At 57.0% G+C, this 69,850-nt stretch overlaps 1 protein-coding gene and 1 long non-coding RNA gene across 13 annotated transcripts; one reads left to right on the top strand and one right to left on the bottom strand.

The window, feature by feature from the left end:
• Positions 1–2,796: 2,796 nt before the first annotated feature.
• BIN1 (bridging integrator 1) lies at positions 2,797–57,986 on the bottom strand. 12 transcript variants are annotated; one of them, XM_047083993.1, is made up of 19 exons: positions 57,684–57,986; positions 31,028–31,108; positions 25,010–25,064; positions 24,682–24,776; positions 24,208–24,303; positions 23,010–23,117; positions 22,057–22,149; positions 17,771–17,856; positions 17,489–17,564; positions 16,072–16,154; positions 12,813–12,957; positions 11,350–11,478; positions 8,405–8,512; positions 7,879–7,902; positions 6,808–6,915; positions 5,797–5,886; positions 5,433–5,543; positions 5,029–5,130; positions 2,797–3,477 (listed from the first exon to the last, which is right to left on the bottom strand). In XM_047083993.1, the coding sequence occupies exons 1-19, from the start codon at positions 57,765–57,767 to the stop codon at positions 3,370–3,372; spliced, it is 1,782 nt and encodes a 593-aa protein (XP_046939949.1). In that variant the 5' UTR covers positions 57,768–57,986; the 3' UTR covers positions 2,797–3,369. The 12 variants fall into 12 exon arrangements, with proteins under 12 accessions (XP_046939949.1, XP_046939950.1, XP_046939951.1 ...); XM_047083994.1 differs by lacking the exon at positions 22,057–22,149 and having other exon boundaries at positions 57,684–57,901; XM_047083995.1 differs by lacking the exons at positions 6,808–6,915; positions 7,879–7,902; positions 8,405–8,512 and having other exon boundaries at positions 57,684–57,906.
• A 14-nt stretch (positions 57,987–58,000) lies between these two features.
• Positions 58,001–59,509, top strand: LOC124515266 (uncharacterized). The gene is made up of 3 exons (XR_006962774.1): positions 58,001–58,207; positions 58,830–58,983; positions 59,248–59,509. It is a non-coding gene; the product is annotated as an uncharacterized LOC124515266 (long non-coding RNA).
• The last annotated feature ends 10,341 nt before the right edge of the window (positions 59,510–69,850 follow it).

The raw sequence follows: 69,850 nt of genomic DNA on the forward strand, positions 1-69,850 counted from the left end.
GGTGTGGTCCTACCTGTTCTTGCCTGCTTCCCCCCCCCACCCCGCCCCCACTCCCCAACTGCTTCGAACTGTGAGGGCATCAGGGTGGGAATAACACCTGAATCTTCTCTGTAATCTCAGTGACTGTGTGGGAACTGGCTGAGTGAATGAATGAATGAATGAATGAGCAAGTGAATGAATGTTTAGGAGACTGGATCTGTACACCTCTCTCCCGTATAGATACAACCACATATGCTGAAGAATGTTGCACACTGTCTACACCATCTCCCATGGCAGGACAAGTTCTGGGCTGGGGGTGAGATGACTTCCTCCTGGAACATGGAAGAACATCCCCACATGGGTTATGTTCCCTGGTCACACCTGACCCTTTTGAGGTCAGCCCTAGTTAGGCTGCATGGAGTGAGTAAAGTAAGGGTCTCCCAATTCTCACACACACACACACACACACACACTCACACTCACAAACACACAAATGTAGTCTCTATCCAGTCACATTCCCTGATCTTGTGGCCTTTTCTGGAAGACACCATGCAGTGCACATTCACTGGTTTGGGCTCTTACAACTCATCCCCCTTCTCCTTGGAAGCCACGCCCCAAATTTGCGTTCAGGTGTCCACCCTCCTCCACTCAGCCCAGTCCCACCTCCCACCTGTAATTCTGAGGCCAATTAGAGGCCTGCCCCCAGCCACAGAAACTGGCTCAGCACTGGGGACCCAGGCCAATGAGACAAAGGAGATTTGCTGAGGGGCTCCCGGGAAGGAAGACTCGTGCCTCTCTATGGAAGTCTCTTCTGCACACTGCAGTGCACAGACATCACACCCGGAACTGTTGGGGAACCTGTCCAAAGATAAGCCAGCGCCCAGGGAACAGGGGACCCCAAAGCTTCGTGGAGGGCTGAGCTGTAGCCTGGGTACCCACCTACTTTGGATGCTAAGAACACCCGGCCGAGGCTTTCTGAGCAAATGAACCCAATGTTCTGTCACAGTGTCCCAATTCAGACCTGGTGTTTGGGACTGAGTGATACTAGGGGAGCGAATACTTAAATTCCCAGAGGCAGAACCAAGGGTGTCAGGGCGAGTGGACCAAGAAAAGCAATGCCAGTGTGGTTACCAAACCCAACCAAGAATGAGAAGCAAGAGACCAGCCAGAGCTGGCCAGTGTCTGAGTCACTGGGAAGGGCTTGGGAGCTGGCAGAAGGGAGAGGAATCCAGGAGGGTTTCCCTGAGATGGGCCAGGGCCTTCCGAGACAGCCTGGTGACTGTGTGCGCACAGTCTGTGGCCTTGGGCATAGAAAGGGAGGGACCATTAGCACCGACAAGGTGTGCGCTGCTCGGCTCTGAATTTCCAGTTTCTCTCAGGTGGACATAAACCTGGTAGCGTCCCAGCTCCCACTTAGCCCCGCTCAGTCTTCAGGCCAACTGCCCACCCACTTGGACAGGGGCACTGCACCCAGGCTCCCGGCCTCTGGGAGCTCTCTCTGCAGGTTCAGCTTCCTCCCACTGCCCGCAGGGAGCTCCCTGCAGACCCCACCCCTGTGATACAGAGGAGGGCTTTTCCTGACAAATTTAGCCCAGGTGCAGGGGGCAGGACCCCCTTGAGGGTCAGGGGGTGTTGCTTAAAGCCACCATTTGAGACATCCATGAATCTCATGTTGTGATAAACCTAAGACAAACGCTTTCTCCTGCATAATGTTTCAGTGTTTCATCATGAAATAAAAATGAAGACTCTCGTGGCACACCCCCAGGCCCCAGGGCACACACCCCAGGTTCTCAAGCACAGTGGAGCTGACCAAGCCTGGGCTTCAGGCCCGGCTCCACCAGCAATTGCTGTCAATGTGGAAGGGACGAACAAATGAAAAGCTAAAGCTTTTGAAGCGGGGGTAACTGACAGGAAATGAGCCTCCCTGTGCTCATAGAAACTATGGTTGGCAGGGCCCACACTGCGAACCACAGACGGGGCAGGGCCACAGCAGTGACGATGCCACCACCTGAAGCACAGCTCAAGGGTGTTACCCAAAAATAAATCTAAGACTCTGACGTTCATCTCCTTCACTGGCTTTTTACCACCATACAGATTTCTGCAGAGACAAGTCCCTTGCACCTGGAGGTCCAGCTGGTCCCTAGGCCCATGAGCATAGCTCCGGTGGCTGCTGGGAGGGACCCAGGCCACCACAGGCATGTGTCACAGGCTTCTCAGGGCAGCCCAAGTCTACCGAGGAGCTGAAGAACAGGGTTGCATGCAATGGGGACCTTCCTATTGGAAAGGGAGGCAGGTGGCACGAAGGAGCAGTTGGGTGGGCTGACTTGTCTTTACCGCCACCAGGCTCAGACCTTCCCATGCACCCGGGGCCAAATGTTCGGGTTCAGAACCTAGTCCCACTGCTGATCAGCAAGCAACTGAACCTCCCTGGGCCTCAGTTTCCTCATCTGGGAAATGGAGTCTCTGGCACCTGACCTCCGAGTTCTCACATGTATTAAATTAATAAATAAGGCGGCAGGCAACTGAGTCTTCAAGCCCCCGATCTCCTGTATCCCAACCAACCACCACTAAAAACGCTAGGGGGCAGGGGCTGAAGCGCTCCGCAGGGTCCAGACCCAGAAGAGCTCTAAAGGAAGTGTTGTCGGGCACACCGTAGCTGCTGGGGCCACAGCCAGAATGCAGCCTCCAGCCCAGCAGCACCTGCCCTGGCAGCAGGTTAAGGGGGGTGGACTGTCCCAGTAGAAAAAGCCACCGATAATCACGGTTCCATTGCACTGCAGACAGAAACAGAGGGAGAACAAATACAACGAACACACATTTTCTGAGGGTTTTTGTTCAGTTTGTTTCATTTAGTTTTGAACACTAAGGTTTATTTTCAAACAGCACACAGACGGTCTGCGGGGCAGGGCCAGGCCAGCCTGATGTCTGGGCCCCCAGGTCTCTGGAGAGACCCGACCCCACCCACAGCAGCTGCCAGGAGAAAGAGGACACTTGCCCAGACTGCTTGGCCCGAAGCTTCAGGCAAGCGAGGCGGCTCAGCGGCCCCCAGGCCCCGGCCCTGCGGCCAGGCACACATGCGGGCGCGGTGGGAGGTGGGGGCGGCCAGGAACTCAACTAGGGGACACGGCAGCTTCAAGAACACTGGTGATGCCACTGGACTCGCCGAAACCAGACTCTTTGGAACACAACCTAATCCCTGGGAGAACACCTCTTGGCTTAGGTCTCTCTCTCGATTTCCCTTCGCTTTTCAAAAGTTCAAAAACAAAATCAGGAAAAAAAAAAGAGAGAGAAGAAAGAAAGAAAGAAAGGGAAAGAAAGAAAGAAAAACACACACATTTTTTGTGAAAAGGTGTTCTCCACACGCCCAGACAGCTGCAGCAGCTGCTGCCCTCACTGAACCCGCTCGGTGAAGTTCTCGGGGAAGACGCCCCGACATTTCTCCAGCTCTAGGTGCTGGTTCCAGTCACTCTCCTTCACGCCCATGAGCCAGCCTTCATCCTGAGAGCAAAACAGGGCACCCAGGTCACACAGGGATGGGGACGGAGCGCACTCAAACCCTACAGGACATGGGGCTCACTTAGGATCTGCTGGGAGGATGTCCCCTCCTCTGCCTGATCATTTCCTCTAGCCTGTCACACCCAACCTGAAAGAACGCCTCCTCCAGGCAGCATTCCTTGCCATCCCAGACCCAAACCTGCCCAAGCCAGGAGACATCCGCCCTTCAGCATGTGGATTTAACTGTCATTGGGGTGAGTTCTCCTCTCTCTACAAAGGCAACCTAACTGCTGTGCTGGTCTGAAAGTGTCTAAAATCCCTCAATCCCAGGCCAAGGAGTTTCTCACTGTCTGGTGCTCACAGAGCACATTGGCTGTCCTTCCAGACTTCTACAAACAATACCAGAAGTTTCTGGTGAGCACTGACCAGTTAAACGCACCTCAAGTGACCCAAGGCCACCCCATCAAGCCCTCAGACTCAAACCTGGCCTTTGCTTTCATACTGACCCCTCACAGGGACCATCTACCCAAGTCCTGGCAGTGTTCCCAGCCCCAGACCCCGATCCCTAGGTCCACAGGGACCATACACCTCTGGCCGTGGCAGATGCCATCACTGACCTTGCTCTGCCTGGGACCTCCCTAGGCCTTTGTTACGTCATTACCTGCCTGTCACAGAGCCTATGTATGTCTTTTTTGAGCCTCATCCACCCACCCACATGACCCCCACTGTGGGCTGGGGGCCAGGACTCCACTTAAAATCCCGCCTAGCCCAGGGCTGGCCCCCAGAAGACCAGTGGAGACCCAAGGGTTGAAGGAAGCTGTTAGATTTAGCACTGGGCCCAGGAAACCCTCGGCACTCAAACCTCCTGGCCTGAACCCGAGCAGCCTGTCAGAATGTAGAGGGCAGTCCCCGCTCTGCGCCAGCCCCAGTCTCGGCTGGAGCTCACTGTGACATTAACTAACCAGGAGGAGCCACAGCAGAGGGAGGGTCTGGGAGGTATCTGGCCTGGGAAACAGCTGGGGACACAGTTGAGGGTGTTCAGGGGGGCCTGCTGGAACCCACACACTGTGCCTGTGGGCAGAGGGCAAGGCCAGCCTGGAGGAGGCGGCCCAATGTGACGCTGCAGAGTGGGCACCTCGCCAGCTCACTGCCGAGCAGGAGGGCTCACAGAGGGGTGGCCAGGGATCCTGTCCCAGGAGAGAGGAGGCCGTGGAGGACAGGGGCAGGGAAGGGAGGAGGGGAGAAAGAAAGCCACTTGGATGCAAAAAACTGAGAGAAAGGCAGAGCCCAGGAAGGAGAGCTGACCGAGGAAACAGAGAGAGAAGACCGGGGTAGGGGATGTGATGGCCCAGGAAAGGGGCCAAAGGGAAGGGAGAGAGAGTGGGGGAGGTGAAGGGAGGGGAAAACGAGTCAGGGGAGAAGGGCACAGAGACAGAGAGAAGGAGCTAGCAGGAGGAAGGAAGAGCAGCCGGCGCTGTGCCTGCAGGTCTGTAGCTGGCTGGTCTCTGCTGCCCCCTGCTGGCCACTCCCGCCTCAGCCAGCCAGGGCCCTCACCTGCTCCTCAGGGTTCTGGAAGGGGATCACCAGTACCACATCACCAGCCTTGAGCTGCAGCTCATCCGTGTCGGTGGCCACGTAGTCGTGCTGGGCCTGTACCTGCAGAGGTTGGGGAACAGCTCAACACCCCTTCCCGCAGACGCCTTTGGTCCCCCCCTGCAACCTAGCACAGTGCACCAGGCCTTGTGGGGGCTTCAGCGTGCTGACAGGAGATCCTGAAAGCTCAAGACGCCACCCCGCCCACTGGGTAGCAGGGGGAGTGGGGGCAGGGGAACTCTGGGCAAACCCACATAGCCTCCCAGCTCAGGGTCTTCATCTGTAAAAGGGGGTGACCACACCGCCAGGGCACCGTCGGCTCAGATGGCAGCAGAGGCTGTGGGGTCAAGCTGGCCCGGGCGTACCTTGAACATGAACCCCGGGGGCAGATCCAAGCGTCCTGCCCCACCGCTGCCCTCCACGGTGCCATTCACGGTCGCTGAGAAGGTCTCTACCACCACGGCAGGGAGAGAGCTCTGAGGGGAGGAAGCACAGTCAGCGTGGTAGGGGAGTGGGTCCCAGAGGGCAGGGGCCACAGGGGCAAGGGAAGGGGAGGGTCTCTGTGACTGATGCCAGATTGGTCTGCCTCCGGGTTCCTCGACGGGAACTATGACCTGGACCAGCACAGAGCAAGGAGCACAGGGAACACACAGGGCTAGGGAGCCACAAGCGGGAGGGCGGGCAGACAGCAGGAAAGAAAAGACAGGGTCTTGGTCCCTGTCGTCTTACGGAGGCTGCTTCACTTGCTGCTGTCTCCCCGGGCTCCTGGGCTCCAGCCGCAGGTCGGGTCCCACCCGCCACCTCGGAGGCCTCTGCTGGCTGCAACACAAATGCCGGCATGGGGTCAGACACGGGACGGATGCTGTGACCAGGACAAGGAAAGGGCCATGGACAGCAGCAGTGTCTAGAGCTGGGCAGTACAGGGAGCTCCTGGAGGAGAGGCTGGGTGCCTGTCATGGGAAGCTGCTGGAGAAGGTGCTGGCAGCACAGAGATGCCAAGTGACGTGCCACACAGGCCCCTGGATGCCGCCCCGACCTTCCCTCACAGGCCCTGTCCTCTAAGGCCAAGGCCTGGCCAGGCCTCAGTTTCTTCCCACCTGCCTGGCCTGCTGGCTGAGCCATGAGACCCCCACGATCGGGAACAGCAACAAGTGCCTGTCCCTGGCCAAACAACTCAGGGCAGGCTGGAGCAGCCTTTGCCCAGCCCTGGACACCTGCTCCCCAAGGAGGGGGCAGCACAGTGTTGGGCACCATGGGGGGAGGGGCCTGGCCAAGGCAGAGTGGACACTGTCCAGCCTCAGTCAGGCTGACCTGGGCCAACACTCACACTCGGCCACTTCCGAGCTCTGGGCACAATCAATCACTCAAGCTTTCTAGCCCCCACTTCCTCATCTGTAAAAGGAGGAAATGTCTAGGTTAGGGTGAAAGTTAAATGAGAAAATTCTGGAAAGTACCTGCCACAAACAGAGAGATGCTCTGAACGCTCCTCCCTCCCACTGCAGGAGGCCTAAGCTGGGAGGCTGGGGTGGGACTGGCAAGGGGGAGAGGGGCCAATCTGGCCTAAATCACAGCGAGCAGGAGTGGTAAGCCCCATCCTAGGGGCCTCCTGGTTCACCGCCCTGACCTCACCCTCAGGCCCACAGTGGCCTTGTCCATCCTGTGCCTCCTCCTCCAGGCTCTTCCTCACTGCTACACCCCCAGGGACTGGGGACAACTGGGAGCTGGCAGATGGGCACTTACTTGGGCAGGCCCCGGCTCGGCCGTCTGGCTGGGCCAGGCCACAGCAAAGGTGCCCTCGGCAGCACTGGGCTCCCCGGAAGGCAGGCTGCCAGCTGGACTCTCTGTGGGCTAGTGATGGGCCACCAGGGAGAGCAGGGCGGGAGGGGTGGAAGACCAGGGAGGAGGGGGTGTTGGGCAAGGGCACAAGACAAGAGAAGAGAGTCATGAGCGGCCCAGCGTTGGCAGAGGAGAGACTGGGTGCCTGCGGCGGGCAGCCTGGCCCATCAAGGGACACACACGGACCCTCTGAAGGGAAAACCACTCCCACCTCCTTGCTCCTACTCCTGACAAAGGGATGAGCAGGCGCAAACGAGCCACACGCGGCTCAGCACCCACCAAAGACCCCTCGCTAAAACGGCTGCCCGTGCCAGGCTTTCCTCTGGCCTCCTCCACAGCAAGGCTATTCGGAGCCTTCAAGCTCCTGGGAGAAGTGCTTCCAGCACTCGCACACAGCGGCTCCTGCTCCTTCAGAAGCTGCATAGTGGTAGTGCGGCCCCACGCCCTCCCTGAGCCTCGTGCCTGAGCCCCCAGGTGATGAGGACACCTGCCCAGCAGGCCTGCTCGCATAAGGGCACCTGGCCTCACCCTGCTTCTCCTGTCCCTCGAGCCACCCTCCTCCTGTCCTCTATCCCAACGTCTCCCCGACGCCGCTGCCCTGTAGGATCCCCACAAACACAAACCTTCTCAAGGACGAAGACCCTCCACCCCAAGGCTGCCCTGCCTCGCAGGCCGCAGCCCAGCAAGAGGACACCACATCCATCCTACGGGGCCACTCACGGACCCCACGACTGAGCCAAACCACAGAGGACCTTCTCTGGCTAAACCGAAGAGCCCCTTCCCCGCAGGGCCTGGCAGAGGGGAAGCAGTGGGACACCTGGAGACAGGCAGTGACGGCCAGCTCCTGCGCACATGAGCACCAGCCGGGGCGTGCGTGTGTGTGCACCTGTGAGCAGGCCAGGTGCAGGACCAGGCAAGGTGGGCCGGGGAGGAGCAGCTCCCCCTGGGGGTGGGCACAGAGCAAACACAGCTTACCTCCCAGAGGTCCCATGGAATTGACTAGGCGCAGCAGAAGGGGAGAAGGACAGAGTTAGTGCAAAGGTTAGTGACAGGGGGCAGACGAGCAGTCCCCAGGGACCCCCACCCCAAGGCCCTGGAGCCCAACGGGCTCAGGGCAGCACGGAGCCAGGCTCCAGGGTCTCCAGGGGGCCAAGTCCTGGACACCTGCCAGGGAGTGCCCAGACACAGAGCCGCTGCCAGGAGAGGGGCAGGAGGCTGACCGAGGCCGCAAGTTACCAAGTGCGTGTTCAGCTGACCTTCCTCCCGAGGGCCCTCTCCCTGACACGTGTCTGCTCTTCCCCTCCTCTTGCGCAGGGCCAGGGGGCGATAGGGGGCCAGGGCACCAGGGGAAGGGCAATGAGTGGGAGGAAAGCCTGTTGACCCCAGGACCCTAAAGGCCTGGTGGCTTAGATGGTCACCCATGGCCAGACATGAGCCCACGGCCCGGCGCCCCAGAGACCCGCAGGTCCGCAGGTGGTGGTGGTGGCGGGCTCAGACCAACCTGACCAGAGGGTGTGGGCGCCTTCACGGGGCTCGCCACAGGCGGGAGGGGGTCAAAGTCCAGGTCCAGCAGACTGGCCTGCTCCGAGAAAGGCCCCGGGGCCTCAAACTTGGCAGCAGTGGCAGAGGAGGAAGGCAGTTAGTGACAGGCTGGGAGCACTCCACGGGGAGCTCACGGCAGGCACACACGCTCACGTCCACCTCACACGTGGGAGCACTGCCCCCACCACGACTCTGGCACGAGCTCCACGCACACAGGACCGCACCCGCCACCCCCCTCAGACATCAGCAGCAGGCCCACTGGGGTAGCCACCCACCAGCCCAGCCCAGCCAGAGGTCTGTCTTGTCCTGCAGACCGCGGTGGGCTCCCGGTGCATGCTCCTCTCTGCTCCCCGCACCCACAGGCTCTCCCAGCCTCACCCTTGCCCCCCCAGAAGCAGCACAGTCCACCGCCCTCCCTAGGACAGGCCCCCCTCGCTGCCCCACACAGCTCACCTGTGGTGACACCCACCCACCCGCCAGCTCCACAGAGTGAGGACAGGGCTGAGCCAACACACACCGCCTGGGAGCCAAATCTTAGGTGTGGGTTCCCCAACACTGGGGGCACCTGTACTCAAACCGCAGGCCCCACCCCCAGAGACTCCCGTTCAGCAGGCCTGAGTGCAGCCCAGGAATGTGCTGGTAACAGGCATGGCCCCAGGAGACTGCCCACGTCCACCTAAAGCCTTGCGTCTAGAAGGACCCAAGACCTGGGTCCTGGGGAAATGGGTTCCCCAGATGGGACTTCACAGCGGAGCTGTGGCCTGTCAGCAGAGACCTGAGACTCTCAGTTCTGAGAACACTAGGTGCCAGCTGTCCCACAGCTCAGGGGACAAGGCACAGACCTCGGAGAGCCCGGGCTGAGTGGTCTCACTTCCTGGACACGGGGCCCCAAGTCCCAAGCCCCTGCCCCAAGCCCACCCCCAGCTAGTGACTTTCCCTAGGTTGATCCCTGTCTAATGAGGCTGGGGTTGGGGCCACTGCTCTGTCCCCATGACCCTGCCCTCTCTAAGTGAGTGAGTGCTCAAGACACCGTGGGTGCATGGCCTGTAGGTGCCCCACCACCCCTGCCAGCTGGTAGCAGTGTTTCTCTCCCCCAAGTAGCCCTGCCACCAGCTCCTTCTCAGAGGTCACTCAAGCCCAGACAGCTGCCCTCTTGTGCTCCAAGGGGACAGGGGCACCAAAGGGCAGACCACATCCTCCCTCCCTGCCTCCCAGCGAGCCAGCTACCCACCATGCAGGACCACAACTGTCCTCCGGTGCAGGGATGCAGGCTATTCACCTCAGCCCTGCCCAGCAGCCCTGTGAGCACAGCATCACAGACAGCCTGCCCCAGCCCCCAGCAACAGCACCCATGGTGTAGGCTTCCCACCTCCGGGCAGAGACCTGGCTCCCTGGAGTGGGCAGAGCGGGTAGCAAGGAGGCATGCGGTGAGCACAGAGAGGCCAACACGCTCAGTGAGGGCGGTGTGGCTGCCGGGCAGGCCTACAGGGTCCTCGCCTGCTGAACGGGGGCAACAATCCCCTCCTAAGAGCTCAGGTGAAAACCCAACAAGGTCATGTCGATAAGGGGCTGGCACCATCCCCTACTGAGCGTTTCCTAGCGCTCTGCGTGACCCCGTGTCCCTCATGTGCACCTCTAGGGTGGAGGCCTACTCAGGCTGGTGAGCGCTCCCGCAGCGAGCTGTCCTGGAGGTCATGCCACCCGGTGTCCTCTCCTCTCAGAAGCCCCTGAACCGGCCTTGGTCACCTTCTAGACAGGGGCTCCCAGGCCTGCCGAGCCCGAGCCAGCAAATCACCCACCTGCCCACCCAGCCACCCCATACCGGAAGTTCCTATTTCTAACTCAGAGAACTCTGTCCCGGCTTGAAGCCCACTCAGCCTTAGGCCACTCTTAGCAGAGATCACCATCCTCGGTTCCCAACCGCCTCTCCTTCCACACTCACCCTCTGCCCTGCACCGCCTCCCCCGCCCCCCAACCCCAGGCCTCTGAGCTTGTGCAAAGGAGCGGGCAGGAGGCAGCAACCAGAGGCCCTGGGCAGAGTAGTTCTAGGGCAGCCCTCCAGCACGGGCCAGCCACAGCCTGGGATCAGCAAGCCTGCACCACAGGCGAGGCCGTAGTGGGAAGGGCCATGGCTTCGAGGCCTGGAGGGCAGGCTTGGAGGGCTGAGCACACGGTGGCCTCTGTGAGCCCATCTGACCTTGTACAGCCCACGTCCGTGCCCCAGCAGTAACCTTCCTGCTCAGCCCTCCTTCTGTCCACCTATGGATGAGCATTACATGCCTTCTCAGGACACTTCCGAGCAGCAGCCTTGCTCCGTGGCCCAAGCACTGTCCCACTCCTAAGGCCAGTCGGCATGTCTGGGAGCTACAGTCTATGTGCCTTGGCCAGACTTTCCAGGGCCTTCCCAACTGTGTTCCCCCCTGCCTCCTCTCACTGCCCCACTGCTGCACTCTGCACGCACTGAACTCTGACCTCCTGAGCCCATGTCCTACCCCTCCCGACGTACACACACACTGTTGACTCTGGCTAAAGCAATGTGTCTACTTGCAGCCACCTGGCAAATGTCACCTGCTCCAGGAGGCCTTTCCTGGACTGGCCGGGATCCTCCCTGCTGATGCCTCTTCAGCCATCGCACCAGTGGAAGCATGAGGCCACTACCAAGCTGACCGGCTGCCCGAGGACCACCCGCCTGTGTCCCTGCATCTAGCCACAGTCCATGCTCAGAAATGGATGGGGGAGGATGAACGGAGGGGTGGATGAATGAGCAAGGGGGAGGCTCTGGGCCAACCTCTCAGGCCAGATTCTGGCTCTTGAGGCAGAGGCGCAGGGCATGGGATGAAGGAAGAAGGCCATGCATGTCCCGAGAGAGTAAGAGAGAGCTGGGCCGCGGTGGCCGCGGCTGACCTGGGAGGGGGTGGTCACGCTGATCTCAGGGACAAACGTGTCATCAAACAGGCTGAGGATCTGCTCCTGCTTGACCTCCTTGGACGGGGTGTGTTTGGGAGGTGGAGGGACTGGTGGCCCTTTCCGGAGCTGTGGGTCGGCAGCAGGTGAGGGGCCGCACAGCGAGGCACAGCAGAGCGTGGGGGTGGGGGAGGGGGGACAGACAGAGACAAAGCCACGGTTAGTCACACCCCAGGCCCTGGCCCCACCCAGGCAACTGAGGAAGACAAGAAGAGTCACGGCTGCCTGAGGCGCAGGACCACAGGGCCACCCCTAGAGGGAGACTGAGGCAGGAGGTCCAGAAATGCTGCGCAGAGACAGAGTGGATGACAGAGAAGGGGACAGGAGGGGGAAGAAGTGAAAGGAGAGAGACAGGGAGGGAACAGAAAAGAAGAGGAGAAAGAAGGGAGAGCCCGGGGGCAGGGCGGGGAGGGGGCTGCAGGTCTGGGCTGTCACCCACCTGGGTGAGACACTGAGGAGAGAAGCTGTCGCTGAGAAATAGCTATGACCTGGGCTCTCTGTCCTTTCAGGACCCTCTCTGCATCTCCTGCGGGAGGGGCCCATGCTCTCTTGTCTGTCACCCGTGGAGGTCAGCACGGAGCAGGAGCCAGGGCCCAGCAGAGGGCCAGGCAAGATGGCCACACACCTGCCCATGGAGGGCCTCCAGCAAGTCAGGAACCATGCCCCGCCCCCCAGCCTTGGTTTCCTCACTTGTTGAGGTGGGGTGGGCATCTGCCTCACAGGGTGGCTGTGACGGTTTAATGAATGAAAATGTGGGAAGTGGTGGCATAGTGCTGGGCCCAGAGCAAGTGCTATTCAAGTGTGGGCTCTTGTCACACTCTTCACGTCTAATCAGCTGTGGGGCAGGTCATGGCCAACCACCAAGAGGGCTGCTGCCAGGAGCTGACAGCTGGGAAAGCCTATCAGTTCAGACGGGGCCACAGGCCAGCTCCTGGGGACATGGCAGAAAGCTGGAGAAACCTGGTGAGGGTAGGAGTGGGGGCCAAGCTTCTTGGGGGAGGCTTCTGGAAGCCCAGGGCCTGTGCCCCTTGGCTACTTCATGCTCCCCTCCCCGAGCCCTTTCCCTCGCTGACCCTGTGAAGGTCCTGCATGGCCTCATGCCAAGAGAGAAGGTGAGGAGGACAGAAAGCAATGGCCTCTGCAGATCTGGATGCCCTGGGGCTGAGGGCCCCAAGCCCCTTGTAGGGGGGGGGGGAGGAAGATGAGGAGGTCAGCAGCCCCAAGGGTCAGGGAAAGAGGGAAGGAGAGGGTGCTGTGGGAGAGCAGAGGGAGACACACGGTCACAGGCGTTCCCAGGAGAAGGCAGGGCCGCTGAGGGGAGCCCAGGCCGGTGTTGGGGAGAGGACTGGGAAGGAGAGAGAAGCAGGAAGAAGAGGGAGCAGGGGAGGGGGCACGGAGCCTACCTGAGACGGGGACTTGGGGAGGGCGGCCCCTGCTGCTGCTGAGCTAGGTGGCTCAGGCTCATGGTTGACTCTGATCTCCGGGGCGGCTGGGGAGCCATCTGGAGGAGGCGAAGGGCTCTTGTCCCCTTTTGCAGGGGCGTTGTCACTGTGGAGGCAAGACGGGGAGAAAGCTCAATGGAGGGAAGTCACTGCGTACAAAAGGGAATGTGCAAATGCACAGGTGTGCCTGTGATGGGATGTGTGCACGGATCTGTGTGGAAATGCATGTGCATGTGCGTATGAGCATGTGTCTGTTAACATGTGAATTGGAGAGCGTGTATGTGTGTGTGTTCACATAGATTCACCATGAAAATGCGATGTCCACGTGTGTACGAGTGTGTGTCCCCGTGCTTACAGGTGAGAAGTTCATGTATGCGTGATTCAGAATGGGTGGAAACAAAGGGGTGTGGGCACAGGGACTGCCTTGGAGACAGTGACGGCCCGGAAGGAGCTCCAAGCTGGAGGTCTTCGGTCCTCGGGGAAGCCACCCACAGGCCACTGCTGGGCTCCACCAGGAAGCCGAGCTCCACAGCACGAGAAAGCCAAACATCCTAGAGGCGAATGAGTCTCATCCCACACGTCCTGCAGCGGCCCCTGTGCCCAGCTGGGCCCCCCTCCTCAGCCAGCCCCCAAAGGCCCCGGCTGGCCTCCCCGCCAGTCCACCCACTCACACCGGGACACCGACCACTGCCCAACTCACAGGGCCCATGCTCCCACCCACACCGCGGTCACCATCCACACCTTTGCGCCTACAGGCCCTTTGGGGCAGAGGGCCACAGAGTGGCATCCAGGGGTGAGAGGCTGCGGTCTCTCACATGAGCACCACTTGGGAGCAAGGGGGCAGTAAATGAAAATGTACGTTTGTTCTTGCATAAGGAAACCATGGGACGGTACCGATAAAGACTAGCCACCGGCCGCAGATGGCTGTTGAAGGTTATATTTACATTAAGTGAAACTAAAAGTTCAACTGCTCAGTCACACTGGCCACATTTCAAGTGCTCACCAGCCTCCCAGGGCAAGTGTTGGACAAGGCAGTTCTAGAAGGATCCAAAGAAGCTACTGACCACATCGCCTGGGGGGTGGGGTGGGGCTGGAGGATGGTGTTGAGATGATGGGACAGACATCGTGGTCCCTTCTCATCTCTACTGAATTTGTGTTTCATGGGAATGTATTTGCCTCCTTAAAGCATACATATAAACATAGTATACACACACACACACACACACACACACACACACACACACACACACAGATTTTAAAACCCACCACTGTGCTACAAGACCCCCTTCCCCTTCCCCTCTCGCCGAGGCTCCTTTCTGGCTACATTCCTCCCGTTAACCTCCTGGTCTGGGCCACAGCCAGGTGGACGTGCTGTGGCACACAGAGGAACCCACTCAACCGAGTTCAGGCTGTCTGCCCTCCTCATTCCCACCAGATAGCCCCTGAGCCCTCCGACCCCACGACACACACACACAGGCCACAGCACAGCCCTGCTGCCCCGCCGGCTCCCTCCCACAGCAGCCCTGCTCGCAGCACCAAACAGGGGACACAGGTTAGGGGTTAGTGGCACCCTCGGAGCAGGATGCTAGGCGCATGCACAGGGGTCGGCCGGCCAGGTGCCGGCCCCAGACACCCCCACAATGCAGCACTCGGTGCCGGTACCTGTTCTTCTTTCTGAGCAGCCGGGAGAGCAGTTTAGTTTTCTTTCTGTGGGAACGGACGGGACGCAGAGGCCTTCATTTTGGGGAAACACCCAATTTGAGGCTGGCCTGCTCCCTTTCCTCATCAGCAACCCCTCTGCTCAGAGGGGTGCCAAGGGGCAAAGCCTCCCCTAAAGCTCAAAGGCCATGAAGAGGGCCTGACCCTGCCCTAACCCTAACCCCCATCGCCCAGTCCTGGGAACCCCACTGACCTGGGCATGCGGCCAGGCGCCTTGGAACAGAGCTGACAAAGTGAGAGGGTGCAGCCCCGAACCAGGGCTGACCAGCTGAGGGAGACTGCTGGCCACCCACCCTGCCTGTGGTTCAGCACACGGGGGCTCTGGGGGCCCACAGTGCCTGGAGGGGGGTGCAGCTGGCCGCTGGGAGGCCTCTGAGAGGAGGCAACCAGGCTGCAAAATGGGCCACCTTGCAGTGAAGGAGGTTCACAGAGCTCCACTCCCCCCATCCCCTCCATTCCCCTCCCCATCCGCTCACACCAGCCTTCTCCCACAGGAAGACTGGGTCCAGCCGCTGCACTGCCCAGGTGGCCTCCATTCACCACCCTCCCATCTTACCTGTAGGCCCAGCACAGGGAGAGACCCTTCCTCCCTGCAGGGACCTGGCCTTGATTCCCCACCCGTACCCTGCCCCCTGCTCACCCCTTGGCCTCAGGGCCTCCTGTGGGCTCCTTTCTCTCAGTCACACACATTCTGGTTCATTTTCAGAGAGAAGAGGAAGAGCAACATTCCCTGAATAACTCCTTAGTCCTCCATGGCCCCCCAGTTGCCCCAAGACGCAGATAAATGTTCCCCGTTTCACAGAGAGGAAGCTGAGGTCCATCCATACCCTGTGGGCTGTGCTGTCACAGGTGCAAGCCAAAACGGAAGGGAAATCCCAGACAGGCTATCATTTCCCTTGACCCGCAGCCAGAGGGCAAGGCACTTCCCTCCTCCCTCACGGTTTCCCCTCAGGAAGCAGGAATCTCCTCGCAGCTGGAGGGGACCCTGAGAGGCCAGACCAGGCCAAGGACAGGAACAAGGATGATTTTGTGTGTGCCCAGGATGCCACCATCCAGGGACTTGGGCTTTCCCAGGAGCAAGGAAAGGAAAAGGTGGCACTACGCCCCTGCTGGGGGAGGAAGGCTCCCCTTCCAGGTGGCTCCGCACCAGCACGGAAGCTTGGAGTCCCCGGGCCCCACCTCCAAGGCTTCGCAGGCACCCTGGCTGCTGGGCTCCACAGGAAGGGAAGCCAGGCCCAGGCCCAGGCCCAGGCTCAGGTGTCAGGTGACGCTCAGACTGTCCAGGAGTGCTCCTTCTCTGATGCCACACACCAGAGGAATGTGGGGTGCCCTAACCTGTCCCCCTGAGCACAGAGAGGCCAAACCCCCAGGGCGGGGCAGACACAGCCCTGCCCTGGTCTTCCAGGAATGAGCAAGCTCTGCCCCAGGACCCTGCCCCAGACCACACCTCCCTCCACCCCACCCTCAGCCAGACGGCCAGACAGTGCTGGGCTACACGCACCTGGGCTGGGCCTTGACTGTGAACGTGTTGCTCCCGTGCTGCTTCTCCAGGCTAACCAGCACATCGTTGAGGTTCTGGTTGAGCTGCAGGGGGACAGCAAGCAGGTGGGGAGAGCCTCTGGGGCCACCAAACACCTCTGTCTCTCCAGTAACATCCCTGCTCCTCCCCATACCTAACCCCTTCTTGCACCCCGTCCCTTACCAGGAGTAGGGAGCTGGGAATTGCACACCAAACCCAGAAAAACGAAGGGGAAGAATGGAGGGAGTGGGCTACATTACTAATCGTTACTGCTTCTGAGGACCATCCTCTCTCTTCTTTCTACTTGTAGAAATTTCCTAAAATGCCTCATGCAGCTTGTACAGTTTTTAAATGTTTTTAAATTGTTTTTGCAAACTAACTGTTGATTCTAATTGTTAAGGTCATTGTGCCAAGATGTTTTCAGGCCACCCTACAACTGCCAAAGATTTCACTAAAAGCACAGACAGGATAGAAGAGGTTTATCCCGTGTACACAGTGATTCTCACTCCTGAAAAAAATTTCCCTCTTTCGCTTTGACCACTAGGAAGCTAAGAACTGAATTTTCCTCCTACTTTACATAAATGTTTTCTTCCTCCAAACACCTCTTCCCTTTTTAAACTTTTCATAAGTTGTCTCAAATGTTTAAAGGCAGGAAGGAAAAGAATGGGAAGACCTAAAAGGCAGGAAATCATAGTCAGGGTGGTGGCTCAGGAAGAGACCCCAAGCTGCTGCTTCTCCTCCTGCCCTGGGCCTGGACTCCACCGCCATCACTTGGTTCTTTTGGGCCCAAGAGACAGAGTCAGTGACCCCTCGAGTGCACGGAGGGAGGGGCTGCCAACACTGGGTCTCTCCAACTCTGCTTTGTAGTTTAACTGCCAGTTAAAATGAAAATAATACAACATAGGAATTCAAGCTAATCAGACCCCTTCTTACCCCGGATTCTGGCAGATAAAACAGACGCGTTTCAATGTCTTAAGAAACATGAGAAAAAAATTGAGAAATTCTAGGAACTTATTGACTATTTGCCTACGAACGGGGAAAGGGCCAGCATTCTCAGAGCTCCCTGAGCCAGTGTCGCCTGAGAACACACTGAAACCTCAGGAGGGGCTGGTTCCATCCAGGCAGGGAGGATAGGACGGGGCAAGGAGGGGGCAAGGGCCAGGCATGTGGGCCCTGCTCACAGCCTCCCCAGCACTCCCACTGGGCCTGGACGCTCTAGAGCGGCGAGCTCCTGGAGGCCAGGACCAGGCGGCTCTCCCCAAGGCCCAGAGGCAGCACTGTGGTTACTAGTGTGCACCAAGCCCCAGCAGGAAAAGAGGGAGCTTGGCCGGCCCCGTCCTTGCCTCTGACCCTGGCCCTTGGCAGCAGAGCGTGGCCCAAAGGGGTCACCGGGACCTACCTTACTCATCTCCTTGTGGAAGTTCTCCTCCAGGCCCGCAATGCTCTGGAACGTGTTGACATAGAAGCCTACACGGCTGCGGGAGAGAGGGAGGGAGGGGCAAAGAGAACACACAGGTCAGCGGGCGGCCCAGGAGACACACACACACCGACACACCTCCACCTTCACCTTCACCAGAGACACCAACTGTGGGAGGGCACAGGGCACAGCGGACAGACATCCTCAGGAGGGAGGCCAAGGCTCAGCGCCACCACCTCTGGGGACTCACCCCTGGGGACTCACCTGTTCCACAGGGACGGCAGCTCTTCCTGTAGGTCCACATTCATCTCCTCAAACACCTTCTGGGCTTTGATGAGCTCCTCCTCTGCCTGAGGGGCAGGACCCGTCACTCCTCGCCCCTCCGCCAGGCCTCTGTCCCAGCCAGCTGGGACCGGGCCAGGCCCACCCGCCCCCCAAGACCTGCTTCTCCCAACCTCCCACCCCCGAGATCTGCTCCCCCAACCTCCTACCCACTCGCTCAGATCTGTTCCCCCAACCTCCCACCTCCCGAGACCTGCTCCCCCTAACCTCCCAGCCCCAAGATCTGCTCCCCCTAACCTCCCACCCCCATGGTAAAAGGGACACCCCCGCCCCACCCACCCCCACCCGCGTCAGGCCAAGGTGGGCCAGGAGGGAGAGGAGGAATGAGCAGGGCACAACAAGAAGGCTCCAGACAAGGGGCCCAGAGGCTGGGGCACAGGAAGGTCACAGACCCAGCCCAGCAGGGACCCTGACCACTTACACGTGAACCCTTCTCAGACTAAGTGTCAGCCTGCTGCCCAGCTCCCTTGGCCTTGTCCTTGCTGTCCCTGCCTGAGTACCCCTTTCTCAGAGTAGGCTCCTACTCAGCCCCAGCCCCCAGCCTGCATTTCACCTCCCTGGAGGAGGTGGTAGCAGCATTTCCTCTGTGACCTGTCCCCACCACACAGAGTCCAGAGGCAGCTGCTCAGGCATCCAAGCAGGACAGGGGAAAGATGGGGGTGAGGGCAGGGCCAGGGGAGGAGGGAGCTAGGTTGCCGGGCAGGGTGCCAGGGCTCACCCCCAAAGCCCTCACCCTGGCAGGGCCAGCCCAGTGCCCTCCAGACCCGCTCACACCCACCAGGTGGCGCTAAGGCCCCATCCCAGAGCTGAAGGCGGAGACTGGTGAGAGTGGCAGTGAGTCACAGACCCCAGGCAGAGAAGGGGCTCTGCTAGCTCATTGGGAGGACACTGCTGGAAACAGTGACTCAGGGGGGTGACTTGGATTCAGAGTCTGAGTCACATCCCAGGAACGCAGCAGGCCCCTCCCCGGGGAACACTCCCCACCAGCAGCCTTACATTCTCAGGCCTCTGGCAAAGGCAGCCACCTGACCAGAGCGACAGACCAGAGCCACAAAGCACACGATTTCCGCAGCCCACCCAGCTGTCCCATCCAGCTCCGGGCCCACTATCCCTGCTGTTCCCTGCCAGCCCAGCCTCGGGGATGGGCGTGAGGCTGGAGGAGTGAGGGACCACCCTGCTCCTGATGACAATTATCTTCAGGTTGCTGGAGCTTGCTAGAATAAGCTCCTTGCCTAACTGTTTAAAATCTAACTTAAAAATTAAAGGTGGAATAGGGAAAGAGAGAAAGAAAGAAAGAAAGAAAGAAAGAAAGAAAGAAAGGCAAAAGAAAGACAGAAAGACAGAAACACGAAAGAAAGAAAGAAAGAAAGAAAGAGAAAGAAAGATGAAAGAAAGACAGAAAGACAAAAGAAAGACAGACCGAAAGAGACAGAAAGACAGAAAAACAAAAGACAGAAAAGAAAGAAAGAAAGAAAGAAAGAAAGAAAGAAAGAAAGATGAAAGAAAGAAAGACAAAAGAAAGAAAGACAAAAGAAAGAAAGAAAAACAGAAAGAAAGAGAGAGAGGGAGGGAGGGAGAGAGAGAGAAAGAAAGAAAGAAAGAAAGAAAGAAAGAAAGGAAACAGAAAGAAAGAAAGAAGGACAAAAGACAGAAAGATGAAAGAAAGACAGAAAGAAAGAGACAGAAAGAAAGACAGAAAGACAAAAGACAGAAAGAAAGATGAAAGAAAAGACAGAAAGAGACAGAAAAACAAAAGACAGAAAAAGAAAGAAAGAAAGAAAGAAAGAAAGAAAGAAAGAAAGAAAAGAAAGAGAAAGAGAGAAAGAAAGGAAGTAAAGAAATGTCTGTCTGAGCATGCACGCCTCCGGCAGCTCTTGGAGAGGACCAGACCCAGCAGGCCCACCCTGCCGTACTCCACTGTCAGCCACTCAGGTAGGTACTGTGGGTCTGTAGAACCCACAGAATGAGTTCTGGCACTGTCACACACCCCTCCCACCCAACTGCCACGGGTCTGGCTGAAGACCCACATTCCCCAGGAGCTCTGGCACAGCTCCCGTACCCCCAGAGACCACCTCTCCATGGTGATTCGGCCACTACCCCACGACACTGGTCCTGACTCCCCAGACGAACAGCGGTGGCAATGACACTGAAGATGGCCTAGCAGCTCATTGCTGTAGGCCAAACTCTGTTCGCACGCCCAGCAATCCTGTGAAGAACAGGGTGGCTCCGTTTTAGCGTTCCTGGAAGTCAGGGCCTGTGTCTGTCATTCCCTTTGGGTCACATTCTTCATATTCTGGCTGTTTCTGAAGCACTGGAGGGGGCAGGGGGCCAGGGGAGAGCTTTCCGTTGCTGGAGAGATCTTGAAGCCCCGGTGGCTTGGCTACACGCCAACGGACACGTGGAACAGATGGAAACAGGCCCGCTCACCATGCCATGGGGCACTGGGGTCCCGCAGGCAGGTTTTAGGGAACTGTGGCCAGTGCGGAGAGCAGCTCAGAACTGGCCCAGGGAATATGTGGCACTGGTCAGCTTGAGAGAACACAGCCTCACCAGGTCACACTATCTCCCCAAAGTCAAGTCAGCCAGCAGGGCAGCCCCGGGACAACAGTACCCCAGCTCACAGCCAGACAGCTGCCCGTGGGAACTCAGAAGACTCCCCAGCTTCCAGCCAGGCGTGAGGCAGGGTGGGGGCAGAAAGAGGATCTACTCAAATAAAAATTGGGTCCAAATGGGAAAGCCAATTGGGCTGAAAGGCCAAACATCTGCAGTCCAACATCCAAAGATGAGATCATATGCCTTAGCCTCCCTAGTGGCTCCCCTGAGGCGGGGGGATGGGGCCCTCCCAGCAGGATCCCCTACCCACACCCCACCCGGGAGCTCAAAAGCAGCCACAGGCACCACCCCAAGCTCCACAGTCTCCCAGAGGCAACAAAAATCTTCACCTGGTCTCCTGCCAAACCCATCTCAGGGAAAATTATGCAGAAAGCCTGGGTCTGGGTCAGTGGCCCCAACCCCCTCCAGCCAGAAGTCCTGAACTCTACAGGCAGGGATGGTGCCCCAGCCTCTAGCTCCTCCTTCACCTCCTGAGGGCCATCTCCCCCAGACTTTGGACATCCAGGGTCAAGCCACCCTCAGGGTAGGGCTGTCAACAACTCAGTGCCTCCAAAGTCACCCCATAACTCTAGTCTAAAAGAAATCAGGCAGCAGGTCAGATAAGAAATTGGGCCGCGAGCCCATGCTGAGCCCAGAGCCCTCCACATCACAAGCGTTCAACACGTGCAGGTTGAAGATGATGAAATCAGGAGGTGGCCCAGAAAAAATGGGGCCACTGCCCAAAGAGAAACCCAACCTGCTGGGTCAGGGCTCTGTTGCCCACCCCCACCTCAGGACCACGAAGGGGTGCTGGAGTCCTGCCAGTTTCCCTGGAGAGAAACCATGAGGCCACCTCTCCCAGGGTGTATCTAGCCGTCCCTGGCCACACTGCGCTCACCAGGCACCCAGTCCATCCCAAGGGCAGAGGTCTGCAAAGAGCGAAGTGTTACCAGGGTATTAAGATCAGTCAGGAGTTCTGTACAAAGGCCTCCTCCGAGAAGCCCTCCGGAACCACTGTGGTGCACAGTTTGCCCTTCGAGAAACTCCCAAAGAGCCAACCCTCCAGGCCCCAGGTCTCAGATCCCAAACACACTTGCAGAGCCTTCCCAAGGTTTCCCCTCTAGGGGCACCATGAGGGCCCACAGTTCCCAAGGGTCCCTTCGAGCTGGAGATGTCGCCTCTCTGGGCAGGTGTGTCTCTTCAGTAAATTCTGGACAACCTCACAACTTTTACTAGGCTTGAAGGACAACACATGTCCGGACAGGAGCCCTCAGAGAGGGCAAATGGCTCGGAGGCTTTCCTGCATTCCCAGAGGCTAGGATTTCATAGATTCTCAGGACCACCAGAGACCCAGGCATGAAGCAACAGACTGGGGTCCACCCCAGGTTAACCGGAGCCCCAGGCCCCTCTGAGTCGCCCACATTTGACCTCAGGTCTCCTCTGAAGCAGGAGCTCTCCCAGCAGAGGCATTTGAAAACAGCCCTGCCCCTCACCAACCCAGGAAAGAGACTGAGCCCTCCCCCCGCGCCGGGCAGTGCAAGACGGGCGCCCAGCGCCAAGGACAGGACAACAGACCAGAAGGCGCCAGCACGTGCAAGGTTAGAAGCCAGTGTCACCTGATTTCGGAGCAGGTTAGTTTGAGCTACGAGATGAGCCTGCAGTTTGCCTTGGCACCACTGGGGGGCGGCTTTCTCAAGCAGCGAGACAGGCTGGGGGTGGGGAAGGGAGGTCAAGGCGAAGGAGAGTGGAGAAACAGGAGGGAGATGGGGAGAGAGAAACAGAGACACAGATATTAAACACCAGTCCAAACGTCCCAAACACAGTGACAGACAAGTTGGCCGCCCCTCCAGGGGGCCAGCCCCCCAGCAGGTAAAGGCCCCTCGAGGTCAAGAGAATTAAGGGGAGCCCCAGGCAAGGGGCAGACAAGGGGGTGCAAAGCAAACTGTGCAAGCAAACTTGCACTCCAACTGCAAAGCAAAATGTGAGAATCGTTAGCAGGGGCAGAGGGGCTCAGCAAGCTTGGTCCTGCTCCAGGGTGGGGGTGGGCTGGGGAGGGGAGGGGGACCCACCCTCGGCCCCTCACTTGTGGACAGTGTGGCCAGCCCAAGCCCTGTGCCCCTAGGCTTGTTCCAGCTGAGATAGGGTCACATCGGATCCCATGACAGAATTCCACTCAGAGCACGCCAGGTCGGGCAGGGCCGTTCCAGTGAAACCCAAGCCAGGCCTGTTCTCATCCTGGAAAGTGGCCTCGGAGTGGGGTGGAGGAACCAAGGGCCAGAGCAAGCACCAGAGGATGGGCAGGAAGTGGGCCCTCACCCAAGTGCCCACAAGGGCCTTTCACTCGCCGCCGTGGGTCCAGCACCATCCTCCACCCGCCTCTGCTACCTGGGACTAGTCACCTGCTATAAAGCCATCTGCAAGCGGGGTTGATGGTTCCTGCCCCTGGGGAGCAGAGACAGTCAACAGTGCAAAGGGGTGCAGGGAGGGCAGCACAGAGGAAGGCCCCTCCAAGGGACGTGGGTACCCAGCCTAAAAACTCTCCCCTGCAGCCCTGCCCTCCAGCCCTTACCTTGGCAATTTTGGTTTCATCCTTCTTTTTGGCGGTTTGGAGGGACTCGTAATGGTGCCGGGCGCTGTCATAGTCCACCAATTTCCGCCCTCGCTTGGCAATGCGTGACTGGAGGACAGACGGGGTGGGGGAGCGGTGCTGAACAGGGCCTCACCCATGCTGAGATGCTGACCAGGCTGGGCCCAAAGAAACTGGGGGAAGACGAAGGGCCCAGGGCAGTCGACCCCGGGCTCAAGAAGGGCATCTCATACATGCTTGAAACACGTACTCCAACATTTCTGGTGGCAAAGAGCTCACACCTTCGAGGCAGTCCCTGCCCTCTGGGGTCCTTTCTCATACAGAGGCCAAACCATGTCCTTCAATATCCACCCGTTGTTGTCAGTACCCTCCAGCCAGTACTGTGGGACAAGCCTCCACCCTGGCCTGGCCCTCAGCTCCTTAAAGACGCCTCCTGGACCCCAGGCTTCTCTTCTCCCAGGCCACCACCATTAGCCTCCCTTCCATACTCTTCATAAGGCCTCTTCGGGAGCCTGAGCCATCTGCATTAGGCGGCCATGGGGGCCAGCATGGAGCCTGACCCCCCGGGTATCAGGTCTAGCACAGCAGTCAGCATCTGGGCTCAACATCTCTGCTTCCACGTCTGAAGCATCTGGGGCCCACTGGCCTCAGTGGGGACCCTGGCACACTGACAGTTCCCAGTACCTGGGGGCCGGCTCTCGGAACACACACAATAACACATATACACCCAGATAAGAGGGAATACACAGAACAATACATACATTCCCTTCTAAGCACACATAGGCTAATGCAGGACACCTATAGGCACACAGGCCCAGGCCTTACATGCCCTCAATACACCTTATACAACCCTATAGTCGTTCCACAGTGACATGGCCACACACGCATACATGCACCACGGGGTCTCTTCCCCTAGTCCGGAGACCCAAAGGTTCAGGGCCCAAAAGCTGTCAGCTCTGAAAGGCCCAGGGCTGGGGGCTGGTGGGCTGGCCTCAGAGGGAGCAGCCCTGGAGGGATGAATTGCTGGGTGAGGGAGATGCCTGCCTTCGGGGCATGGCCACCTCAGTGCCTGAGCGGGGCCGGAGGCTGACCCTTCCCCCCACCCCTCTGTCTCCTCTCCCGCTCCCCTGCACAGGCCACCAGGCCAGAGCAGGACCGATCTATAGAGAGTGCCTCTCACCTTGATGTCAGGGAACTGGCCCAGGTATGTGTCCATGGTCAGCAGTGCCTGGTCCACCAGCTTCTGGTGATAATCCAGCCAGAGGAGGTCATTGTTCTGAAGGACGTAAGAGTCCCTGAGTATACGGCTGGGCGAGCTGGGCCGCACCCAGTCCCCCACCCTCTCCTCCCAGCGACCTGGGGTCAGCTTCAGCCCCATCACTTCACAGCTCAGAGGCTTCTCAGAAGCTTGGGTTCCTTGGGTGTGGAATGGGTGTACTATAAAATCACTCCTGCCCTGTGGCCTCTCATGGGGCAACTCTAAGGGAACGGATAAGCCCAGGGTCAGGGAGTCGAGGTGATTTGCCCAAGGGCACACGGCATGTGGATGCCTGAAAACCAGAAGGGCTTGTCCCCGTGGGTGAGGAACAGGCCGGGAGCTGAGACGAGAAGGGCCTTCCGGGAAGGACTGAGGCCACCTGCCTCACGCGCTCACCTCAGCTATCTTGTTTGCTTCATCCCTGCCAGGCCAGTCGGGCTCGTACACCTCCTGCAGACATTCGTTCAGTTTCTTGGAGGCCTCGTGCATGGCTGTGGGGCAGAAGGGCCATGCTGCAGCCAGGGCCACGGTCACCCTTGCCCCCACCTCCAAAGGCCCTGGAGGTGTGTGGGTCCCCACTACCAGCCCTTACCCCTCCACCACAAACCCTGCTCCCCTTCCCAGCTCTGCACCCATCAGCAGCACGTGGCAAAGGTCCTTCAGTGTCCCATGAAGCCCCCCTCCCCAGGCCGGGTGTGCCCCAGGAGACCCACCTGCCCCTTACCTTTGACGGAGGCCAGGTAGGTCCGGAGATCCTTCTGCAGTCGAGTGCCCTCGGTCTGCAAAGAGAATGACAAGGACAGCATGAGGGCCCGGGGCACACCCCGTACCTGTCCCCATCCTTCCTGCACCCCAGCGTGGACAAATGCAGGCTGCTCCTGACAGCTGCCACAGATCAGCTGTCCTCATCAGGGCACCAGCGGGATGAGAGGAGACGAGACATGCGGAACAGCCCCCGAGCACATCCCAGCCTGGAGCACCACTCGGAGCACAGCAGCTATTGCCTCTCTGGCGACAGGATGTACTGGGCCTCCAGCGTTCCTCAGCACCACCCCTGCCTCAGGGGTCCTGACCCCAAAGGATATCTGTCCTGAGCCCGTCAGCACCTGCCTCTTGCAAGGACTCTTCAGAGCCCTGTAAGGAAGGCAGGAAAATGGAGACCCCTCCACCCTGAATAAGACACGGGGGCACAGGCTGAATGGCACACACATACAATGGGGTCGGCGGCCCCCAGGCATGCTCTCACACGACCGGGGACCAGGTGACCAATGAGCACAGAACACAGGAGTGGAACACCCAGCACCTTGTCCTGAAAGCTCAGGCCGGCAGGCTCCCACTGCATCGTGCCAGAGACAGAGGATGGCACTGGAAGGGGTGGGCAGGTGGGCTGCGGAGGTGAAAGGGAATGGCTTAGCGAGGCTTCAGAGAAGTGCGGGGTCGTGCCCGGGACTCTCAGGACACTGGCCCAGCCAAGAGGGAGGAGGCAGGAGGTAGGAAAAGGCTGGCCAGGGGACTGGGCCAGGCAGGGAAGACCCTGAGCTGGGGAGGCAGCCCCAGCAGCTTCCTGAGGCAGCGGGACCGGCACAGAGGATGGCCCCCTGGGCAAAGCCTCCAGTCCCTCTGGATTATCAATACCACACAAGGCAGGAGCAGGAAAGCGGAGTCCCAGGGGAGAGAGGGGCCAACAGGCTGAGGCAACAGGTGACGTATGAGACCACCAACAGTGAGATGCTGAAGTGTCCAGAGGCCATGTGTAAAGTGGGAGAGCGCACACACAGGCTTTAGAGTTATGAAGGCCCAAGTCAAGCCCTTACTAGACATGTAGCCTCAAGCAAGTTACCGAACCTCTCTGGGCCTCGGTCTCCTCATCTGCCAGCTGGGGTGACCGAGCCCCACCTGGCAGACCACAAGCTCACATGTGCTCAGGGAACAGCGTAAGTGAGCCAGGCCAGGCCCCTAGCTTCAGGAGATGGGCTTTATGCGGACGATGGTGATGCGGGGCAGGGGGGAAGCTTGAGGAGGGCAGGGCCTCTGGAGAGCCAAAGGTGGCAGTGCCAGAAGCTGACTTCTGCAGGGGAGGAGCACTGTCCTGGCGCCTCCCTGCCCTCCCTGCTCACGTGTCAGCAACACCCCTGGATCCCCCTGCCCTGGTGGAGAGTGAGATAGACACAGACCCGGCAAGCAGCCACAGCCCTACTCCTGGCCTGCCTGGCGCTTCTGCAGATGACAGGTGGTCTCTACTCCAGCTGAGGGCAAGCAGGGACACAACCAACCTCCTAGGCTCACCCAGGCACCCTCAAACCTCATCTGTCCCCGCCCCCCAAACAGGCCCTCCCTCCTCACAGCCAGGGCCTCCTCTTCCTCCCACAGTGTCCCCAGAGCATCACGCACCAGCTGGTTCTTTCCCTGCACCGTCTTCATGGTATCATTTGCCCCCACCTGACCGACGAGGAAGCTGAGTGGTTCAGTGGCTTGCCCGGTGTTCACAGACTGGAAGACCCAGTGAGGACCCCCACAGCCTGGACACTCGGGCCCCACCCGCAGCTGCCTACTTATTACAATTAATGCTTCCAGAAAACAGCAGAGGCGTCATGCAGGAAGGGCTTCAGGGCAGTGCATAAGATGTACAGTTAGGGAAGAAAAAAAAACCCTCTCCAAAATTCCTTCAGTCCCCCCAGAGTAGCCTATAGAACCGTGGCCACACCTAATTCTGAGAACTTTAGAGTTTGAGGCTTGTTAATTAGAGATCAAAGGAAGAAATTAGAGATCAAAGGAGGCCAGGCCACAGCATCCAAAGCTCCCTGGAATTCTATCTCGGGCCAGATGTGAACCGTGCGGGACCGGGAATGAAGAAGGGCCATTCCCACTCTTGACGCTTTGGTGGCTGAGGTGAGGATTCAAGTGTGTTCATGATGTGATGCCATTGCATTCATCTGAGCTGGCAGAATCTTCCAGACTCAGCTTTTCTTCCTGCCAAGCTCCGTCATCCCACTCCCCTCCCCAGCATCATACACATCACCCCGAGGAAGGGGTCTCCGTGGGGTGGCTTGCCGTGCTTGCCCGGGCCTCAGGCCGTACCAGGGCTCCTTGTGTTTCCCAAACAAGGCCTCGCTGTGAGCAGGCACACTGGGCACAGATGTGCGAGGGGCCGCCCAGAGCTCTGCCTCGCATGTGCCAGCCGCAGCTGGGCCCCTAAGCCACACTCCCCAGTCAGTCCCCGGGACCAGACACAGCCCTCCCCCATGCAGGCCAGCACTCAGGCCAACACAGAACCTGTGTGTTTGCTCCCAAACTGGTTCCCTCACCCCCCCACCCCCCAATAGAGCATCCAAGAAACAACTCTCTGGAGGTTCCCAGGGCTCTAACACCCCTTGCAGAGCAGCTGGGGGAAGAATAAAGCTCAAAAGCACAGTCCCTCCAGCCTGGCTCTGTGGGCTCTGGACTCAGAGGATTCTGGAAGGACACAACTACCCAGTACCAAAACCCAGGGCAGTTGCACGGGGGGTGGCTTGGCCATCACCCCATATCCCTGCTAGACCTCCCTTCAAAGAGTGCTCCCTGCCTTCCCTGACATCAGCCCCAACCGGTGGTCTGAAGACCTAAGCTCCTATCTTCCCAGGGAGTGCGGGGGGCTCCCACATGGACCCTCTCTGGCTCCGGCTGACTCTTGCTGCTTGCAGTCAGTTTCAGAGGATCATAACTCAATAGCCAGAGATGCCTTCTCTGAGCCGAGCAGGCCCTAAGAACGAGAAGGATTCAGGCCTGTGCCCCCTCGGCGAGAAAAGCAAACAGCAGCAATGAGCCCTGGGGTGCAAGCTACAGGTGGCCCCAGGACAAAGAGCATGGCCCACCCGGAGGACCCAGGATGGCTTCCAGAAAGGCCTGAGCTGGACCTGAGCTGCGGGGAGGTAGTGGAGGAGGTGAATGGGCCCTTTGGGGTTCCCCAGTGCAGGGACAGAGGGCAGAAGGGCTAGACTGGCACTAAGTGGGGCCAGGAAGGGCTTTGATGTGCCCCTGTGAGAGCCGGCGACAGCCAGGTGACCTACACCCTCACCTAGGACACCCAGAGGGAGGGGTAGGAGATTTGCTGCCTTGAAACCCATATTCCCAGCCATCCTAGTTCCCAACTAGCACTGGGCCCATTCTGCTTGGTATTCCCCGATAAAAAGCAGGAGAACACTCAGCTTCCAGACTTTCCACACTCAGACTCTACCCCGCCTTTCCTGGGGTCACCCAAGCCCAGGGCCCCAGTTACCCCCACACACCAATCAAATCCAGAACTGCATGGCTGCCTTAAACCCCAAGAGAGGGTTACCCCAAGCTTCAAATGAGACCTCAAATCCACCCCCTCCTGCTCGGCCCCTGAAAAGCCAGCCACCCTCCCCAATCTGAGGACAGACAGAGCCCCAGCTCAAGTGACCACTCCATGCCTGCCACCCGCACTGGCTATCTTTAACTCTGGCCTCACTGCCTGGTCCCTGAGCCCAAGGATCACTGAGTGACTCCCTGTCCAGAGCTGGGGCCCAGAGAGGGTGACTGTGAGGGACGAAAGTGGAAAGCAACGCTGTGGTCATAACACTGGGGCCAGACCACAGGCAACCTCAGATCCCAAACCTGTGCTTTTTCTCCTTCCACCAGACAGCCCAGCCTGCTCTAAGGCAGCCCCATCACCCCCTGCCCAGCTCAGCAGCCCTAACCCTTCTCTCCAGCCCAGCCAGCTGTCCTCAGGCCTGGGACTCTGCTCCAGAAGGGGTGCCTGAGAGTGGACAGATCTGGACACCACACCACTGTGTGCCCTTGGAAGAGTCGCTTAACCCCTCTGAGCCTCAAGTACCCATCTGTAAAATGGAGGATATCATCATCCGCCTCAAGAATGCAAGGTTAGTGTCTGTAAAATACAAGCAGTACCTAGTCTATAGTCAAGAATGCAAGGTTAATGTCTAGTGCCTAGTCTATAGTAGGTACTCTAGCAACACTGATTCCCCCAAGGGCTTTCAGAGCATCCCACAACCTGAGGAAGCCAGCTGAGTAGGGGACAGACCCCTGGAGCTTTCAGGTGACAGAATCAGAAGCAAAGACTTCAGGGTTCTTAGCCAAGCCTCCATTTTGCAGGTGAGAGAACTGAGGCCCAAGGAGCAGGGGCTCACCCAGGGCCACACAGCTCTGTCATGGCACCTACTGGGGCCTTGAAACACTTCCCATTAGCAGCCTGGGGGACAATCAGCCATGAGGGCTTCTATCCCTGCCCTAAGGAACCTTTCAACAGAGCTCCTCTGACAGGCAAGGATAAACTTGGTCCTGGGGACTTTCCAAGCTGCTCTCTGCATCCCCCTCTCCCACCATGCCCCCAGCCCTCTCCCAGCATCCTCCCTGGGACTCTCCCAGCATGTCCCCAGCCCTCTCCCAGCATGCTCCTGGCCCTCTCCCAGCATGCTCCCTGGGACTCTCTTAGCATGCCCCCAACTCTGACCCAGCATGCCTCCAGACCCTCTCCCAACATGTTCCCCAACCTCTCCCAGCTGCTTTCTGACCTTCTCCTTAGCTGCTCTTTAACTCTCCCAATATGCTCCCTGACCCGCCCCTGTCACCCCAGCCATCTCCCAGCATGGTCCCCAGCCCCCAGCCAGTGAATTGTCAAAGTTCTCCAAAGAGGACCCCCTCCCCCAGGTTGCATTCCAGCTGCAGAGGCATTGGTGGGCAACTTCAGTGCTTTCAGTGGCCTCAGACATGAACAAGGAGGAGGAAGAAGACTGGTCTGGGCCTATTTGGCCCCTTTCCCAGGACAGCTTAGGCCCTAACCCCACCCCCATGCCGATTCTCACTCCTTGTGGCCTCTCCTGGCCTCCACCCCCATCTGTCACTCACTGAGCCTGGCCTGCAGAAGCCATGGGGCCACGGCCCAGTTCTCCCTCACTTCCTACTACCTCAGCCCTTCCCCAGGAGGGGAGAGTCACCAAGGTCATCTCATTCCCCACTTCTATGTCCTCAGACACAGCCACACAAGTGGCTTATTCTAGACTCAGCAGATTCATGTGAGGAAAAAGTTTCAGGGACATCCCAGTTGAGGTATTCAGGCTCCTTCAGTCAAGAAGATACAAGAAGTCCTCTCTTGTATCGAACCACTGCCCCCAGGTTGCCAATGTGATTAAGCCCCTTCTGTCACTGGTCTCTGACCTATGCAAAGGGACCTGATAACAGTGCCACTGTAGTCTTTGGGACCAAACAAGTATGGATCTAAATCCACTCCCAAAACAAGATGGCCTTGGACAAATTACCCAGCTTCTCTGAGCCTTTCTGCTTCATCTATAAAAAGGGAACGATGACACCGGATACCTTACAGAGATGTTGGGAGGCACACCGGGCCATGCTTAGCAGCTGCTCACACCAGATCCTGTCTGCTCTGCTCCCACAGTACACTCTGCAAATGCCACTCTCCTCCCAAGAAGCTTCTTCAGCTCCCACTTGCCTCGACGTTCAAGGTTTTCTAGAGTGTGGCCAAAACCCCTTGCCTGCTCCCACCTGAACGCCACCCCCCTCCCCCAGGCCTCCTTCTTCTTTCCCGTGGACTACACCCAGAACCACTGCTCCCTCCTCTAGGAAGTCCTCTGTAACCTCATCAGCCCGCACGGGCCCCTGCTCCACACTCTCTTACTCCATAAATTCAGCTCTTGACATTTTCTACCTGGAAGCCACAATTCCATTTTGCACAAGCTCCCTAAGGCCAAAGGCCACCCACACTTACCAGCTGTTTGTTGAAATTCTGGACACACTGTTCAAACTGCTCATCCTTTGTCTCGTCCGCCTTCCCTAGTTTCTGGAGGACCTGCCAAGGCAGACAGAGAAGGGAGTGTTACCATGAGAAAGTGATGCGAAACCAAGAGTGCCCGATCGCCAATACCACAGACAGCCCCCCGACCCCGACCAGGGTCTTGGAGGCCCGCCGCCAGTATCACCCAGCCCAGGGCGCTAGGACCATCAGAAGGTCTCGTGGCTGCTGGGATCCCCAAAGGCAACCCTGAGTCCATCAAGTCTTGAGACGTCCCCATCCTCTATCCAGGGCTCGCCCATTGGCCAAGAGGATGAACTTAGGTCAGGTTTGCTGTAGTGACTGAAACCAGGAGGAGGGGAGCTCCAAAGGCAGCTTGTGGGGTCAGGGCCCCCTCCTTGCTGATCTCACACTGCAACCCTGGGGGCTCCGCCCCAACCCCGGCAGCTAAAATGTGAGCTGAGCACAAGAGGGGCCAGGTAAGGGCAGCCCCACTTCCCCCACATGACTCCATTTCCTGGGCTGAGAGTTTGGGAATACCAGAGGGAGGAGCAGAACAGCCCCAGGACAAGGAAGGCAGCAAAGGGTGGCTGGGGGTCAGGCTCTTTGTGTCCCAATCTGACTAGACTTTCAGATGTGACCTGCCCCAGCCACCCTGCTCCCTTCTCTAGAGCCCAGCAGGCCGTGCCAGGCCCACTGCTGGCACCCACACTCACACTCACACACATGTATTCACACACACACACACACACACACACACACACACACACACACAGGCTTGCAGCCACCCGCTCTACTCCCAGCTAGACATCTCAGAGGTGGACTCTCCCCGTGGTGAGTCACACTGTGCTTTCTCAGCTGTGTGGGGGGAGCCGAGATGGATGGGTTAGGGCAGAGAGACCCAAGGCCAGAAGCGGGGGAAAGACCTAAAGAGGGAGGAGCAGGAGCCAGAGAGGAAGTATGATGAGAGAGATAGGGAGGTGGAAGCTAGGAGGGGTGAAGGCAACAGGGGAGGAGAGGGCCGGGAAAGAGATGGATGAAAGATGGGTGCCGAAAGGGGAAGCTATGGCAGAGACAAGGTGGGTTTATGGGAAGACAGGGAAGGCAGAGAACCGCCCCCCGCCACTTACAGCACCCCCACAGGAAACAGGAGGACCCCGCTGAGACATTCAGCAGAGGCAGTGGCCACAACCCCACAAGAATGAGAAAGAAAGGTAGCAGTGGGTGGGGGTGGCAGGTAGAGGGAGAAAAGGTGGCCTGAACCAAGGGAGGCCCTGTCCCAGAACAGAGTCCGGACCTTCCCAGCCCTGACTGAACCTGGGATGGCCCGTGCTGTCCTGCTGCACCCTGTCCAGCTGGCTCGGGGACCACGGCAAGGTCTGTCAGCTCTCAGACCCACTATCCGCGTGGAGAACGTTTAGCCATCTCGTCAAGTGCCTGCTGTGTACAACAGCCATGGGCATCTCTGCTGGGGCAGCAGACATGAATCAGACATGGATCCAGCCAGACAGAGGGAAGCACATGGGACTGTGGGAGCCCGGGGTAGGGATCCCACGCAGCCTCAGCAATCAGGGAAGACTTCCTGGGGGAAGTGGCAGCTCAGACGGCCGGGGAGAGCGTGCAGCAAAGCGAGGAGACCAGAGAGATGAGGAACATTACCAGGAAATTCAGAATAGCTGAAGGTGACCAGAAGTCACAGAGGATGCTGGGGGAGGACGTGGGCAGTGGGAGGAGCAGCGTGGGCATGGGAGGGCGGCCCACCAACAACTTTGTGCTATAATGGTCACAACACGGTTTATCAGGCCAGGGCAGCTGCAGGCTGATATTGAGGTGAGAGGAAAAGAGCAAAACTAAACCCCCGTGAGCAAGAAACTCAGCACTTCCCGCCGTCCACGGGCTCCCCCACTCCTCCCTTGGCAGCAATACCCAGCTGGTCCTGGGGAAACAGGGCGGAGCTGTGGAGGCACTTGGCCTGCTCTGCACTGAGCCTGAGCAGGTGACTCACCCCCTATCAGACACCGGCCCCTTGGCCCCACCACCTCCAAAGACAGAAATGGAACACCAGGTGGGAAAGAACTTCCAGAAGTCAAGAGAGGCCACAAGAGACAGTAAGAGGCTCCCAGGGAACAGGGTCCAGGCCTGGTTGGCCCTCGAGACAGGAAGACTGGGAAGGTGGCCCTGTCCACCCCCCTGTCTCCCTTCTCCCCAAGGAGATGTACTCTGTCAGCAAAAGGTCCCCAGTGCCCATCCTGCCACCAGAGCTCCTGAGGGCTCCAAGCCCCCAGATCTGCACAGACACGCACACGCGGCCCCACTTCCCCAACTGGCAATGCACTCCACCCAGACGGCTCCCCACCAGGGACACCTGCAGGCCTGAGGACGGCCAGCCACAGTGAGCAATGCCAGGCAGTGAGAAGACCGTTTAGAAAAGGCACTTCCTCTCTGAACTTCAAGTGCGTTGTCTGATGAATAAACAGAACACCAGCACCCACCTTAAGGCTCATATCTATAAAACGTGTGTCTGTACCTGGCATACTCGAGTAACAACAATCTCCTAAAAGGCCTTCAGAGCAACCTTCACACAACTGGGGGCCAAGCCCAACACCTAACAACCCCCACACTGGGCCCAGACTGATAGCATCCCAAGACACGAGACATAATTCAGGCGCACACACACTGAACATACATGCATGCGCACACAGTAAACTCCTATTCACCCTTCAAAACTTTGCTCGTATGATACCTCTGCAAAGCTGCCCCTGCCCTCTCTCTCCCCAACAACACTCTGTACCACTGAAGGCCTGGGACCCACCCTCCTCACTGCTGTGGGATGTGCCCAAGTGTCTGCCTCTGGCTCTCTGCCCCAGCCATGCAAACAGTCTGAGGTCAGAGACAGTGTCCAGCCTTTTACATGGTCCCAGTTCCTGCAAAGGGCTGGGCACAGGGCAGACGCACAACTTGTTCTTGGTGCCTGCTGGCTAATCTAAGCCATGACCTTCAACAGAACATCCCATCTCTGAGGCTAAGTATCCTCTTATGCAAAATGGGAGGGTTGCATACAGAAAGTACTCAGCCAGACACACAGACAGAAAGCTGACCGTGAAAGGTCAACATTAGGATGAGGGTTAGGAATGGCACTCACATGACCTGAGAACCGGTCTTGGCTAACCCAGGTCCACTCCAGCAGGTCCCAAGCCTGAAGGGGCCGTGTGCAGGGGAGTGACCAGCTCGGGAAGGTGGGGTAGGCTCCTGGCTCCACGTGACCTCAGGCTATCTGCTTAACCTGTCCACACCATGAACGGTAACCACAACCTGTCCACACTGTGAACGGTAACCACGGCATGGCTGCAGGGCTGTGTTTCAGGAAAACGCCCAGTGAGTGAATGCTGGCCTTGGCCTCGTTAATCCCCCCCTGCACCTACCCCATTTTATAGGTGACAGAGGTCACACAGCGTGGGTTCCCGCTCTCAAGGTGCTGCTGGTGTGGCTACTAGAGGGAAAAGCAAGCCGAGCACTGCCTGCCTCGGAGCAAGGACAAAGACAAAATTCGGTCCGGTAAAAATCCCACAGCTTCCCGCTACCAGCTTCCTTTTTTCCAACCTCTGTAACTGGAACTCCTGCCATGGCCCAGCCGCTGGCTAGCAGACCTTTATGACCGGCTGCTGGGGAGCCCAGACCACGACCCACCCCCTCCCTGCCACCTGAAGCTGTTCTGCCATGCTGAGATCTGTCCCCGTCCCCAGGGGAGGCCTCAGGGCTGCTCTCTCCAGCCCCCTTCATTAGGGCCTTCATTAGGACACACATGCAGACACTCAGCCCCCTTCATCCAATGCCTTCATTAGGATACACCTGCACACACTCAGCCCTCTGCTCACCAGGAGGCAAGCGTGGCCAAGGCCACAGGCCTTAGGGACACAGGTGCTCCACCCATTCAATACACGGTTAGTGGGGCCTCCCTGTGCCTAGCTCACACACAGACTACTGAGAGTGGCTGGGGGACTCTGGGCATCCAGAGGGGCCTGGCCCTCAGGGGCCCAGAGAATGCAGGACAATGAAGATGGCCTTATAGGATGAGCAGGAGGTGGGGACAGAGGCAGGATTCCCATGGTCTGTCCAGGGTTATGTAGGGGGAGAGCCCCAGACACACCAGTGTCACACTTACGCTCTTGTCACGTGTGTCTCCCTTTGTAATAAACACAGAGAGCCTTTCTCACGATGGGGCAGAGGAGAGGTGCACAGACCCTGCCACACCTTGGTGTTAGCCCGGGGGAGGGAGGGAGGGCAGTTCAGCAGCCTGGAAAGCCTCATCAGTGCCCCTGTTTCTTCTCAACACATCCTCAGCCCAGCCCGAGAGCAGTGGAGCTGACGTCCTCAGAAGGGACAGTCCAGGGCAGGGTGGAGAGGAGCAGCTGGTGGCAGAAACAAACCTCCTTGCGACAACATCCACACACAGTTCGGCCTCACTGAGCCTGCGCTGTGAACCGGGGCCAGCAGCCCCTCCCTGTGCAGGGCAGCAGGCTCACCAGGGCTCAGGGGGAGCTTCGAAGGAGGGAGGGGCCCCTTCCCAGCCTCTCTGCTGTGGCCTTTCTCACAGCCCAGAGCACCCCACTCCCACTGCCCGGTATGGGGAGTCCTGCCAAACCTTCACCTCTCCTCCTGGGGCCTCCTGGGGACAGGCACATGTGCCTCTACACAGCCATGCTTGTGTGACCACCAAACCCAGAGGAACAGGAAGGTCCCCCCAGGGCCAGTCTTGTTTGAACTAGGAGCAGTTCATCACTGACTGTTCACCAGGCACTGAGCAAAGCACTTCACAGACACCAAATGCTCCCTCCTGTAGGTAAGAGTCTTCACTGCCATGTGACAAGGTGGCAGGTGAGCGTGGATAAATCAGGCCCTGTAGCCTAAGGTCTGACAGCCAGGAGCAAGCTCTGAGCTGCTCTGCCGCTCCTAACCTCCGAAACTGGAGGAGGGGAACCCAGTAGACCCCACCCAGCACACGATACTCCAGCCCCACAGATACAGTGTGGATAAGAGGTCTGCAGGCACTCACCCACTGGGCTACAGTGGGTGGCCCTGCTTGGAGCCCTGAATCCGGGACAACACCCTATGGGGAGGAGGGGGGGACTCTAACGTCTCCTTCCTCCAGAGAGGGGCTGGCTTCCCCTGCACTGCGGGGACACATGCTCACATCTGAATGGCATGGCAGATGGCAGGAGTAAGTGCTTTCTAGAACCCAAGGCTGGGGAGAAGAGCCAAGTCCAGGGCCCCAGGAGGGAAGCCCAAAGGGAGGCAAGGTCCATGTTCCCAATCAGCCCTGGTCCCCAGGCTCATGGCTACTGCAAAGGCGTCTCACACAGCCAGCTGAGATGGGGACCCACCCACACTTCACCCAGAGCGTCCCCCAAACCCCAACCCCCACACACACACTCACAACACGAGAGGTAGTGGGGAGACTCATCCAGCTCCCCTGCAAGAACCCACCACCCAGCTGAGACCCTGTCAGGCCTTCACCTTCCTCATCATCTCCTCCCGGCACCTGCCCGGTCGCTGCCTCTGTCAGGGTCGGCGGAGAAGTGAGCTGCACCAGGGGGGCTGAGCACTGCCACCTCACAGCTTCCTCCCAGGAGAGCTTGCGGTCAGAGGACCACAGCGACAGGATGCACGTCTTTGCACCTCACACACAGGTTCCCAAACAGGCAGGACAGGCAGACAGACAGACAGATGGGCAGGCAGAAAGAAGGCCAGGTTTTCCCACAGGTTGCTCAGCACACACAACTGGGCTCTGTTCTGAGGGAGACACCTCAAGGGGGGAAAGGCCAGAGCTGCCCCCTCCCCCAGGGTAGACATGCCAATCTGGCATATTCTGCCCACTCTGCCCATGGGCCTCCGGGTTTCTGGCTCACCGTCCCCCCACCCCCAACACCTTGGGGCTTTCTTTCTGTGATGGGGCCTGGATGCCTCCTTCTCCACCCTCTCTCCCACACACAGCTGGGGTGGGCCAGGCTAGGGAGCTGCACAGCTGGCCTTCCGGTCCCCCGCGCTGATGCTGCGAGCCCTTAGACCCGTGTGATGGGCTCTGACACTAGTGGCCTGAACCTTTCCCCATGCTTGTCTCAGACCCTCCAGCAACCCAGGAGCTGGGCGGGACTCCAGCAGCACCCACAAGAGAGCAAGGAAGGAGAGGACAGAGGTAGGCCCCCAAGCCCAGCACTCACTGACACCTGCATATGCCCCTAAAGCCCACCATTTCTCCAAGGAGCCTGGCTGTCTTCAGGGGGAGGTGTGTTCATTGCTATTGAGTATCCTTCCTCCTGAGTATCTCACTTAATCTTTAGGCCATGTCCTGAGCTGCACACTCGTACCCCCAATTTAGAGATAAGAAAAGTAAGGCTGAGACATTAAGTAATTTGGCTGGCCACCCAGGACTCTGTGGCTTTGCTGTGGCTGTAAACAAGCGTGGCTCAGATCTCATCTGCTGTGGCAAATGAACTAGACCTCTGGGCCCATCACTGCGCTCCAGCCAAGGCCACACCACCCATGGGCCTACTCTAGCCAGTGACTGAGTGTGCTGGGGTTGCAGAGACAATGGGCCCCTCCAACAGGTGAGTCTGGCCCAGGGATGCCCCACCAGCCTTGCTGAACCCTTCCCAGCGCTGTGCTGCAGGCTGAGCTCCTTCTTTGGCCTCTTCTTCTAACGTGGCCATAAGGCACTCCCACTTAATGAGAAAGAAGACAGAAGGACAGAGTGCTGAGGTGGCCTGTGGCCTGGCCAAGGCTAGACCCAAGGGCTCCTGACTCCTGGGTCCTTTCCATGGGGTGCCACCCCTGAAGTGTGGCTCTTGACCCTGGGCACAAGGAAATAGCTCCATCTTCTCATGTAGCATCCAGCCCCAGCAAAGTCTGCCCCTCCCTCCAGGGAGCCTCACGAGCTCCCTGACGAGCAGTCAGGTGGCTCTGCCTTCAGAGCAAGCAGCAACACTTCCCCCAGAGGCTGGTGGTCTCCCAGAGACTAGTCTGACATGGTTAGCAGCCTCAGAGCTCCTGCTGTGCCTTAGGGTTAGGCAGGGACCAAGAGGAAAGGAATAGAAGGAGGGGCCTGACCTCTCTTGGAAGGAGTTGGGCCCCACTCCAGCCCAGCTGTGGCCAGCAGGAGGGAGAAGCCACTCAGGCCCCTGCCTGGGAGCAGAGCCCAGGGTCCCACAAAGCAAGTCCGGAACACGCGGCAGAGTTGCCCTGGCCAGTGAAACTCCTAGGCCCTCCTGCAGAGCCAGGCTGGCCGCACATCAGGCTTTCCCTTACAACTTCCCGGAGGCTCCAAGACTTTTTAAGAAAGATAAATGTGGAAACACTGGCCTTGGGCAAGAGCCAAGAACAGCATTCCATCCCCAGGAGGCAAGAATGCTCCCTGGCACTCAGGCCCCCCACGCAGCACCCGTGTGCACACTCACAGGCTCCCATGCACAGGCGGCAGGCACACCCAGCACCCACACGTTCACCTGCTGATGCTCACCCCCATGTCTGTGCATACACACTCGCACACACTTCCTGATGGGGCTCCCTCCCACGGCCCTTTGGTCGCCCCCCAGCATGGTGGGAAGGCAGCGGGAACCACAAGGAGGCCACAGAGCCAGGCAAGAAGCAGAGCTGAGGCCAGGAGACACTGTGCAAGGAGAACCCAGAATGAGGAAGGGGAAATGGAGAGAAAACCAGAGAAAGGGAAACCGACAGTAGCTGAGGGTGGCAAGATGGGCTCCAGGCCAGGAACGGGCCCGGCAGCCCCAGGCAGGTGGGTCTCAGGGACCAGAAGGAGCCTCTAGACTCCAGCTCCCTCTCTCTACCCCACACACACACACACACACACACACACACACACACACACACACACGCATGCACGCACACACGCGCACACACACACGTACACGTTGCAGCCCCCAAAAGACAAGCCCGGCCAGGGGCCTGCGTCCCTTCTCTTGGTCTCTCTACACCGCTGTCTTAGGACCTCCATTTCCCCAGGCTGGCTGCAAGGTGGTAGCAGGAGAGACTGGCTCTGAGGACAGGCATCTCACATCCTGCCTTCCTCCCAGGGGGAAAAATGCTGTCGGCTCACCTCACATTCTGAAGGGCTCCCCTCCCCAGCCGGGCTCCTGGCAGGCTCCAGCCAAGGGCACCATAACCACCCCTCCTTCTAAGCTCCACAAAGATCACATTGCAAAGCATGACCCCAGGGTGCAGGGTCCAAGGACCCCCCCTTGAGAGAAGCCCACCACCCTAACCCCCGCTTTCAGCTGGGCTCAGATCAGCAGGACATCCTGACGTGGGGGCTGTTGTCCCATTTTATAGATGAAGAAACTGAGGTTCAGAGAGATTCCCCCCAAACCTGATGGTTTTCCAAAGCCCAGACTGCACTTGTCATTCTCAAGTGGGAGGCACCCAGATGCCCGGCAGTAACAGGCAGCACGTGCAGGGTTTACTGCAAAAGATTCATCCTGCTGCTGCATCCTTGCCGCCTTCCGGAGATGTAACTGGTAACGGAAGCACTTTTGTGACATAACCAACATAGACAGATTGCATAGCAGAATGCAAAGCTGTCGAGACTTTTGCAAGGAAATACAACACTAGAAAAATGTTTCCAGGTTCCTCCTGGCCAACCTGACCGAGGCTGGGCTGCACCCGCCCACCCCTCCCCCATCCCAGAAAGCTCCTTGCCTCACGCCCACAGGTCCTGGTGTTTTGGAAGTCACTGGCCCCTGACACCAGGCCACAAAGACTCATCATCCTTTTCTGTGGGCCCCTGGCTGAGGAAGTCAACTGGCCTTGCTTGGGAGACGGTCAGTCTAAAATCATCTCCTTCCTCTTTCAGCAATTTTCCCTTTCCCTTACGAAACACTGGTGAGAGTAAAGAGTGATGTTTGGTTTTCTTTTTTACGTCCTTAACTGGATACATAAAAAACTCGGCCCGCTAACTCTATCGGCCCCACCACACTGCCTTGAGATCTGATTGGTTGGTCAAAACCCAGAATGCACAGAGTCCTGAGGACGTGGTCCATCCTGGGGCTGGAGGCCTAACCCCTGAGACGGCAGGGAGCCTGGAGGGGGTGTCTCCTACTCCTCCACACCCATCTGTCCAGGTGGACCGGAAGGCCCTCACCCCAGGCCTGTGTGGGCCAGAATGCCCCTCCCCCTCTCCCTTCTCCCCTCCCCTCCCAGGGGACCTGAAATTCCAGCCTGTTCAGCAGATAAGCCTGTGGCCAGCGGCCAGGGTAGGGCCACCCAGAGCCCAGAGGAAGCTAGGGTGGGCTGGGGTAGGGAGATGGGAACAGCCCAGAACAGAGCACAGGGGAGCAGAGGCAGCAGGAGCCCACGTCCGGAGGGGGAAGAGGTCGGGTAGAGCCCGGAAGGGCCCAGCTGAGCTTGCCAGAGTGGAGGTGGAAACCACAAATCAGCAGCAGTCACTCAGCCAAAGGCATCCAAGAGGCTTACAAGTGTTCTCTGAATCCTGTGAGAAGAGGGAGGTGTTCCACAGGGGAGGAAACTGAGGCTCAAAGCCCGTGATCTCAGGGCTAAGATAGAAAAGTCAGCCAAGAGGAGGTCTAGGCCAAAAGAAGCACTACAGCCCCAAGGGGGCCAGAGGGGCGCAGGCTTGGGAAGACTACCCTCCCCTCAGGGGTCACCCACCAGGCAGAGCCCATCCCTAGTCAACAGCAGAAGGAGGCTTCCACAGTGGGTCGGAGGGCTTCTGGAAGGGCTAGAACCACCCAGACCAAGGCTGGCCACCCCCTTCCACAATCAGAAGCCACCCAACTATCCAGACCTCCCCACACAGCACTCCACCTCACCCAGGCCACATTCCCATGGGAGAAAGGAACTTTTCACCAACTTTTCCAGGACAGCCCAAGCTGCTCCCTCCTCAAGGGCTCTCACTTGATTTTGACCCTCCCAGACTTTCCACAGTGAGGAGTCCCTACCCCATGGACTCTGGGACTTGGCCCCCTGGGTTGGGGCTCATCTTGGACACCCTCCCCCAGCCTGCCTGGCTCTGTTCTGCAGGGGGCAAAGCAAAGTCCCTGAGCCAACACTCCAAAGAGGAGGCATGTCTGGTGGTAATACAAGAGTCTCTGAGCAAAAACACAGCAATGCACAGAAAGAGTGAGGCCAGAGAAGTGCTGTTCTTAGGAAGCAGCTCAGGGAAGTGACACCTGAGACCTGATGAAGGGGAGAGAACTTGCCAAGCAGAGGGCAAGCAAGTGCAAAGGCCCTGAGGTGGGAAGAGCAAGGCCAGAGCAAGAAACCAAGGCACTGCTTTCAAATCTCTCCAGGGTCACACAGCCAGCCAGCAGGGTGGCTGGGATCCAAGCCCCAAGCCTGCCTCCAGAGGCCATTGCTCTAACCACTGCACACACGGCCTTAGCAGCCAGGGCCAGACCACAGGGCCTTAGCTGCAGGCTCCTAGAAGATTCTGGCTTTGATGCTCTGCATGGAATAGGAAGCCCGGGGAGCTGTGATCTGACTCACAGAGCAGGGAGCCCATTTCAAAGGTGTCTGCAGTGACCCAGGTAGAGCCAAAGCTGGTTTGGCAAGAGCAGGAAATGGTGAGAAGTGGCCGAATGTGGGGTGACTAAGAGAAGTGAAGAAGACTCCAGGGCTTGAGTGACAAGAGGGAAGGAGCTGTCATCACTGGAGATGGTGAGTCTGAGATGCCCAGAGATGTCAAGGAGGGAGGTGGGGACACAACAGCCGGGAAGCCCAGGGCAGCCAGGGCAGACCCCACATCAGGCTTCTGCACTCATTCCCTGCCCACCTCCCCGCTCCGTCACTCCTACTCCGGAGGGCCAGCTCAGAGTGTCTGTCTGGTCTGGAGAGCTGCCAAGGGGAGGGAGAGAGGGAGGAGCATCTCCGGCTAAGGACCTCTTCCATGGGGAGAGGACTCAGGGCAGAAGGTTCAGGGAGCAGGCCCAGGCTGTGAAACCCTACATAGGGAGTACATCTTTCTAAGCCCTGAGCCCCATCAGTAAAATGGAGCCAAGACCTCTCCCTCATGGGAAGATTAAGGATGCGGTGTGCTTGAGTAGGTGACTTCCTTTCTGTCCCCTTCCCCTCATCTTAACCTGGGACTCCTCACACCCAGGCCAGAAAGTTCAGGCGGCCTCTCCCACCTCAGCCCCGCCCCGCCCTCCCACCCTCAGCCCACACATGACTTTCCCGGTGCCTGCCGCCCAGCGCACCTGTTCCCCATGACTCACGCAGGCTTACGCACGACGCTCCTGGTGGACAGCAAATACCAATCCACCCCACCTCCCCCCAGCAGCACCCTCCGCCCCCCCAGCTCTGCTAGGATCCTGCAAGCCACCCCCTTACCCTGGCCCCCTCTGGTGGTAAGAGGGTAAAATGGTAAAGGCCCCAAGGAAACAGAACAGCAGCTAAGAGTACTGGCCTCTTGTGACCAGCGGCAGCCCCCATGAGCAGCCCTGATGCACCTTGACTTTGCTGGCCCCGAGCCTGGGATGCAGCCCACCCCAGGAAGAGGTCCAGAGAAGGCTCACAGCCAGGGCATGTGAGTGACACAGGGCCGCCTGCTGGCCTCCTGTCATTCTGGGTGGGGCCTGCAGAGGACAGGAACGACCCCACCCTTGGCCCAGCACCCCACACCACCTGTTCAGAGATGTCAGCACAACCACCCCCAGAGCCACCACCCGGCCCCACCTGTCCCCTCCATGCAAGTGTGGGTGCTATTCTCAGCCCCAGGCTCTAGGACACTGGCCACCAACAGAGGGGGTGGAAGCTGTCCCTCCAGTGCACGGCCTCCCATAAACCCCTCATCAGCTGCTTGTTTAGCTCGGTGGGGGAACAGCCTGTGCAAAAAAAGCCCACAGCTCAGCACAGCATGAAGCCAGGGCCGGGGGAAGGAAGGATGAAGTCCCTGCCAGCACCCACCTGCATCAGGGCCAAGCAAAGGCCAGCCCTGGGGCCCCCAAATCTCCATCAGGAAACCCTACTTCCTTACTGATACCAGCCCATGCTGCTATTTCACATCACTTCCTCCAGGCAGCCTTCCCTGACTCCACCTCCGCCACAGAGGCTCACTTGCCCCACTGGATGTCCTTAGCCCTTTACTTACATCTATTCCTATCAGAGAAGTTCAACCTAAGTACGCAAACAGGTCATTCATTTATTTCACCAGTTGAACTGTAACTATTAAATAGTACCTACCAGCGCCTGGGGGGCTCAGTTGGTTGAGTGTCCGACTTCAGCTCAGGTCATGATCTCATGGTTCATGAGTTCAAGCCCCCTATCAGTCTCTCTGCTGTGAGCACAGAGCCTGCTTTGGATCCTCTGCCCCTTCTCTCCCTGCACCTCCCCTGCTCATCCCCTCTCTCTCTCTCTCTCACTCAAAAATAAATACTTAAAAAATAAATAAATAGCACCTAAAGGAGACAAGATAGTGGTATTTTTTTCAAACATATTATTGATACTATTTTGGCTACTGTTGTTATTTTTGTTATTCAAGGGAGTGGATGCCTGGAATAACCTTTAAATAGCTCCCACCCAGTCCAGCCACCAAAGTGCTGACAAGCACCCCTGGCCCAGTAGTCAGGGGAACGGGGGCCCTCACCCCAGCCCCTGTGCTTACTCCCAGGCCCTCATCTGCCTGGAAGCTCCCCTGCCACAGCCCTGAACCGTCCACAAGTCCCCGGTACCCATGACGGCACCACACGGACCCCCAACTTCACAGTTGGGAATCAAGGGGTGGGAACTGGCTGGTTCATGGTTCCCCAGAGGAGCAAGTCTAGTTCAGCTGCATTCCACCAGTGGAGGCAGGAGAAGTGGGAACGGACTAGAGGGGAGGGAGGGGCTGACCACCAGGTAATCCGGTCAAGGGTGAAGCCTGGGGTGGGGGAAGAAAGTGGGACCACCGACAGACCAGGGGGTGCCACATGGCCGCCCCTGCCCCTGGCAGGTGGAATGAATGTTCAGGGGCCAGGGCAGGCTTTTCTAGGCTTCCTTCTCTGTTTTTTTTTTTTTTTAAGTTTATTTACTTATTTTGAGAGTGAGAGTGTGTGTGTGCACATAGGGGAGGAGCAGAAAGAGGGGGAGAGAGAGAATCCCAAGCGAGCTCCATGCACGAACAGCAGAATCATGACCTGGGCCAAAACCAAGAGTCAGACACTCACCCGACTGAGCCATCCAGGCGCCCCTTCAGACTTCCTTCTGACAACCTTGCACCTGCTTTTCTGTGCTTCTGTGGGGGAGGGGAGGCTAGAGAGATAGGGTGGGCAAGGGGCGTACCGAAGGGGAAGGTGCTATCTTCCCCAGCCCCAGCCCCAGCCCCAGCAGACGCAGTGGGCAGGAACAGGGGCCTAGAGGCCTCACTGGCTCAGTGGGCAGCTCAGGGGGATCATTCAGGGGCCGCCAGAGGCCTGGACAGGTCGTCACGCTCCAGGTCTCGGTGTCCCACCTCTATAGTCAAAGGAGGGAGGTGAGGACCAGGTGACTGTGAGAGGCCCATCCATTTCGGCTTCCCAGGGCTTATTCAGACCATCAGCACAGGAGTCCCTGTCTCACCGAGTACGGAGGGACCCTAGGGATCAGACCCACATCCCTTCACTCAACACATCCGGGCTCCCAGTCAAGTCTCCAAGAAGGCTGATGCAGTGAGGACAGGGAGGGGTGGCAGAGACCCCCAGAAATGATAGCAAACACCAGCACACCCTCTATACCTGCTGGGTTCATGCCTACTGCCCCTTCCTCCCCTGGGGCCCTCTTTACCAGGAGAAACACAATTCAACACCAAAGGGAAGTTGAACAGTGAGGCAGAGTTACCAATTCTCAAAAAAAAAAAAAAAAAATCACAGGAATGTGCCAAAGGAGGCAACTTTGCGTACTGAAGGGGAAGGTTGTCCAGAGAGGGGCAAGTTGGACAGACGCCCAACCCCAGATTCTGAAGGTCGGTCCCTGACCATCCCTTGCTACAGCTCTGGACACTTGTAGATCTTCTAAAAGCTGGAAGGGATTCTGTTGCCTACAAGGAGAAGGAGTCAGGGTGGGAGGGATGAAAGTCACCTGGCCCCCATGAGGTCCTCTCCAAGCAATGCCTCCTTCCATCCTCCCCGGAGCCCTCAGGCCCACCATCTGGATTCCAAGCTGGGCTTGGACTCCTGCACTACTGGTGGGCCAAGCATGCCCTGGACTCAGCCAGGATAGCCCAACAGGACACACACAGAGTGCCAAGGCACAGTCGAACACCCCACACCCGCCTAAGGTGCCTCAGCCACCCCCGCCCCAGTGTAGAGCTGAGCCCGTAAGCTGGCACGCCAACTTCCAGTACCCTTGGTGTGAAATGGAGACACTATTCTCCATTTAATCCTCACAAATAGGAAAACTGAGGCTCTCAGGGGTAAGTAACTTGCCCAAAGTCTAGGGCTTGAGAGGAGGACAGCTAGAATTTGAACCCAAGCCTGCCACCTTGCCACACTAGAGAAGGTGCTTTGCAAAACCTTTCCCGTTGCTTCTGCACTGGAGCCTTACACTCCAACTCACTTAGCATTAAGTGTCTACTAGGTGCAGATGCCAGGATCACACACTCACCACGGGACCAGCCTTCACCCTCCAAGACTCTGGGTGAAACAGGGAAGATGGTTACCACATTCTATGAAGGAGCAAACCATAGCGGAAGGGGTTAAGTGCCTGGCTCAAGGCCCAGGTAAGGGGAAGGAGAGGCACCTGGGTGGCTCAGTGGGTTGAGCTTTCGGCTCAGGTCATGATCTCACAGTTCGTGAGTTCAAGCCCCATGTCAGGCTCTGTGCAGTGAGGAGCCTGCCTGGGATTCTCTCTCTTTCTCTCTGCCCCTCCCCAGCTTGTGCTACATAAGTAGATAAATTCTTTTTCTTAAAAAAGCGGGGGAGGGAGAGCACAAGCTAGAATCCCAGGTCTCAGGGTGTGCTGAGAGCACGTGGCTGTGCAGAGGCCTCCCTCCCCACCGCGTGGCTCGGGGGTAGCACTGCACCAGCTGGAGAACATGGTGGCAGCCTCCCCAGGTGTCTTGGGGTGCATAGCGGACAGGGTGACCTGTGAGTGCAGTGGCACCGGTGGGGGTGCAGCCGCCGGGTCCCGTCCTGCTGCTGCCCGTGGGTTTCCCACAGTGCTGACTCAGCCCTCCCGCCCCGCCCTCCAGGTAGTTTCTGCAGTGTGCTAGGCCAGCAGTGCCAGGACCAGACATGAGGAGGAAGCCCCCACTGGTCCACCAGATCCAGAGCAGACCCCCCTCAAATCCACAGCCTGGGCCCCAGGCCCCCCCTTGGTTGTGGCCTCCTCCAGACCCACAGTCCACCCAGCCAGGAGGGGGAGGCAGTCAACTTGGGGAGGGCAGTGACATTCTAGCTGAGCTAAGCCCACTGCCAGGACAGACTGTTAGACTGAATCCTTGAGGGGTGGAGAGAGGATACAAATAAATAAACCCCTGGCTTGGTTTACTATTTCAGAAAAACAACAGTATTTGGGTCCTGTCCCAGGTTCAGCAAATGCATCCAATGAATTGTGGATTTTGTCTCTCATTTTAGATCACGACTCACTCAGCTCACACTTGCAGCAATTAGCTCATCCTCAAGTCTCCCCTGCCCCAGGGCCCCCCAGCTCTTTCTTCATGGGAGGTGGGAGCGATGGTGCCTGTGCTCAGCTCCCCCTCTACCTTTGGGCTCCCCGGGGAGTGCGGATCAGACCTGCTCTCTCCAAACCTGACCCTCTGAGGTCCCTTGGTTCCTGGGGACAGCCACACTCCCACCTCTAGTAAAGTTGGTTGGCGAATGGCAGGCAATGAGGAAACCCCCCAACTCAGGGAAGGGCCAGTTCTGCAGCTTTACCTTCTCCTCTGGTGTGCCAGCCTCCTGGGGCGACCAGGGGCCGCCTTCCCCACCACACACACACACACACACACCCACACACACACGCACGCGCGCGCACCCCATGCCTAGACATGCACCTGTGCACTTCAGCAGTCTCTCCCTAGCCCTGGATTTAGGGAGGGGGGTGGCAGCACCTGGGAAAGACCAACCTGGGGCCAAGTCTGATGAACGGAAGGGAGGAAATCCCAGGGTTTCCCTAAGCATCAGTGTTCTCACCTGCCAAATGGAACCATAATCCAGTCCTGCCTACCTCACGGGTCAGCAAGACAATGCATAAAATGAAAAATGGTGGGTATAAGTGTTCTTCATAAATCACAAAATTCCACAGAGACAGGAAGACTGTGCTCCCTCCTAAACTCTCCAGAGCCAGCTGGAGCCAGCAGGGACACAGCTCTGCCACTAGCACTTACAGGAGTCCCTGGGTTCACCTTGTCTCATGGAGAGGAGAGTCTCATGCTTCCCAACTCCCAGATGGACACACTGAGGCTTGGAGGCCGAGCTAGGGTTCATCCCAAGTCTCTCAAGCCTGGAGTCTTCCGTTGCACATCAGGCTCCTCGAATGAACGAATGATGAGCGACCCCTCACCTCTGACCCCAGCTTTGTGCCCCTCGCCCGGTCCCTGAAAGCACAGCCCACCTGAACCTGTTGCCTCCCCCCACCACCACCTCCTTCAATCGGGCTCTGGCTCGGGGGCTCTGACTTCCCTCCTCTAGGAGGTGATACCACCACCTCCCAAATTAGCTTTTTCAGCCAATAAAGGAAAAAAAAGAAGGGGAAAAAAGTACACCACAGTTCAATGTCAAGAATCCTGTCATAAGCAAAACAGCTCAAAACACCAAAGCCAGAATGGTCCATACGTGTGGGTTCTCAGGTGCTTCCCCAAGATGCTCCCTGGGAAAAAACCCATGTGTCAGCTCCCACCAGGGACCAGGCATTGATTGCATTCACTTCCTCCTGGACCCTCTACACAAGCCTGTGGGGCAGGAACTCTTGTTCCCATTTACAGAGGAGGAAACGGGGCTGCAGAGAGGCCCAGGCCTGCAGAGTAGGCGAGCGGTCACTGGGGCCACACTCCATCCTCTCTTTTAGGGTCTTCCTCCCCGCACACACCTCTTAACCCCAGTTCAATCTCTGCCCTTGCTCCACTGCCAGTGCCCGGGGCCCCAGGTTAGCACCTCATCACCCCCACCTATATCTGACCCCCAAGATAGTTATCATGTCCTAGCAGAGTGATGATGCCCCCTCAGAGCAGAGAAATAGGGGCTCTATAGTGGATGGGGGTAGGGAGCGGGGGGCCCCTGCGGGGTTTCTTCCAGCCCAGATTGCCTGCGCCAGGTCTGTCCCTGGTGCCCAATGGTGGGCCCAGGCTCGTCCAGGGCTCAGGCATGTTGGCCACAGTCCTGGGGAGAGGCTGAGCTGAGCAGAGGGTCCAAAGAAAGTAGCAGCAGCTGTTGGAAAAGCAGCCAGTCTGACAAGGGCTCTCCCGTTACCCAATCCGCCTTCCGGCCTCACGGCCTCTGAGAGCCCCTCAAGCCACAGGCAGGAGCAGAAGGCCAACCGCCTCGCCAGCCAGAGCCGCCCCTGGGCTTCCATCTGTACAACAGTACTGTTCCTTTGTCCACTCCTCTCCCTGCAGTCTGCGCTGACAGCCAGAGACCCCACCCGCTGGCACGACCCCTCCTCCCTTGAGGACCCCCCCTGCTCCAACCCAGGAACTAGGGGACCCCCACGTGGCCATCTGACCAGTGGCCTGGCCACAAAGGGCGGAGCCCACAGGGCTGCCTGGAGAGGGTGAATTGATGCCATGATGGCCCCTCCGGGCTGTTAAGCTCTCCAAACCTAGAGCTGTCACTCATCCTCAGTGTCACCTTGGGGACCCAAAACCCAGAAGCAGGGACACATGTGAGGCAGGGAGTATAAGACGTTGTGCGGTTTCCGGCAAGCTTGGGGAGCAGACATCACCTGACAGGGTGGACTCCAGGATGGCAGCCCTACCCCAGGCCCCCTTCCCGGGCACACCTAGATCCCAGCCTGGCCAAGCCAGAGGCCATTCCCTCAGGGGATGCAGGACTTACCCTGGGGCTCCTTTTCCTCAAAGCCAGGGGCTCCTTGGGCCCTGGCCAGTGAGACACTGGGTCCTCAGCTAAGCCCAGACTGGACAACAGACCCATGGCTCAGGCAACACGTGAGGAAGAAAGATAAGCAGGTTGAGGTGCATAGGGGTCTGGGGTCCCTCCCAGCCCTCCGGGGCCTGCTCCCCCCCACCCCCCACCACCTATCCCTTCAGTCTCGGGCCCCACCCCCCACCACCACCCTTACACACATTCCAGCCACCCTCAACAGGCTGCCAGAAACATCCTTGCATACCCCACAACCCACCTTCTCTGCCTTTCAAACCCAGCTCAAGTGCCACCTCCTCTGAGGAGACTTCCTTGATTGCCCCAGGTGGATGAGAGGCTCTCATGTCCAGGGCACCAGTGCCCTTGCCCTCAGTCTCCCCCGAGTGCCGTGATGGGCACTGGGAGCCCCTTGAGGGCAGGGCAGGTTCTCTCTCAGCACCCGCCGCATCTCAGCATCCTGGCCCGCAGTGGGCAAGCCACAGACAGGGGAAGGACAGCCGGAAAAATAAGCTGAGGGAGCTAGTTCAGTGTGGGTAGAGGCATCTAAAACACGGAGCCAGCAGGGACGTCCCTACAAAGGTGCCCTGGGAGCCAGGAACAGGGAGCCTTCAGGGGCCCAGAAGGCCTCGGAGCGCTGGCCCAGCACCAGCCGCAAGGAGTCCCTCCCTACGGCCCTGTGGCGCTGTGGCTGGCAGCCGCCCACTCACTCCCAGCCTGTGGGGCACAACCCAGAGACACTGCGGCCCTGGTGCTGCAGAGGCGGAGGCGGCCTCGGCTCACTGCCCTTGGGGGGGACGGGGGGGGGGGGGGCAGCGCATCGCCTCAGGCTTGGACACAGCGGGGGGGGGGGGGCACAAATGCCCACCCGCAGGGCACCAAGAGGCTCTCAGTGCCCTGAGGCCATCCCTGCAGCCAGGCTCCAACCCCCCGCCTCCACCCATGCTGGGCCCCCAATCCCACCCCATCCGCGCTGCAGTGTGGTTGAAGGTGAGTCCAGGAAGCAGAGGGAGGAGGTCCAGCAAAGAGTACAGCAGGGTTGGGGCTGAGGACAGCAGTTTGCCGGCCCTAACAGCGAGGTCGCGGGTTCAGCAAACCACACAGACCCCCAGGTCAGCGATCCCCAGCGCACCTAAAAGCTTTCTCAGGTTGGAAGAAGACTCTGGCAGGAGGCCCAGGCCACGTCCTCTCTGGCATCTGGCCTAAAGCCAGGCAGGGCTCCCGAGCAGGGCGCCAGCCCACTCCCGGTTTCTGGGCCCAAGCTCTGCAGCCTCTGGCTCAGGTTCGCCCCGCCATGGTCCTGGGCCATTTTACTGGGGGAGACGGTACTGTGATGCCTGGGTCCCTCGGAATGGCCTGCATGGCGCAGGAGGTGCCCCTCCATCTGACTCCAAGCCCTGAGCTCTAACTCTGGCCTTTTCTGCTCTCTGAAGGCCTGAAATCCTGCAGTCCTGGCTCTCCTACACCACCCACCCTGCACCCTGAACACTCAGGGCATCTCCCAGGCCTTGGCCAGCCCTGCCTGAGGAATCCACGAGCCTGTGCAGAAGTTATGCACTGAGCACGTGCCATGTGCTGAGCTGGAGGTGCCACAGCTACCATAGGAGGCGGGACCCACCCTCGTGGAGCAGATATTCTAGGGAGCTTGCCTCAGACTGCCCTGGGCCAGCCTCAAGCCTGCACCCAGGAGACCTGCCTCCCACCAGAGCAATTGCGTGGGGCTGGGCAGCAAGGTCCCCCTCCCCCCTCCCACCCCCAGGGGTGGGTAGTAGGTCCCAGACTTTCAAATTCCACTCCAGGAAAAGACCAGCATGTGTGTATGGTCAATTGCATGACTATATCCTCCTCTGTAACATTAAAAAACAACTCTATTAACATCATTTCATAAAAGAAACACTGTTACAATAATACAAACAAAAGTAGACAGAATCTCAGAATAGAGAGTGTTTCTTTATACTGAATGAACTGGATACAGCTTTTATATTTGGGAAAACACACACGCTCACATAAACACACACCACATTGCCTCGTTAGTCCTTATTTGCATGCAGAAACCCTTGCTTCGGGCTACATCAGGAAACCTCCGGCAGTTTCCACACCCCAGAGCCCACCACACGTCCCATAAGAGTGAAGGTCACACCCCAAGTGTACGGCTAGACAGAGGGGACAAGAGCCCCCAAAACTCATTTAATGGGGGAGGAAGAAGGTCTTGGGGATCCAAATCTGTCAGATGATCCACCTGATAGACAAGGCCTTCCTGGTCAGGAGGGGTCAGCAGGGGTCACTAGAGATTCACATCTCATTTCACATCTCTGCCAGAGACCTGGTAACCCAGATAGTTGACCAGGAGAGCCCGTGGGCAAGTCATACAACTGCTGGGCCTCAGTGTTTTGATCTGCTGAATGGGAATCATAATGACCTCACCTGGTTGCAGTGGAGATGAGAGTTTTCACCAAGCACCTGGCACTCAGCATGTACACAGTAAACCATGGCTGTTATTATCAAGTTAATATTTGACCAACTCTTCCCTCGGAACAAGAAGAGGCCTGCCTTTCCCTTTTCAACTGCCCAGCCCTGACCCCTGTCAGCCCTTAGCATGGAGTCTGTTCTGCCTGAAGTGAGTGACCTCTTTGGGAGGTGACAGCCCCTTTGGGGAGGCACCAGCACCCCCAGGTGCCAGCCAGTTCCCACGAGGGTGTCCCATCCACAGCACAAGACCAGCTCCTTTGGGAAATGGTGAGCCCCATGCATTTAATCTGCACAGCACCCCGCAAGGCACACACCCCGATACCAAGGGAGGGAACAGACTCCGAGAGGTCAATGAGTCTTGCCCACGGGCAGTAATGCTAGGGAGAGATTCAGACTCAGCTTCCTAAAAAGTCTTACAAACATCCACCCCCAAGTCTGGGTCATCTTTGGTGCCTCCCTCCTCCTCTTTCAGTGGCCCCTCTGACCCCCTCATTCTACATTCCAAACCCAGAGCCCCTGCCCCGCTTCCAAGCTGCCCGCGCCTGTCCTCCGTCAGTGCCCTGCTGAGCAGTTTTAGCATGGGCATCCTTTCCTTTGCACTTTTAGTCCCAAAAAGAAACTCTTCCCAAAGAGTCTTTAGAGAAACACAACATCCAAGGGTGACATCTAACGGAAAGCCTTCCTCCTCCAGGTGCCCTCTTACCTGGAGCCCAGAAGCTTCCAGTCAGCCTCTCCCTGGCCAATCCCTTGCACTGTGTGAGAGCCCGTGTTCACATCCACACCTGAGTCCTCAGCAGTGGTAACTAAGGGATGCTCGGGAAACGCTGAGCCCAGTTCTCAGAACCCACTCCACCTGCCAGCACATGTTTGTTTCTTTACCGTCTCCCCAAGCTAGAATGTCAGCTCCCTGAGGGTGGGGCTTGGTTTTGCTCAGCCCTCTACCCCCTGTCCCTAGAACAGTGCCCAACACATAGTGGGTGCTCAATGTTCCTTCCATGAATTAAAGAACGGATGAGCAACCCCCTTCACTTTACTGATGGCCAAAGTGAAGAAGCCCAGAGAGGGGGAATAACTTACCCAGGGCCACCGAGTTTATCTGTAGGAAAGTTGATATTCACTCCAGAGCTGTCTGATTCCCTCCCCTGCCGCCGGCTGCCCCTTTAAACACACACACACACACACACACACACACACACACACACACACACACAGGCATGCACACACACGCACACCATCATAAGCCCTGATCAGCTAAGGGCTCAGCAGGGATTAGCTGTCTGTAGAGGCCTGTAATGGACACTCACAGGGAGAAGGTTGGGAAGCAGGCCTAGGCAGGGACGGCAGGCTCCAGGGTGGCCTCACTGTACTGCCCTGCCCCACAGAGCTGGCATTTAGTGAGCACTTGCTATGTGCCGGGCACCGTCCAAGGCTTTACTCTCCAACACAAATAAGCACAGAGGAACCATTATTACCACACTTTATAGATGAAGGTCCTGCTGCTTGCCCAAGGTCCTATAGGGAAACCAAGGACTGCCTGCCTGCCAAGCCCATGCAGGCTGCCTTTTTGACGTGCTCCTGTAGTCTCTTCTCCTGTAGTAAGAAAGAGGCCTAACACTGAGGGGAGGACCCAGGGATTCTAGAAACTCATGGAAAAAGAACAATGCAAGGCCTGGCCTTAGGTTCCGGCAGGAAGGAGGGACAGAAACATTCTCTTCACATCGTGAAAGTCACACAGCTTGTAAGGGACAAGCTGAATCCAAACTGCCTGGTCCAGGGAGAGGGACGTGGTCAGCGAGCTGCTGGCCTCCTGTGCTCACTCTCGCCCCATACCTCAGCCCACAAGGACCCTCCCAGAACACCCTCCGTGCCCCACGTAGCCCAGTGAACACATCCTGGTCTGCAGGCCCCTGGGCAAAACGGCCTTTGCCTCATTCTGAGTCCTGCCATGAGCCAGCAGGGCTCTGCTGAGTGGGGACCCAGCTCACCCCCAGGCCCCAGCCCAGCCAGGACCCCCAGAGCTCAGGGAAGTCTGGAGGCCATGCTTCCAATCTTTCCGTGTCCACGTTCCCTAGCCAAATGTCCTGAGCCCCTATAGACATGCTCCCAGAGATGATGCCTGGTTCAGGAGCCTTCCGTCCAGTGGGTGAACCATCTCCCTCAATAATTCAGGTTCAGGGACAAGCTGCTCCAAGGGTAGGCGGGTACAAAAGCCTTGTGCAAACTCAGAGGAAAGAGACACAGAGCAGGCAGATAGGGAGAGGCCAAGGAACAGGCGACATGGGGCAGGGTGTGGGCACAGACAAAAGAGAGGGGAGGAAGAGTCCTCAGACACCCAGGGACAGAGAGATGGACACCAAGATGAGGAAACAGAAATGCAGAATGTGGGGGGAGGGGAGCAATGGGTGGCTGGGGCCTGGGGAAGGGGGGAGGTGAGAGGAAGCTGGGAGGCACCCAGGTGGGCCCCACTCCCAGGGCACCTGCTCCTCCCTATGGCACGGCTCTTCTACGGCTGCCGTGAGGATAAAGACTGGTCATACAGGCCTGGCTCCAGCTGAGGCTAACACAGCCACTTTGTTGGGAGACCTTGACCACCAGGCAAATGTGGTGCCATCGGGGCCATGTGTCAGGGTCCTATAAATAACTGCCGCACCTTCCACTCTGACTTGCCAGCCCTGGGCCCTGCCCTCTCCCAGCTGGGCCTCCCCATTCCCAGCAGGCTCTAGGCGGCCTAGGGGGACAGAGTGCATACTCCCACCCCCTGCCGGAGCCTCCTTCCTTGTGCTCATCAGCAGCCCCAGCTCTGCCAGCACACAGCCTCCCTCAAGCACACTGCTCTGCTCTGTGAGGACGCCTGAGCAGTGGGCCTCAGGGGCAAGCAGGCCAGGTTCCACCCCCATCCCAGCTGTCCCTTCTTCCCCACCATCCCCTCCCCCAAGGGGCCCAGCCCGCCAACCTCTAATCCTCTGTCATCTGACCCGGGCTCCACCCTACCTTTGGCTCTATCCAGCCACCCTACTGAGGCCCAAAAATGGACGCAATGGGAAGGTGACCTCATGACGCCCCCGGGCCGAGCTCCAGGCACACGCTCTGCACCCCAGCACTCTGGGGGCAGCCGGCGGCTGGGAGGTGAGCAGTGTCACTGCCAAGCTCAGACCCTGCTGGCCCCTCCGATATACGCTTACGCCGTCCTCATGACCAGAGGCCACAGGACCTTACAACAGTAAGCTCCACGGCAGTCAAAGCCAGCACAGCCCGCTCCCCACGGCACCCTCGGCGGGGCCCGGGGCCAGGCACACAGCACATGCCCAAGGCAGAATTTGCTGAACGAGGAGCACACAGCACAAGTCAGCCCACCCACAAGCCTGCATCAGGACTCCCAGGCCAAGCCCTCAAATGCCCTTGTTTGTTCATACATAGTCACTGTACCTCCGCCAGGGCCAGGTGAACATTTGGGTGCACACGCAGGTCTGCTCTCCCCTCAGGGACAGCACCCAGACCAGCGACACAGGGATGGGGGAGGGTGAGATGGGTAACGCCAAGCCAAGACCCATGCAGAGAACCACTAGGCTGAGGGCACAGGAGAGCTGGCTCCGTAGGCACCAGAGGGCAAGCAAGGAAACTTGAGCACACTGTCGCCCTCGGAGTCCTGCTGGATGTTTGGGCTGGGAGTGGATGTGGGGAAATCGGGAAAGAAGAAAAGGAGAGATGGGGCCCTTGAACCTATGCGGATACTATCTAGGCCCTCCACCCCAGCTACTGCTTGTCCCTGACCAGGAGATGCCCTCCTAGGGCAACCGGACTGCTGGAACTGTCCCCATCATTCACTGATCTGGCAGAGGCCAGGTGGGGGAAGGGCGGGGTGGGGTGGTGCCTGTGAGACCACTGACACTGTGAATTAGACATGGTCCTGAAGACCACCAGCAGATGACACACTCTGAACCACAGGAGGGCAAAGGGGAGATGCATCAGGCTTCTGGGAAGGGGGTACCGCGGCAGGGCCCACAACCGAGGAGACTGAAGGAAGGCTACTCTCTGGCTTCCGATGGGGGGAGGGTCTCCTCACCAGTGCCTGAGGGCCAGAACACAGGCAGCACTCAACAACTCCGGTCACTTAGAGCCCAGGCTTGGGCAGTGCCAGCCCTTGGCCAAGGCCAGCACCCATGGCTGACCAGCTGTCAGCCAACTGCCCATGCCACAGAACAGGAGCTGAAGAGGGAGGGGTGGCAGCTCAGTGGGGTCAGTAATGACATACTGCCACTTACAAGGAGGGGACACAGGTCATGCCTGCTGTCCCTGAAGTTACTGAAAGAGTTGCTGCAGAGACAAGGCAAACCAGGACAATGGGGACACCAAAAGAGCCAAGGGGAGCTAGGGAGGAATAGGACGTCAGTGGAGTGGGGGCGGGGACCTGGTCTCAGCTAACCTTCTGCTTCCCATTCATCTTTCCCAGCCCCTCAGCAGCAGGAAGTAGGCTTAGCCCAGAGCTGCCGGCTCCAGGCACCTAGATGGATTACCCAGTCCAGGGCGAGGGAGGGGGGAGGGGGAGGAAGCAAGGGCAGAAGCATCTGCCCCTCCACCCCCACCGACGCTCATAGAAGCCTTCCCAGCCTCCCCCCCCCCCCCCGCCCCACACACACACCAGCTATCTGCGGTGCTCTAATCCATCCCCCCGCCCGGGGCCCGGAGGGGGGGGTGGTACAGCTGCTGGGGCCAGGCCAGATCTGGAGACTGGCTGAGGGCCCTAACCTCCACACACACCCACCTATCTCCTTAGCCTGGGACCTTAAGGATGAGCGACGGGACTTAGGGAGGCGCCCGGGAAGCTCTAGCCGCCGTCCCCCCCCCCCCCACACGCCCCAATCACGTGACCGCATCCTTAGGGAGCCCCGCAGGTCTTAGCTGCAAAAGTCATTGTTTATAAACAGCCACAGCCAGGCAGGGGAAGGCCGACCGGTCCCCAGATTCCTCCTCTCGGCTGAGCGTCGGGCGGGAGAGAGGGCTGACTCCGCTGGGGGGCCCTGGGGGACCACCCCGGCTGGAGCACGGATTCTACAATCCTAGATTTCAGAGTCCGAGGCGGCAGGGGAAGTGGCGTCAGCAGCTGGCGTGATCCAATTCAATGAACCAGAGGTGGCTTGGGAGGGAAAAGTGAGCGCGCGCGGACCCCCGCCCCCGGGTCCCGCACGTCCGGCACCGTCAGGGAGCCGCTGGAAGCCCCAGCTGCGTCCCCCCTCGCCTGCTGCCCGCTGCCCTGGGCGCCGAGGGGTCGGGTTTCCTGAGGCGCCCCTCCACGCCCCCCGGCTTAGCCCCAGCTCCTTCGAGCCAGCTCCCCACCCAGGTGGTGGGCTCCCAAAACCGGAGCCACCACCCCCTCCCCAGCCGCCGGAAACGCCAAGCCGGGGCTGGAGCGGGAGCACCTCCCCGAGGGGCGCGCAGCGCCGTGCTCCCTGAGGGCCGGGCGGGAGCGGCCAGGCCGCGGGCACCTCTCGGCAAAGGAAACTCGATCCCTCCTGCGGCCGGCGGGGACAGAAGGTGGAGAGGCGGGCGGGGAGGAGGGAACGGAGGGCGTAGGAAGCGCCCAGAGGCCTGGAGAGCGAGTGCTCCAGCACCCGCGGGCCTCGGGGCAGCCTCGGGATTCCCGGAGCACGGCGGCCCTGGGGGACGGGTAACAGGCTCCCTCCTTCCCCCTGGAGCCGGCCCCGCCCGCGTGGCTCGCGTGGGGCTGAGGGGCTAGGGGCGCCACCCAGCCTCCCAGCCTCCCGGCCCTCGGTCTCCAACGTTGGGTTTACTGGACCTCGCGCCCCGAGAAGAGCGTGGGCCGCCTCTTCTCTGCAGACAGGCGGAGGAGATACAAAGCGGGTTGGGGGGGAGGGGGAGGGAAACGAGGGCGGGGGGGGGGGGTTGAGGGGACAGCTGCGCCCTCTCCTGCCCCTGCCGGGGGTGGGGAGACAAGACGCGGACCGGAGGGGGCGCCCAGAACGCTGGGGGCTGCAGCCCGTGGACCCCCGAAGGCTCCCAGCAGCGGTCGTCCGGAGGTGACAGGGCCTGATCCCGGGTGAGGACCAGCCCCTGGGGGTGAGGGGTTAGGGGGAGGGAGGGGACAGGTGGCCCGGACCGCGCGGAGGCCGGGGATCTGGCTCCCTCACCTTCTCCTGCGCGCGCGTGAGCTTCTTCTGCACGTTGCTGGCGATCTTCCCGGCGGTCACCCCCTTGCTGCCCATCTCGGCCATCGTGGCTCAGGCCTCGCCAGGCGGCGGGCGCCGATCTCCCAGCCCCCAGCCCCCGGCCGCGCGTCCGGCCCCGGCTCCGGCTCCACGCCGCTCTCTCGACAGCCGAGCCGACTGACGGAGGCGGAGCGTTCGCCCGGCGAGCGAGCGAGCGAGCGAGCGACGCGGGGACCCGGGGAGGGACGGACCGAGGGAGGGGCGGGGAGGAGGGGCCGGGCCTCGGGCGGCGGTCAGCGCCCCCCGCCCGCCCCCTGCGGACCAGACTCTGCCTTTTAAAGGGCCTCCGCGGGCGCCGGAACCCTCCGCGGACCCGGAGCGAGGGGAGGTGCGCGAGGGCGCCCAGTGCTGCGGCAAGCGGGTCTCCCCGGGAGCTCCGAAGACACCGCCCCGGGGCGGAGACGAAGACGCGGTCCTCCCGGGACAAGAGACCAGCCTGAGAAAGGGTGCGTTCCAAAACCAGAGGTTAAGGGGGGCGATCGGGGCGCGTCCCCGGGATCGGGGAGCCCCGGCCTGGAGCGCGCGGCGGGAACCCGCTCTCCAGCCCTGGGTTTGGCTCTGGCCTCACGCTGGACGCTCGGCCTCGTCCTGGCCTGTAGACTCACCAGTTTTCACCTGGGTTCGGGGTGGGGGGGGGCCTCTAGGACATCTTCACATCTCTGTCCTTGGCACCTAGTCCCATGCCTACAAAGCGCTCTGTCTTCCCATTTGCTGATAATTATTACGGTAATAACAACTGACCATTAACTGAGCACTTACTGTGTGCCTGGCACTCCGCTGTCTCCTGAACAGGCGGTATAGCTTACAGTCTCCACAACAGCCCTATGAGGTAGGTGCTGTTATCATTCCCATTTGACAAATGGGCGCAGAGAGGCCTGGAACCAAATCTCTGATTCTGCCTTTCAGGCTCTCTACCACTATATACTGGGCTGCCTTCTCTTCTGCGAGGCGGGGAGGGGGATGATTAATGATCGTTATTCAAAGAGAAGATAAGGTTGTTGCTAACTAGTTTTGCCAACAAATCAATGACACTTGTTCGAGATTTATAAATATGTGTTGAATCTACAGATCCCACTCACACCGCTTCCCCAAATTATGTCAGAGGCTATAAAGGATGCCACAGCCCTATGCTGCCCTGGAGGCCAGGGCACTGCCCTGCAAGGTTTCTCAGGCACCGAAGGCTGAGCTGAGTGGAGAGAGGAGTCCTGGACGCCCTGTTGAGGTGGGTGGACAGGTGCCAGGGCAGGGGTCCCTGGGAGGCTCCCAGAAGCAGGAAAGGCTTTGGAGACCATACACCAAGCCCCGCCCCCATATAAATGGAGAAACTGAGGCCCAGGAATAAAAGGTTTTCACTTCCCTCTGCTGTGGAAGGCCTCCTGTACTCTGGCCACTCCTCCTCCTTCTTCTTCCCATTACTGCTCAGTGCCCATAAGGGATGATCTTAACCAGTCCTCCCTCCTGGCTTATTACCACTCGTATTTTGCAGAAAGACAGACTGGGGGTTGCAGCAGCTGAAGATCACAAGAGAGAAGCAAATATCCAAACCCTGGTCTTCCTGCACTAAAGCCCTCAGCTGATACACCGAACTGCATCCCAGAAAAAGCACCAAGCACTGCACAAATGGAAAGCATTTTGTCAAAATTATGATTATAAACTCATGCCCGATTCGTGAGTTACAAAAACAAAACGTAAACAGCACAGCCTGAGTTGTTAAAGCGACTTTTTTCTAAAAGCTCAACGTGCTTTCACTTCATGGTCTCTCTTCTCCTAATTTTATGATTGTCGTTTTTCTAACCGTTCTCTAAGAGCGCTGTCTCCCAACACTCCTCGGAGGAAAGGAGGAAATAAGCAGAAGTCAAACCGTATTACAATCAGTTCCCAGGGAACAGTGGGAGATTGTGCTTCGCTGGGCTTTGGTGTTGCAAAATATCACTTGACAAAAAAAATGGAAGCAACTTAGATGGTTATCAGCAGGATGGAGTCAGCTAGGGGATCATTCTAAACAACCATCCAGAGATGTAGCAACATGAAAATAATGCTTACAGTATAGTTGTGAGCAAAAAGGAGAAGACAAAAAACACTGTGCATGCACTCTGTCCTTGCAACCACTAAAAATAAATATAAGTGCTCGTGATCCAAGACTCAAAAGGACCATGCACAAAGGAAACAGGCTTTGTTTAAGGTCGAGAGATTATGGCTGATTTTTTCCTCTTAATTTCCTAAATATTCTACAATATACTATATGGCCTTAATAACTAAACACACGCATAGCTCTATCTTTAAACGTGGTAATTCTTTTTTTTTTTTTTTGATGTCTATTTATTTTTGAGAGACAGAGACAGAGTGTGAGTGGGAGAGGGGCAGAGACAAAGGAAGACAGAATCGGAAGCAGGCTCCAGGCTCTGAGCTGTCAGCCCAGAGCCCCACGTGGGGCTAGAACTCACCAACTGTGAGATTGTGACCTGAGCCGAAGTTGGAAGCTTAGCGGACAGTGCCACGGAGGCACTGAGACACCCCTAAACATGGCAACTCTTAATGTGATATCTACGTTGGAAAAACTTTTTTAAACACAAAAGCATTGGAAGATCTATTGAAATAAACAATGCTAGTTTGAGACTACATAGAAATTTAAATGTTTTAAACTTCAAAAACTACTATTAACACATAAGGTTAAAAGTTTGGAAGGACATACTCCAAAAATGTTAGTCACAAGTCCAAGGGGTAGGAATGTAGGAGATTTTTACTTTCTTCTTTATGATTTGCTATAATGTCTGATTTTCTTTACCATGATAGCCCATTGTTTTCACGATCACACACAAAACACTAAGATCCAGTATAACTGGGCAAATGGCACAGATGGACAATTCACAAAATCAGAGTTTCAAATGATCAATTAACAGGTTTTTTTTTAAAAAAAGCGTTTATTAAATCAACGAATTATATCATTCCTGCCTCTACTTTCATCAAATCGGCGAATCATTTTTTAAACTACATTACCTACAGCCAGAGAGACAGGCACTCACACTTACTGCTTCTGAGATTATGACAGATATTGGAATTTCCAGAAAGCAGTCTTGTAATATGTATTAAGAACCATCAAAATGTCTATATTCTTTAGGGCGTCTGGTGGCTCAGTCGGTTCAGCGTCAGACTTTTTTTTTTTTAACTTTTTTTAATGTTTATTTATTTTTGAGACAGAGAGAAACAGAACATGAACAGGGGAGGGGGAGAGAGAGAGGGAGACACAGAGTCCAAAGCAGACTCCAGGCTCTGAGCTGTCAGCACAGAGCCCGATGTGGGGCTCGAACTCACGGAGTGTGAGATCATGACCTGAGCTTAAGTCGGACGCTTAACTGACTGAGCCACCCAGGCACCCCAAGCATCAGACTCTTGATCTCTGCTCAGGTCACGATCTCATGGTTAGGTGCCTGAGATCAAGACTCACAGTTTGTGAGGTCGAGGCCCACAAGTCGGGCTCTGCGCTGGCTCTGCGCTGGCTCCAGGCGCCCCAGAGACTGCTTGGGATTCTCTCTGCCTGTATGTCTGCCCCTCCCCCACTTGCTCTCGCTCTCGCTCTCAAAATAAATAAATAAACTTTTTAAAAAATGCCTGCATCCTTCAATCTTCGAATTTCAAGTCTAGGAAATAACTTGAAATTTTAGCAAAGCTTTAATCATGCAGATGTTCATCACCTTAATTGTAATAATGCAAAATTACTATTTTGGCATGTTCACTGTTTATTGTTTGCTCCCTCTCTCACTCTCCAAACGTTGTCAGCACCTACTAAATGCCAGTGCTGGGCTGGGCTCTGCAGAAACAGTGGTGGGTGCAATGGAGCCCCTCTTCCAGGAGTGCGCCACACCAGGGACAGGAGGGGTTCTGGGAACGGCCTGGGAGGCTCTTTGAGGGAGGGATGTTACAGACCTGAAGTGGGCATTGGCCCGAGAACGAGGAGGGCACCTGATGCCTAGTGGAGCCCTCAAACATCCAGGCAGGAACAAATCAACAGACAAGCAAATATGCAACATATTATAGGCTGCCTTTCCCTCTGCCCCTTCAGGGCCCAGGTCTCCCGCCCACTGTGTCTCCCCAGCTCTGTGCAGAAGACCCTGGGGGCCCAGCCGTCCAGCTCACTCCCAGACCTCTGCACAAAGGCCTATTACCAGCTGCAATGAACTAAACTCTGGTGTAGCCATGCATGCAATGTCTGCGGAAACAGTGATTCCCAAGTTTTTTTTTGTGATGGGGAAATGCTGCTAATGTGTTGCTAACAGAGTAACGCAGGATATTACATTGTATAACAGCAACGGCTAACTGCTGGGTGTTGATATCTCTGGGTGGAGCGATTTCGGGGTGAGGATTTTTTTCTCCCTTTTTTATTTTCCCAATTTTGTGCACGTACTATTTTTGTCATCAGAAAGAAAAGCTATGGAAAATACAAATTGAAACGAGGAAGCTGTCCCTGGGGCGCTGGTTGGGAAACCACAATATGGCAGAGTAGAAAGACTAAACACAAACGCAGACCGTGTGTCCTGTGCCTGCACCTCTGAACCGTAAGGTCTGGGGAAGTGATTTTGCAAATTAGGAAGGACGCAGGCAAGCAAAGTGCCTTCTCTCCCTTCCCTTGGAGAGAAAATAACACCGCCCTCATGTTTTCCTTCTGTTCTTCAAGAATTGAATAGGGGGCCCTGCTCTAGCACCATGACAACTATCATCATCCATCATCATTATCATCCTATCTTACGAAGCAAGATTTTTTGCTTATATTCTTATGACTGTCAGAAGAATCCTGTGTTCTACAGCAGTAGGACATTTTTGCCCTTGTTATATAACAATCAGGACTCAGAGAAGACAGGATGCATTTACCCAAAGGCCCGGGGCACAGTGTAGGTCCTATGCTGAGATCAGTCAGCACCTGGCCATCCCCAGTGACTGGAATGGACCAGCTTCCTACCTCTCTCCTGGGACAGCAGGCTTCATCTCCTAGAGAGACAGGGAGAATCCAGAAGAATCTACAGGCAGAAACAGAAGAGGATTTATCTGTCCAGAAACATTATTTCAGGCAGCACATGTGTGATGCACATCCAAGAAAGGCTCCTTGACAGATTATCCTCACTCCCTCTCACATGTAAAATGCCACCAGGACATTGTGGGAGGGGCAGATAGTTCTGGAGTCAGAGGTCAGGTTCTCCATTGACCACTTTTCCATCCTTGGCTATAGTATTTAAACTATTCAAGCCGCTTCTGTAATACAGGGATATATTATACTCTTTAAGTAATTGTGAAAATGATGAACATTATCCATAAAGCCCCTGGGACATCAGAAGTGACAACATAGACAGTGGCTGTATACAGTGGATGGAAAATGCAGTCAATGTGGTCTGCTCAGATAATTGACCTACTTCTTTAGGGATTCCGTCCTTGTTTGGTGTGAACTGATGCAACCTTGCCCCTTGCGCCATGATGTGTACATAGCCCAGGTGAGCTACCTATTCACCCCAAAGCCATAGCAATTGGCTCAAGGATGTGCACATGACCCAAGCAGAGCCACTCAGACTTCCCTGGACATGAAGGGATATATGCCCATAGGAAAAGAAAGTTCCTCTTTCCGGGAGAGTTGCTAGGATGGGGGAGTGTGAGTCTAGAGTCTCCAGGGGCCAGCTTGCCCATCAGGTGGATGATCCTGCCTACAAGGTGAAATCAACAGGAGTCAAGAGTTGGAGAGATGGGGACAGAGGAACAGAGACAGAGGGACAGAAGTAACAAAATTGTTTGAGAACTTGGTTCCAGTCAGGCTTGAGCCCTCCAGCTGTCTAGCTATGCCAACCAATACATCTTTTTCTTATTAAAGTCAGTTTGAGGTCATTTACAATCAAGAGTCATGGCTAGTGTATGTTATCATAATAATGCCCTTCTGAGAGGCAACTCTAATGACTCCCTGATGTGTATTCAAGTAAGAGTTTCTCTGAAGTGCCTCTAACTGGTCTGTCTGAATTAATATAGACCAAAGGGGGTTGGAGAGGCAGATTACATTGACAGTAGACATAAACCAGGGCTGTCCTGGGCAAATCGGGACATATGAGTACTAGTGACGGGATAGGAATCAAGAATAAAGGTGGAAAAGGAGATTAAACACATATAGTTCACAATCTGTGCTCATGCTGGTGCTGAACACTGACATCTATCCACTGTCCAGGCCTATGAGCCATAATTGAAAAGATCCTTGCAGAAATGGGAGAGTGATATTCCAGAGGACCTTCTGAGAGAAGACCTGTCCCAGGCTTTGCCTCCTGGCCCCCAAACCTACCACCCTAGATGTTGAGCCCCATTCTTGATCGTATTTAACCAGGCCCTGCAGGAAGGAGTCCAGAGAGTAGGCCCGTCACTGGGCCACCAACTGGCTGCAGGATATTGCCAAGGCTTCTGGAAACAAGAAAGAACCAGCAAGAACCAGCTACTCCCTTTTGCCACCAGCAAATGAAGTCTCCAAAAGCAAAACAAAACTTTTAAGATAATCAACTTGCTTGGGGCACCTGGGTAGCTCAGTCGGTTAAGCTTCCAACTCTTGATTTCAGCTCAGGTCATGATCTCTAGGTTCATGGGTTCAAGCCCCGGGTAGGGCTCTACACTGACAGTGGGAAGCCTGCCTGGGATCTATGCCCCTCCCGCACATGTGTGCATGCGCTCTCTCTCTCTCTCTCTCTCAAAAATAAATAAACACATATTTAAACAACAAAAAGATAATCACCTGTGTTTCGCCTCCATATCTTTAAACGTTTTTTTGTCCTGTGTGCTGTCTATGGTGTGGCCCAAATGCAGTAGAGCAAGAAAATGACACCATCGTAGGCTCAGAGCCAGAAGGCCAGGCTCTGCCACCATTAGTCATGTGACCTTGAGCCAGTCACTGCCTGCAGCTTCTAAGTGGGGCAATAATACGCGCCAAGCAAGGCTGTTGTTGAGAATTAGAGGTAACAGGCCCCCTGGCCCAGGGCTCAGTGTCCTCGATAAATGGCAGTTACTATTATGACATGTCGGCCCACAGGCTAGGACAGTGCCTCTCAGTTCATCTGGTCTGTGGCCCTCCCCGTGGTGAGAAGCAGCAGGCTGACCTTTGCCAGCTTTACAGCCGGGCAAATAGAGGCGCCAAAAAGCAAACAGCCCTTTGCCCAGCCTTCCTTCAATAAATCACTGCTGACTTCCTTTAGGAATAAGATTCCAGCCTTTGGAAATGCTCACTGGAAATTTACTAGCATTGCCTTTGTATTATCTGTGGAAAAAATGGTTTCCCCCACAAAGTGCAGGGACGAAATGGCATATGTATGTTTCCAGGCATATCTATGATACAGCAAACTAACAAGCTAGGGGACTCTTAGGAGGACTGGATGGTCCCTTGAAACCAGGCTTCCCATACACATCACCAGGTGACCTTTGAGACAAGCCTTTTCAGGGCATGTACAAAAGCCTTGCAAGTGTTGGCATCCTGAAATGCTTGTGAAACTATCCTCAGAACACGGTTTTCAGTACAGTGATGTTCCTCAAGATAGGGGAAACAGTGAAAAGTGGGAAGCCGCCTGAATGTCCAAGCATGGCTTGGTTAAATAAGTACCTATCTAAATTTTGGCACCTCAATATTTTGAATATTAAACTCCCATTAAAAATTGATAAATGGGACTTCCTCACAATTAAAAAAATCCGCTTTTCCAAAGATACTATTATGAAAGTGAAGAAGTCACCCACTCGGATAAAAACTCCTCGTGATACATACGAGCAAAGGACTCGTACTGCAAATATATAAACAACTGCTGTAGCTCAGTGACAAGAGGATGAGCAGCCCATCTTAACAAATAACAAGAAAGAGCCAGGCAAATGATTTGAAAAGACTCTTCACCAAAGATGGCAAAACACACATGAGAAAATGCCACACTTCATTGCTTTTTAGGGAAATGCAAATTAGAAAACCACATACACGCACACACTCACATATACACACACACACAAATGGCTAAAATGGAAATGACTGACAATGCCAAATGTTGGTGAAGAAGCAGAACAACTAGAACACCATCGGCCGCTTCACCCCGTATGCCAGATTCCTCCTTTCTTGACGACGAATTTTCCCCTATCATCTTTTGCTCCTGCCCACTCTACTCAAGTTCATCATGTGTACCTGAAACCTAACTGTGCTCTGCTGAGTGTTTTGCCCCCTGAGCATCCCTGTGGCTGTGAGCAGACACCTGGGTGGGGCAGAGCTGCCCGACTGGTGTCACCCTCGTCCAGACAGGCCGTCATGTGTGCCGGGGCCTTGAATGTACTCTTCCCGAAGACACACATGCACATGCCATCAGACCAGCTCTTCTCCCCTTGTCTTCACCTGACCACCTGGCTGCCCCTCATCACTCTTCAGACCCAGCTCACAGGTCATCTCCTCCAGAGAGGTATCCTTGACTCATCTGACTCAGGCAGGGATCAGTGACACTCCTCTGTGCCTCCCTGCACCTGCCTTTCTCCACACCCGGCACCTCCCAAACATCATTCTGTTATTGTGGGGGGAAGCCACATTAGGACCCAATTCTTGACTCTGACAGTGAGTAGGGATGCACCCACTGTGTCCCTCCTGGCCTGGTGGTGGAGGAGGTTATGCTTGTTTGTGGGGAAGAATCATTTTTTTCTCAGACTGTAAGTCAAGAAATGACAACCTCCTGCACAGAACTGGGGTTGCCTTTGAGTGGAGGCTATGCTTTGTTTGAGAACCACAACCCTCAACAGGTGCCCTGGGGGGGCAAGGACCGGGTCTAGGTAACTCTGACCTCTGCTACTCTCCGTGAAGCACAGATAAGACGCTCAGCACATAGTTGCTAGAATGTTGCCACTGCTCCTGGCTCTGGACATGGTCCACCCAAGGCATGGTCAGCAAAGGCATTTGGCACCAATGGGTGGAGACCTACCTGCAGCTGGTGTCTTGTAAGTAGGCAAGCGGCATTCAATCAAAGTCACCGCCTTTCTGCCTTCACATATGTCCCACCCATGTCACTTCCTCTCTCTCTTTTACTGACATTTGCTGCATTAAGTATGCTGCATTTGCCTATGGTTTTATAAGTCACTGGTCATGCTTAATTCACTTATTTCCTGCTGACCTGCATTGCTTCTAAAGCCAGCTTCTACCAGCCCAGCCTAGTTCCTGGCCCCAGGAGCTGGTAGCAGAACCAAGGGCATGGCCGAGCCCTGATTGGTGGCCCTGCGGGTGACGGGTGCCGCAGGGCAGACAGTGATGCACATTCACAGAGTGCAGGTGGCCAACATCACTCCTGCCATGAAATCATGTTTCTTGCATTTTATATTTTACGGAGTGGAACACAGAACATAATAATAGTTTTTTGTTCATTCTAAGTAAACATCTGACAATGTCCAATTCAATGGCTCCTGCTCCCAAAACACAATGCTTTCTTAAATCAAAAATGACTGAGGGGAGTCTGGGTGGCTCAGTTGTTAAGCATCTCACTTGATTTTGACTAATCATGATCTCCCAGTTTGTGAGATCGAGCCCCACATGGGGCTCCGTGCTCAGCATGGATTCTCTCTCTGTCTCTCTCTCTCTCTCTCTCTCTCCTCTCTCTCTCTCTCTCTCTCTCTCTCTCCCTGTCCCCTGCTCCTGCTCGCTCATGCTCTCTCACTCTCTGTCTCAATAAATAAACTTTAAAAAAATGGCTAAATGTATGGGCATTCATAGGCAGTAGGGACAGAGCTCAATCCACAGTCCTGACTGTACATGAACTAATTGACTTCCTTTACGCTTCTCTCTCAAAGCCTTATTTCGCCAGAAGGTCATTCCTACCCCTTTCCCATTTCTCCAGACCTAGAAAGCTCCGGTCCTCACACCTACCTTCTGACCACTTCTACACCATAGTGTGCCTTTCCCTTTTTTCTCCAGCCTGGGGTCCGCCATATCAGCCACACAGCTGCATCCCAGGTCTGGGCCAGGTCTTGGGAGGAACATCCCACATCCCTCACAACTGCAGGTTTAGGATACCTAACATGGTGGGGACCTCTCAGACAGGGGGACAAATGTAAGAAATCTCTTTTGCTTCTCCCTGCATGTTGAGGCCGTGGGTAACCTTCTGAGGCTTCCTTAGTCCACCGCCCAGATAAGACAGCAGAGTTTCTCCTACCTTGTGCATGGCTGCTCAGGGAACTCTGGGAAAAATATACTCTGCTCTCAGATTCTTCCAGACCGGGCTAGGGTTTCTGTCTCCACCCCCACCCCCTGACCTTGTCCCCAAGGATTGGTCTGGAGAGCAAAGCCAGGGCCTCTATGAGAACCTAGCACATCCAAGCTGTGTTCACTTCCTCTCTGACTCTCCACAATCCCACCCTAAGGGTAGCTTTCTGATCTGAAAGAAGGAAGACTTGATCTAGCCTAACTTGCAAGGCACTGCCCCTAGTCTGCTGGCTTATGAATAGGTCTCTGCTTTCCAAAGTCAGAAGCCAAGAATTTGACCCATTCCCTGAAGCAATGAAAGCAGAGAGCTCATCTGTCTGAACAAGGGAAGTTTGTGGGCAACAGAAATGCCGAGGGACAAAGCAGTCCCTCGCAAAGCAGTGGTTAGCATTCCCAATACTATCCTGTGTATGTCATATATAGTTCATGTACATATAGAGTTTATGCAAACTATGTATATAGTATATATAGTTTATGTAAACCCCACCATCCACATGAAGCAAGGAGGTGTTTTTTACAGTCTAATTAGACCCACATCACATCTGCCTGTAAATACAGAAACAAGACTGGCCCCCCGAGGAGGCAGTGAAATCTCCAGATCAGTGATCAGTGAGTGCTGAGCTGGCTGGCCCGGACACTGCGGACACACACAGAGGAGAATAAAGCAGGTCCCTGCCCACAAGGAGTCCTCAGTCTGGAAGCATACGGACAATACTCTATAAACCACCCTTGGTAGATAATAACCCGTAACATACTAAATTGTTGCCTGTTGCCTGTTGCCCAAAATTCCACGAGTGGGGAAAAAACCTGAACAAGGTAGATATTTTGAAGTGATTCACTTTTACAGACACCCAAACATATACACCATTGGAGGAAACCTTTGGCCTCGTGTGGGACCCATGCCTACAGTCTTCACCAACCGCAGCTGCAGCTCCCTGGCAAGCGGGAGGCCCCTGCAATGAACACCTTGACATAGTCATTCTAAAATTCTGACACTGGTGCAAGCCATCTACAGAAACAAAGACATTCCCAAGCCATGACCAGGCTCCTGGCTCAGCATCTCAGAGAATGCTATGAGGTAGCCTGGAGCTGGACCCACCCTACCCCTGGGTCCAGGCGGGGACAGTTTGGCCACCAGAAGGAAGCTGTGTTCCAGGGATTCTTTTTTTTTTTTTCAACGTTTATTTATTTTTGGGACAGAGAGAGACAGAGCATGAACAGGGGAGGGGCAGAGAGAGAGGGAGACACAGAATCGGAAACAGGCTCCAGGCTCTGAGCCATCAGCCCAGAGCCCGACGCGGGGCTCGAACTCACGGACCGTGAGATCGTGACCTGGCTGAAGTCGGACGCTTAACCGACTGCGCCACCCAGGCGCCCCATGTGTTCCAGGGATTCTTGGAGGGGGCCTGGCCTGGGCTCTGAAACCCTTATAGCCTCATTATGTCCACACAGCCCTGGTTAACAGCCCCCAGCCCCAGACTGCTTCCTCTGTGCCCGTAGCCTCCCAACTCTCATCTGCCTTGCCCTCCCACTTGTCCTCTCCACGGCCCAGGGAGACTTTTCTAAAATGTTATTATGGGGGCCCCTGGGGGACTCAGTCAGTTAAGTATCCGTTGATCTTGACTCAGGTCTTGATCTTGAGGTTCATGAGTTCGAGCCCTGTGACAGGCTCTGGGCTGACAGTGCGGAGCCTGCTTAGGATTCTGTCTCTCTCTCTCTCTGCCCCACCCCCTGCATAAAAAATAAATAAGTAAACATTTAAAATAAAATAAAACTGGGACACCTGGGGGCTCAGCTGCTTAAGCATCTGGCTCTTGATTTCAGCTCAAGTCATGATCTCATGGTTTGTGAATTGGAGCCCTGCATCGGGCTC

Source organism: Lynx rufus, unplaced genomic scaffold (genome assembly GCF_022079265.1).
Source record: "Lynx rufus isolate CCGP_SWC_20201006 ecotype Redwood Valley unplaced genomic scaffold, mLynRuf1.p SCAF_2, whole genome shotgun sequence".
NCBI classification, from domain to species: Eukaryota; Metazoa; Chordata; class Mammalia; order Carnivora; family Felidae; genus Lynx; species Lynx rufus.

Bases quoted from the DNA above. Each gene is read 5' to 3' on its own strand.
- BIN1 (XM_047083993.1), bottom strand. From the start codon at position 57,767: ATGGCCGAGATGGGCAGCAAGGGGGTGACCGCCGGGAAGATCGCCAGC. The intron at 25,065-31,027 runs GTAAGTGTGGGT...TTCTCTTTGCAG, and splicing joins AGAATTTCAACAAACAGCTG to ACCGAGGGCACTCGACTGCA. The intron at 8,513-11,349 runs GTCAGCCGCGGC...ACTGCTGCCAAG, and splicing joins GCGTGACCACCCCCTCCCAG to TTTGAGGCCCCGGGGCCTTT.